Here is a 72089-nt window from a genome sequence, read left to right as displayed (position 1 = left end):
TTGACTTTTTCAAATTTGAAAAACTTATAAGCATCAAATATAATAGAAAACAATCCTAGGCTCTGATACCACTGGTTGGGTTTTGAACACTATAACACTTCTACGGTGCACATGCAACCCTAAATGCTTTGGATCAATGTTTTCTCTAATCATACATGCATTTTGTTTTTCCAAAGCATTCACCCTAGCTAGCATACAATTGAAGCTATATAATATAAAACTTGGTTTGGATGCTTACCTATTGATTAGGGTAGAGTTCTTGACCTTTGAAAGCTTGAGCACCTCAAGTGTGATGCCTTTAATGGTTCACAAACACCCATATGCAAGAGGAGGCTTTAAGAGAATAAGTTACCTGACTCAAAAGAGTGTGTAGCCGATTTTTGCTCATGAGGGGTCTATTTATAATGTGGCAAATGCTAGGGTTACACTTTGTAAACCCTAATGCTCCATGACTTTTCACATTCTTATGCTCCATGGGTTTAACCTCCATGGACTATCCATGGATTATCTTATTGGTTTAGCCCGTAATCATGGATCATTAGCCGACATTATAAGAATCATTGATTTACATAATCAATCCCCATATATTTAGTTAGTCTCTTTTGACCACAAAATTAATTCCAAATTAATTCTTGATCAATACTAATTAAATAACTTCATATTAATATATTATACTTGTTATATATTAATAAACCAAAAATAACCTTATTCTCAAAAGTCCATCCTATCAAATTGCACTGGTGAGGGCAACCCAAAAGTACTATGCTACTATTGGATCAAGTACATCCCAGTTATAGTTGTGGGCTTAGACACCAAATCCAACAGTACATCTCTCATTGGAATAGGAATAAGGTCGATCGGGAACCCTACACCAAAAATATACAACACAGTTATGGTAAACATTTGATACTAAAATCGTGCAGTGATCGGCGATGGAGATCTCTAGATGTTGATCCAATGATCCAAGGGTAATACAAAAATCCCTAATAAATGAAGATGACACAAAATATCGACTCATATCTAAGTCAAACAGCTTCCATGCAGGTAGTTAATTGATTAGGAATGTACCTACAGAAGCATGAATATAAGCATATAGGAGATATAAATTAACAAAGATATAAATGAACACATACCAGTAAAGACATCATGTGCCGCCCTGTCCTCCTTCGTTGTCAACTAAAAAGCTAGCCCTAAGGCCTTCGTGGCCTCGATTGTGACATCCCATTTTCACGGCTAGAGAAGTCCGTTTTATTTATGCTTATTTTAAAACATAGTTTATTTATAAATGCGGAATTTTTCACATAAAAAGTATTTCCGAAGAAATGTTTTTGTTGATTATTAAAAAATTGGGATGCCATAATTGACACAATAAGCATAAACATAAATATAGTCATTACAGGCCTTAGAATATCTTTTATACCATGGCCTATATTTCCTCGAATATCTCATTAGGTCCGAACATCATTATCCATTTACCTTTGTACTGATACCTGTCATATAAAGCAACTAAGTGGGTCAGGTTGGGAAATTTGGTGAGTATATAGTGTTTTTAACCCACAATATTATAGTTAATATGTTTAATTATCAAATAGATGAGCCGATTGTTTTGGTCAAAATTTACACAAATACTAATCAACCAAATTGAATGAGAGGATGTGATGTTCAAATTGTGTAATAGTAAATGGTAAAGAGAAATACACAGTTATTTGCAAGAAAAACCCTTGATCCTTGCTAGGATCTCCGGCACAAAACCTTGGGAGGTGATAATGATCACCTGCCTTGATGATTTTATTAATGAAAAATGGTGATTATAGAGAATATTTCAGTAAGAACAAGTGAATAAATTCAAATAGTAAGATCAGAGTAAAAATAGTGTGTTGTGTGCGAGATACAAGTGTCAATTTATAGTCTAAACTAACTAACAAGATGTCTGATATTTCCAGGATCCTCCATGACCAGCTTCATGAACATTATTTGACTTGGTATTCCGGGTCTTTAGCACAGCTAAGACGAAACTCCATTGAGAATAAGTCTTCTCTTGACTATTTCTACACATGTGTTAATTAAGAACAAGATATAATCGTTATAAATATTAATAAATAATAGTAACAGTAATAGTCAGATACTGAGATAGTTGAGCATCCTGACTATTTAATGAGGGTTGAGGATCCTAAATGCTTTGAGGATCCTTGCCCTAACAATTGCCCCCAAGTTATTTCCGAAAATGTAAGAGTTAATCTCGAAAATATTAAAGGAATAACTTAAATTAAAGAGATAAAATGAGAGAGAAGAGTAATTTTCAGAATTAACCCTCAATGGCTAGGTAATTTTGAATTCCAATAGGTTGATAACTAGTCATTAACAGTCAAATTAGCCATAATTCCTTAGTATAAATAGACGTGATCAGTTCCTTCCTTCTTTACTCGTCTTTCTTTACCTGTGCTACTTTTTGAGTACCGAAGATTCATTAGAAGGTAACTATTTCTACGTTTCATTTATTCTATAATGGTTAGAAAAATAGTTGCTTCTCACAAAATCATCTTAGCCCCTCCTGACGATGACTTCATTGATCAAGGGATCCTCTCCTACGAGGAGACGTGTTCCTTTGGCTATGATGATATTGAGTCTTTAGGACTTAATGGAGCTTTTCCTTCTGAGGCTATTTTCAAGTCCTGAGTACCCCTTCCCCTTGGGTTTGAGATACCTTTTCCCTTCAGGGTGACTGGGATCTCGTATATACATGCCATGTTGATTGTCTAGAGGATCCTATATTGGATCGACCAGGCGAATCACTCAAAAGGCCTTGATATTGGCCTTTATGAATTGGCATGCTTATACGATCTCACAACCTTTGTAAATTCTCGCTTCTTCCTCAAGATCAAAACCCACAGATCTAGTCCTAAAAAACAAGCACAATGATGGAGCTTGGAAAGAAAGATACCTCTTTGTGAGACGCGACTCTGTTCCTAATGGGGATCTCCTGCCGGGTGCATGGGTTAAAAAGGTAGAATTCTTTAATATTAATATAAGGATCCTGGAATTCACATCTTCTTATTTTGTTTGCTTCTTTGCAGCTTTCAAGTTCGAAGAGATCATTCCCATTGCCGAGGATTCTAAAGAGAAGATTAAGAAGTTCATGGCCTTGTCTAAAGCCGAGATCCTTCCGATTTGATCAAACCATCCTGCATGAAAGCTCTTTTGCCACTGACCTCATGTCAACAAGTAAGGATCCTTGGTTCTTTTTGTTTGTGGTGAAGGTTTTAATGATCTTCTATCATATATTTATATACTATTGTTCATCATGCTTCGCTAAAAGTACAGTAAAATGGTTATGCTTACAAGATTAAGTGTAATTTTGAGTCATTGAAAAGGTTTCAATGTAAAGCAGAACGAATAACAAGAATCAATTAGGCAAAAAGATAAAAGTTTCTCCAATCTGAAAAGAAGGGATAGTACTTAAGTATCGTGTATTATGATTAACTTAGTGATTATGAAACCGTGTCACAATTGATCCTCCAAAGACACCTTAGTGCACTAGTATGGCTAAGAAGAGGAATCGGGAATTGTTGAAATAGTTAAATCAAAAGGCGAATCATATTTCGTTCCAAAATCGAGTCTTAGAGTCATACTCCAAGATTGTGACTTGAGTGATATAATCTTTAGTAAGGAATTCTCTTACTCTTGCACATTTTAAATTGGTAAATTGTGATGCATTGGATAAGACAAAGACCAACTAAGAACAATTGTATGAAGTGTTTTTCTTGATAAGAACCCACACTAACTCTTGAATATTTGTTTGTTAGAGAATGTTTCTTGACAAGAGAATCTTATATGTCAAGAGGTCAGTGGAAGTCTTAATGATCTTGAAAGGTTTCAAGAACTAATCAAGAATAAACCTATTGTTAATCACTAGCACATGACTTGAAGTTTATTGTGTTGGCATATTCTTGTTTGTATGCCTATTCCAGACCATGCCTGTGAGTTCTATGAGTTCTCATTTGACTGCATAAGGCAAAGCACCTTGGTCAATGAAAGTACATTGATCTATATGTGTGAGCTGCTAAACAACCTGGAAGAACTGGTAGGCCCTTATACTACTAGATGGCAAGAAATTAAGATTGAACATGTTCAGTCCATATGAGGTTGGATTTGTCACAAACATTGTCTTGTGATTATGGTTATGAAAAATTCATATGGATAGGAACACACACACCATAAAATCTAAGTGGTAAGGTTTCTCTCCATTTCATAAGAATGATTATGAGGAAACGCTTTCACTAAGAAGATTTTAAGGAGATAGAGATTGTGGTATTTGCATTCTCCAATTTGATTATGATTACGGCATCCCTCTTCGTAGTTCAAAATTTGAGAAATGACAAAAGGGTATGAACATTTGGGACTTATTACGATAAGTTCTAGAATTGTTTAGACACATATATGAGCTATCTAATGAAAGGTGTATGAGTTTGAGAAGCTTAGATAAAGACTTATCGAAGCATCTCGTATCAGAAATATGAACTTTGGTTAAGAAAGTCAATACGTATTGATTTCTAGAAGTCCAGTTGATTTCTGAATACATTTCAAAGCTAGTGGGAGCATAAGTGTTATGCTGGTAAAGATATAATTATCATGTTAGTGGGAGCATGATTATTATGTTAAGTGCTGCAAGTTAGCAATATTAATTATAGAAAACAAAAGTTTCAATTTGCAAAGTTTCAGAGGTTGAGAAGTTATTTTTCTATAATTAAGGGAGAGGAACTTATACTTCATTTCAAATCTAAAAGATTATATCGAGAAATTTTAATCAAATTTAGTCAAATGACATGTATGAATGTTATGTTGAAAAGGTTCAACATAAGGAAATTTTGTATGGTAATATTATAACGGGAGAGTGGTAAAGTATCATGTCTTTATGTAAGACATTATGTACCGTATCCCATAAGCTTCGTGTATAGGATCGATTACATATGTTGTAATATTCGACCGTTCTGTGTATTCCAAATGCCAAGGGCGTTAAGAGGGAAAAGGACAAGAATCAGATATGACTAAAGTAAGTTAAACAACTGTCAAGTACAATCTACGGTTCGCCAAGGATTGGTCACTTTTGGGCAGTTGGAAGTATAATAATGGATGGACCATATTAACATTATTATGAATAGATATGATTCTATTAAGAATGAGTTGTCATATGGAAAATATGGAAATGTTTCCATAATGGGAGTTGCATATTAAGAATCTATGTAGATTAGAAACTTTTATGCAAGATGGATGTTTAAATGAATGAACTTTGAATATGAGAATTCATATCTATGGAGTTGTCTTGTAACAATCTCCAATAGAATAAATTGTAATTTCATTGGCAAAGTCTTGGTGACTTTGGTGCTATGACATTACGAAAGGATCATTGCATAAAATGTTAGAATCTAACACATTCTGATAGTGGCAAGAATTTGGTATTCTTAAACTTGTGATAAGGATTAGGAATTGTGAAATGAACATCATTGGAAATGTGTACAATTGATCTATTTCACAAAGTAAGGACCATATGTAAACATAGTATCCATGCTTGGAGCATGGGACAACTATTGTTATAATTCAATTATTAAGTTGATTATCCGAAACATTATACAATGAATAATGTGTAATCAATATGGTGATTAAATAATAAGTGTTTTATTTATACTCAAAAGTTCTGAGACCATATTGGATTCGATTATTCTTGTGTTTCACTTCGCATGTTTTGAATTCCCGAATAACTAGGTTATTCAAACATCCACAGTAAATCATACTTTGGACGTAAGTAATGAGGTAAGACTGTCATGAATCCGACTGTAGATTGTCTAAAGCGTTTAGACATAGCAAAAGTCTGTTGCAGTGTTCATGAGTGCTCTTGAAATAAGATTTGATTATTGGATTAAATGCACGCTCACATGAATCACTTCATGGATTTTATCACGAGTGATTGTGAGACGATAATAACTTATATTCTTGAAAAAGTGAGATATGAGTTGTTGTTTGCAAGTCGGTTGCACATTGATAATGTGTAAATGCATCAGTAACTTGATGTTATAAACGTATTGTTTTGTGTGATTTGATGAGTAAATAGTGCAAGAATATGAGTCGACGTTTATCCATTCTTTTTACCCAATGTGGGATAAAAGCGATATTTGTAGGCCCCTCGATGATTTAATGATGACACCCTAAGCGCTTGGCCAAGCCTGGACTAAGTTGATGTGTTCAACTGAAGTCTATTGTCAGTCGTCTTAAATCGGAAATCGGGAAAAAACTATTGGACGAAGATTGATTATAATCCATGTCTCATGTCCATATGATATCTTGTAGAATGGAGGAATATTTAATCCCTTATCTAAGGACATGTCATTGACTAGGTCAGAGTTCGACAGCGGCTTTTGGTAGCAAAAATTTGCTAGTCAATTTTTGAAGTTATACTTGCAACTATAGTTATTAGACTTATATAAGTGGGAGACTATTGGATTAGGTGTCTAAGCCCATAACTATAATTGGTATGTACCTGAATTGATAGTAGCAATGTCCTTTTGGGTTGCCTTCAAACCTGGCAATTGAATAGTATACATGTTGGAGAGAGAAAAATGATTTATTAATTTATTACTTGGTTAATAAATTAATTTGAAATCAAGATAAATGATTTGTTAATGTATTATGGATATAATATATTAATTAGAAATCGTATTGTTTAATTAATATTTAATCAAAAATTAATTTGGAACTAGTTTTAGGATTAAAGAAATTATTTGAAACTGCAATGACTAAAGGTGACAATGTTCAAAAGTTGAGCATTGAGCATTCTAGAACCTCCTTTAGAGGTGGGGAACGAAATTTGTAGTGTCCTAAGGTTTCCTTGGGCTATAAGGGTGCCTTGGAAGTCTTAGGGAGGAAGTTAAAAGATTAGGGTTATCTAAGATACATGTGCCTTATCCTAAAACTTCCTTATCACCTATATAAACCCCTATAGGGTTAGATTTCGTATCATGCACTCTAAGAAAGGCTTAGAGCCAAATTTTCACTTCCCTTCTCTCTCTCCATAGTAATCTTTGGTTGCTAGGTTTGTTTGTGATCCATTAGAGGCCTGGCACTTGTGGCCCTTGCTACCAAAGTTCAAGATCTTCAAGGATTTGATTGTTATTGCAATATAACAATAAAGTTATGTATTCTTAACCCTAATTATATGTTAATTTTGAAACCTACATGTTCCTCCTAGGTTTTCTAGTTTTTGTGTTCAATTCTTGTATGTCTATAGTGAAAACATAGATCCTCAAATTAGGGTTGCATACATACATAGGATTGTTTGCTATGTATAAAACCCAAAAATACCTTGGAGCATCAATCAATGTGATGCCATATTTGGTTTTTCAATCTATCAATGTTGGAAATTTGGAAGAAACTGGAGTAATAATCCAATTAGTGGACAAGTCAAGTGTATTTCCAAGAGAAGTGTTGGAGGATGTGCTAGTATAAGTTAATCAACTTGTCTTTCCCGCATATTTTTATGTCAATGATCTCGAAGAGAAGACTCCCTCCAAATCATCTGTGATCCTCCTTGGAAGACCTTTCATGAATATCACTCACATAATTGTTGATGTCCACAAAGGAATGATCACTATGTAATTTGATGGAGAAACCATTAATGTAACGCCCGTAGATCCGGGCTAGTCAATTAGAGACGTTAAGCGTCAAAAATGACTTTTTGATGGAAGATTATTTTGAAGGAATAATCTTAATTAAGTTATAGTATATGTTACAAGGTTTCCGTGCATATAAAGAACACCGAAATCCGAGTTATAACGAAGAAGTTATGACCTATCGAAGTTTCGCGACAGAACCGGCACGACGCAGCGCGACGTAAAAAGTGAATTTACGTTAGAGCGATATTTAGCCTTAGCAATCTAAATGAAAGTCGTAGAATACGTTAAACCATGAGCGTGCATAAAAAGAACGCCCAAATCTGACTTCGTATGAGGAAGTTATGATTTTTCGAAGTTTCGACTTAGCGGTATGCAGCCCGAATGTTCGATTTGAGACCGAGCGGTTTTTAGCCAAAACAATCTAAATGAGAATCGAAGGTCTCGTTAATAGGAGTAAAACGATAAAAAGATAGGCGAAAACGGACGTCGGATAAAGAAGTTATGATTTTATAACGGAGTTTTCCTGTCCCGGCCTACTAAAAATAAATAGTAAAAATAAATCAAAATTAGCCAACGGAGTCTAAATGAAAGTTGTAGATCGTAGTCTCACCTACGCGGGGATATAAAGAACGTCGAAAACGGAGTTCGTATGAGGAAGATATGAATTTTTGAAGTTTATTAAACGTTTTCGATATTTAATTTAATTATAAATTAACCGATATTATCCATGGGGGGAGTCAGCGATCTGATCCACGTTACGCCCAGCGTAATGTGAAGTTACGCCCAGCGTAAATGGGCTTCCAGCCCCCTATAAAAGGGTGTCGAGGGCAACCGAATTCTTTGCTCATTTCTTCCCGTTTTCTCGCGTTTTTGCATCGTTTTTCGTGCAAAAATTATCCCGAAGCCCCGGTATCATTCCCAAGCCCCAAAGCAAGTCCCGAGCCGAAGCTCTGTCCGCGAGAAGTCCGGTTTTTGTGAAGATCTTCCAGATCTACCGAAGAATACTAGTTCTACAAGCCGTAGTGTTGTCCGATCATCTTCTGATCAAGTGAGTGTGTAGTTACTTTCTTCTAACACATAAATATTAAGTATTTGCTATAAAATACGTGCTATGTGTATAATATAAAGTTGTTTATATATGTGGGTGTATAGTCCCTTTCATAAACACGGGTATAATACAAGTATTGTTTGACTGTATTAAGTATATGTTTGGGTGAGTGTATAGTCACTTTCATCTTACACATAGATATGAAATATTTTTGTTTATACGTGTGAGTATGTGATCACTTTCTTCTAACATATATATATATATATATATATATATATATATATATATATATAAAGTATTTTCTATGAAATACATGCTATGTGTTTATATATTATTGTTTATTTGAGATGAGTGTGGAATGGATGTTTTATATAGGTATTAAATGAGTTAATATGTATATGTATTTTATATCTACAAATATGTTGGGTAGAACATGGGTAGATGAATTAGATGATGTGTGATGATAATTAGGTGATGAGAAATTGGTGATGATAATTAGGTGATGAGAAATAGGTGATGATAGAAAGGTGATGATAGATAGGTGATGATAAATAGGTGATGTGAGATGAGAGGAGATACCATAACCTTGGCCAGCGATGTGGCAATTTGGTGATGTAGTCATCTACCAGAGTATAGATGGCAACCACGGACTATTCTAGATGACCCCGTGGAAACACCAGCAAGCTCATAACCTGTAGGTGATGAATTACGAGTCGAGATGATGTTGTGGCTACGTATTAATGCGATGATACTCTAACCCTTACTATGAATTACGAGTCCAGGCGATGTTGTGGCTACGTATTCATGCGATGATAGACTAACCCTTACTATGAATTACGAGTCCATGCGATGTTCTGGCTATGTATTCATGCGATGATAGTCTAACCCTTATTATGACTTACTAGTCCAGGCGATGTTGTGACTACGTATTCATGCGATGATCCTTAGGAAAAAGTCCTTAGGAACAAACATACAAGGAAATGTGATGTAAGGAGATGAGAGGTAAATACGATGTAGGAGATGACCCTTAGGATAATTCCTTAGGGAAGGTACTTAAGAAATAAATGGAGATAACGGGGATGGGTAATTGGGTTGATTGTTTGATGATTTAATATATATATATATATATATATATATATATATATATATATATATATATATATATATATGATATAATATTGTGGGTTGAAAACCCTATATGCTCACCAGGCTCCCAAGCCTGACCCACTCAGTTTAATTGTATCACGGGTATCGATACGAAGCTGCTTTGCACTGAGAGATTAAAGGAGATGTAAATCATTAGTGTAATTGAATGTAAGTTCTGTTTATGCTTATATGTCTGTATCGGAACATGACATCCCGAGGTTTTATTATTAAATGAAAATACATTCTCTTTGAGAAATGTTTTGATAAGTTATTATCATATCTTGTTTTGGGAACAAATTCCGCAACCGTTTTCTTTAAAAGATTACTCTGATTTTATAAAACAAAGCATAAACAAATCGGTCTTTTCTGGCCGTGAAAATGGGGATGTCACAGTTGGTATCAGAGCATTAGTTTAAGCGAACTAGGAATTTGTAGGAAATTTCTAGACTTAAACTTAGAATGCTAAGTAATGATTGTGAGGAGTGTGTCTAAAATATGTTAGGTAGTACACCTAAATTGACACAAGCACTAGTTTATTTTAGGAATGATGCCTAAAAAGCTTTTATGTGCTAAATGTTTTGTGTGATAGCTATATTGATGCTATGATTTGTTCGGATCTATGGTCTGTTGCCGACCGGATCTGGAAACTTTATGTGTTTAGGATTCTAAGCGTATGGCTACGATATTAGAACTAGCATGTAAACGTTTCAGGGTGATAAGAAGATTTATACGTTTATCATAATTAAAGCTTTCTTATCTTAAAATTCTCGCTTGGTACACTAAATGTCTGCTTGGATGTACAAGGGGTCATGGTGAAGACTCGTAGAGAAATTGAGTAAATGGAGGAAATGAAGAAGGCTTATGATAGTGGATGACACCTATCAGAAGATATCGTAAGAGTGGTATCTTGCCTTTAGAGTATGTCTTATGAAATAAAATACGTTTAGAGGAATACGGTACGTCTAAAGTACACCTTCGATTGGCAGGATGATGGAACGATTGGTGAAATTCTTGAAGTGGTCTCATCATCTGATATTTTCATCACTAATCGAGTTGAAATAGAGTTGATGATTGAAGATTGAGCAATGAAGAAGTCCTAGTAGAGTCTAGGAAAATTGTTTATGATTACTTGGACACATTCGTATGTGTTAAACTATTTTGTGATTTTCTTGTATGGTGACTTGGTCGACTGCGGGACACTACTTGGGACGAGTATGAGTAGGTGTGAAAGATAGTAGATGCATATACTACCGGAAGCACATGATTCGCACTTGGATCAGGGAAAGTCACAAGGTTACCAAGAAGCTAGTAATTGATTCCACTTTATTCTGGTATGTCATTACCATTGTTTCGGTAATGACTAGTAATATGGTTCTTTTTCCGACCCTAGTGGTCATGTTTAAATTTGAGTTCGACTACGAGGAGTATGTTACGTGGTCTAGAGGACCAAGTTAGATGTAACATCTAACTTAAGTCAGAAGGTTGAAGTTAATGCGATTGATAGTATCACGCTCGTTGTTAAAAGAAGTTTGCAGGTAGAAATGCTACATGCTGAAATGTGATTATATCACATTATAATATGAATGAAGGTATATTCCATTTTGGAATTTGATTCTAAGAGACTTGAGTCAAAGCGTTGCATCATGCGATGAGAGGTCATTAGAACATAACCTATCGATCTGTTACAATAGATAAAGGAAAGTATTTATCCTAAGAAGAAGAAGAAGTCCACAATAAAGACTTATTTGGTAACTTCAAGGTTACGATTGAAAGTACAACATAGTACGATAAGCAGATGCAAGATTGGGCATCTTCTGCGGTCAAGAAAGCCATAGAGTTAAATACTGTTTTGAGGAAACATAGAAGTTACGGTCATTACCTAGGATGAAGGGATAGCGTATGGAATCATTATACAAGTTCTATTTCGTTGATGATTCCGGGACGTAATCATCCTAAGGGGGGAGATAATTGTAACCCCCGTATATCCGGGCTAGTCAATTAGAGACGTTAAGCGTCAAAAATGACTTTTTGATGGAAGATTATTTTGAAGTAATAATCTTAATTAAGTTATAGTATATGTTACAAGGTTTCCGTGCATATAAAGAACAACGAAATCCGAGTTATAACGAAGAAGTTATGACCTGTCGAAGTTTCGCGACAGAACCGGCACGACGCAGCGCGACGTAAAAAGTGAATTTACGTTAGAGCGATATTTAGCCTTAGCAATCTAAATGAAAGTCATAGAATACATTAAACCATGAGCGTACATAAAAAGAACGCCCAAATCTGACTTCGTATGAGGAAATTATGATTTTTCGAAGTTTCGACTTAGCGGTATGCAGCCTGAATGTTCGATTTGAGACCGAGCGGTTTTTAGCCAAAACAATCTAAATGAGAATCGAAGGTCTCGTTAATAGGAGTAAAACGATAAAAAGATAGGCGAAAACGGACGTCGGATAAAGAAGTTATGATTTTATAACGGAGTTTTCCTGTCCCGGCCTACTAAAAATAAATAATAAAAATAAAGTCAAAATTAGCCGACGGAGTCTAAATGAAAGTTGTAGATCGTAGTCTAACCTACGCGGGGATATAAAGAACGTCGAAAGCGGAGTTCGTATGAAGAAGACATGAATTTTTGAAGTTTATTAAATATTTTCGATATTTAATTTAATTATAAATTAACCGATATTATCCATGGGGGGAAGTCAGCGATCTGATCCACGTTACGCCCAGCGTAATCTGAAGTTACGCTCAGCGTAAATGGGCTTCCAGCCCCCTATAAAAGGGTGTCGAGGGCAACCGACTTCTTTGCTCATTTCTTCCCGTTTTCTCGCGTTTTTGCATCGTTTTTCATGCAAGAATTATCCCGAAGCCCCGGTATCATTCCCGAGCACCAAAGCAAGTCCCGAGGCCTCGAAGATCCCGAGAAGTGCAATTCCCGAGTCGAAGCGCTGTCCGCAAGAAGTCCGGTTTTTGTGAAGATCTTCCAGATCTACCGAAGAATACTAGTTTTACAAGCCGTAGTGTTGTCCGATCATCTTCTGATCAAGTGAGTGTGTAGTTACTTTCTTCTAACACATAAATATTAAGTATTTGCTATAAAATACGTGCTATGTGTATAATATAAATTTGTTTATATATGTGGGTGTATAGTCCCTTTCATAAACACGGGTATAATACAAGTATTGTTTGACTGTATTAAGTATATGTTTGGGTGAGTGTATAGTCACTTTCATCTTACACATAGATATGAAATATTTTATAAAATACGTGCTGTGTGTATATATATTGTTGTTTATACGTGTGAGTATGTGATCATTTTCTTCTAACATATATATATATATATATATATATATATATATATATATATATATTAAGTATTTGCTATGAAATACGTGCTATGTGTTTATATATTGTTGTTTATTTGGGATGAGTGTGGAATGGATGTTTTATATAGGTATTAAATGAGTTAATAGGTGATGATAGAAAGGTGATGATAGATAGGTGATGATGAATAGGTGATGTGACATGAGAGGAGATACCATAACCTTGGCCAGCGATGTGGCAATTTGGCGATGTAGTCATCTACCAGAGTATAGATGGCGACCACGGACTATTCTAGATGACCCCGTGGAAACACCAGCAGGCTCATAACCTGTAGGTGATGAATTACGAGTCGAGGCGATGTTGTGGCTACGTATTCATGCGATGATACTCTAACCCTTACTATGAATTACGAGTCCAGGCGATGTTGTGGCTACGTATTCATGCGATGATAGACTAACCCTTACTATGAATTACGAGTCCAGGCGATGTTCTGGCTATGTATTCATGCGATGATAGTCTAACCCTTATTATAACTTACTAGTCCAGGCGATGTTGTGACTACGTATTCATGCGATGATCCTTAGGAAAAAGTCCTTAGGAACAAACATACAAGGAAATGTGATGTAAGGAGATGAGAGGTAAATACGATGTAGGAGATGACCCTTAGGATAATTCCTTAGGGAAGGTACTTAAGAAATAAATGGAGATAACGGGGATGGGTAATTGGGTTGATTGTTTGATGATTTAATATATATATATATATATATATATATATATATATATATATATATATATATGATATAATATTGTGGGTTGAAAACCCTATATGTTCACCAGGCTCCCAAGCCTGACCCACTCAGTTTAATTGTATCACGGGTATCGATACGAAGCTGCTTTGCACTGAGAGATTAAAGGAGATGTAAATCATTAGTGTAATTGAATGTAAGTTCTGTTTATGCTTATATGTCTGTATCGGAACATGACATCCCGAGGTTTTATTATTAAATGAAAATACATTCTCTTTGAGAAATGTTTTGATAAGTTATTATCATATCTTGTTTTGGGAACAAATTCCGCAACCGTTTTCTTTAAAAGATTACTCTGATTTTATAAAACAAAGCATAAACAAATCGGTCTTTTCTGGCCGTGAAAATGGGGATGTCACAATTAACTTCAATATCTTTGAAGCAATATGGTACCCTAGCAACATTTCTTCATCGTACCAAGTTAATGTGATTGAACCAATAACCTAAGAGGTGTTTGATTTTATCTCATGGAGATATTTTGAAGATGGTACTCAGCATGAGTCTTGATTATGAGAGTTTGAAGGAAAATTGGAGATAGATACATTGGGACCCGAAGTTCAAGAGATTATGAAGACGTTGGAAGTCAACAAGTCAACAAATAAATATGTCTCTCAAGTTTCCTTGTCTCATTCACCCAACAGGAGGCTCACTTACATTTTCCACCCACTCATACTTGAATTGAAAGTCTTACTTAGACACTTGAAGTATATGTATCTAGGTGAAGACGAGACTCCTCTGGTGACCATCTCCTCTTAATTGAAAGATTTTAAAGAAGACCAATTAGTTAAAGTTTTGGAAGATCACAAAGAATCCATGGGGTGGGAAATAACGTATATTAAAGGGATAAGTTCTAATGTATGTATACATAAGATTCTTATGGAAGATGATTGCAAGCCTAGGAGAGAGGATAAAAGAATATTGAATCCTCCAATGATGGAAGTGGTCAAGAATGAGATAATCAAAAGGTTCAAAAGGTACAAAGAGAAGACAAAGGCATTTCATGACAAGCACATAACCTAAAAGGACTTTATTCCTGGTCAAAAGGTCCTTTATAATCATTCACTCTTTAAAGTTATTCCCGGGAAAATTACGATCTCGATGCCATGGACCTTTTATTGTTATAAAAGTGTTTGATCATGAAATCAAAAGTTTGGAAAAAAATCAAATCTTCAAAGTGAATGGACACCATTTGAAACCATTTAATGAATGATTTGACACGGGATAATTTGACAACATAACACTAGAAAGCCTAGTTTTTGAAGGTTGGAGAAAGCAGGTCCATATTTGGCAAAGATGTTAAATAAATGAATTGTGAATAAATAAGCTCCGCTTGAAATTTGTATGTTTCTAGGCTTGAAGTTGGTCACAAATAATCATCTTTAGGTTTAACAATGCTTTTGTTGAAGATTGGGAGAGAACCGAGGCTTATGGAGCGAAAAAGAGTGAAAAAATGCTAAGTTTCTACAATTTGCACGGCCAGGGTGTCCACCCACACAAAGTTGCATGACCCAAGGCTCACCCGCACAAGTCACAACTTCAAATTGTTCCAATACGAGGTGTCTTCTAATGTTTGTGCGCAGCTTAACTCCCACCAATGCAAAGATTTTGAGACTGCCTTCCAACTCGCAAAATGATTTATGAGACTGCCCTCCCACCTGCGCAACACTGCTAGGGTACCATGCATCTTTGTAAGGGTACCCGCATAAATCTACCACTTCATAAGAAACTTTCGAGCCATTGTATATGCTTCCTTTGCATGACTAAGCTTTCACCCGTGTGCATTTAGGCGGCTAAGAACTCCACCCACACATCATTTTGCGACCCCAAGGGTGTGTGTTGCTTCCATACCGTCCTCGAGGGCCTCCATCACCTTGATCCCGATATAATCCTTCCTTAATCTCATCCTAAGCATTTTGGAAAATGCTTAATTTTAAGCTTAGGGTGAGGTTATCTTTTCTTTTATTTTGATTGCATTTAGGTTGTATATAGTTGCATTTAGAATAAGTCATTTAAGTCATTCATAAAAATTGCATAAAAATTCAGAAATATTGCATATTTTGTTTCTTTCTTTTCCGATTTTCATACCTATTTAGTTACATTCTAACTTAGGTCTTCATGCATTTTTGTTCTCACTTGTCTTCTCATCCCTATAGGCATCATAGCTCCGAGTCATAAGTATTGAATCATAGATTGATCTCGGTCTAGTTATGGAATTCCTTGTATTAGATGAATGGGACACACTATGAGCCTCAAATACCACTTTGAAACTGCTTGTGTGGGGGTCAGATGTAGGTAGCTTGATTGGGTCTAGATATGAATGGAAGTGGTTAGTCAGGACAACGTATGCAAATAAATATTATCCATGTAAGGTATTTGAAGACATTGAAGATTTGCATCTTAGTTTTAGGGGGAATACCCCTTAGTACTCTCGATTTTCTCCTAAGCCTTGCTTAGTTAGATTCTCAACACCTTTTTAATATATGTAAATTTTTTTAGGGGTCTAGAGTAGATAGTTATATAGGTTTTGTTCATCACATCACACTAATGAACATTGAGGCGGGTTCGCCAATTCATATTTTTGGGAACAAGTTTTTTCGATAACGCTAATTTTTTAAGTCATATTCCACCCTTTTTAGTAGATAGGTACATTGTCAAAGATCATTAGGTGCTCATGTTAGCCTTTATCTATTAATCCTTTCACATTATTGGAGTCCTATGTTATATGGTGAAACTCCTTAGACCTTCCAAGAAGAAAGACAAGAAAAAGACAAAAAAAAATGAAGAAAATTGGAAAAGCAAAGACAAAACAAGAAGATTAAAGAAATACAACAAAGAAAAATTCAAAGATAAAAGCAACAAAAACAAAGAAGAAAAATGAAGAAAAGGAGCAACACAAAAAGAAAAATCCAAGTTCAAGCATTATCTCCTAAAAAAATTAATAATAATAATAATAATAATAATAATAATAATAATAATAATAATAATAAAAGAAAGAGAAATAAGAAGACATAAGATCGAGCAGCAAAGAGACTAAAGACCAAATAATTGAAGTTCAAGATTAAAGATTTAGGTTGAGTAGATTTTTATTTTTTCATTTTTTTTATTATTGATTTTGGTGAGAAAAGGCAATGAAGGTGAGATAGTAGATTGTAAAAGATAGTACAAAGGAGAAACCCCCGAAGTTGGATGATTGCTTGAAGGTCGTGCTACAAACCTTATTTTGTTACGATACACTTAGCTTGACCAATGTAGGATTCATCATGTTTGAAGAGGCATTTTTCCTTCATGCATTATGATATGTATTCTTGTATAGTTCCCCCACTGGGCACATCCCCCTATTTCCTTTGTCTTGTATACTCTACCGGCTGACACTTTCAGACAATGTCTATTCGCCCATCAAGTAGTTTGAGAATGTGGTTTTTGGCTATAAAGTGGGGAACATTTGGAAGATGCGTAGGATCCATGCAAGACTGATTATGACCATGTTGACTAATGTTGACCAAGTTCTATGGTTCTTTCTTTTTGCCTTTATAACTTATCGCATCCCGAGTTCATTTTAGTTTTGTTCTTACTTGAGGACAAGTAAGGTTTAAGCTTGGGGTGATTTGATAGTTTATTCTATTTTCTTCTTTTTTATAGTTTATTTTAGATTTTTTTTAGCCCTCTTTATTAGTATTGCATTGTATATTCTTTATTTTCTTTATCATGGATTGTGTCTGGTACTTTCTATTTTGCAGGCTTTGGTGTCTCGATGTAGTTGCAGTTTGGCTTGGAGATGGGCTTGATGGACTATCGAGGCATTATTAGGCTTTCTGGATCCATCAAATAATAATTGGGCTTATAATGTTGAACACTTTGATGAAGTGGGCTTATGAATATGGGTCATGGACTCTTACTATTGGGCATGGACTATCCATTTGAAGCTTGAAGATGATTGACCAAATTTGAATCATGCGAGATGTGGAGGGACAAAGGGAATCTTGAGTAGTGGGGTGGAGTGGTGGAGAAAATAATTCAATAGTGTTTCAGCACCATTTGTGAGGGTGGGGTCTCAGTCGTGCAACATTGATGAGGGTACCTGTAACAACTGTCAATTCAGGTCATTCTCGGACTCATGCATCTTTATAAAAACCATTCATGCGCAACATACCATGGCCTAGTAGTATAAATTAGTTCAAAATCTTGCATAAACTAGGATCCAACTAAGATCTAGGACTAATATACTTGACACTTACGATTCTAGTAAGTTGTTTAACTACAATAGGAAATGCCAATGCTATAATTAGAATGAAACTTCAAACTTTGTTACAATTGAAAAAGGGTATAAAACCCTAAAAATAAATTAAAGTATTCTAATTATGCTTCAATGTGATGGTGAACATCAAACAATATTCCAAAAACCCTAAAGAGCTAAAAATCCAAATTTATAAACCTTAAAGCTTAAAAACTTTATAAAATTTGGCTATAAACTTCCTAATATCAAATTTTTATTAATCAAATTATGGATTATACCAATGAAATAGAAAGATAAATTATCATGCATTAATCATAATTTATTAGTTAAAAACAAGATTTTTAAATAAATCAAAAAATTGCTTAAAGAATCACTTTTATAAAAATTAGATTTTTATAAAAATTAAATAGGGATTTTTTATAAAATTTGAATTGAGGAGAGAGAGGGCTTTAATGCCTCAAAAATCCGGCCACTCTCCCCTCTCCATGTCCTCTCTCTTCCCAAAACTCAATCATTAAACCAAAACTTTCACTCGTCCACTTCTCTCTTCACTCTCTCTCACACTCCACCCTCCTAACACACAAACTCTCTTCCTCTCTCTCTCTAACTCATGAAAATCCTCCATTCTCTGCCAAAATTTCGAGATTAAGGAGGCCTTGAAGTGTTCTTGCTTCTCTCAAGATCAAAACCAAGGTAAACAACACAATCCTCCCTCATGGTTTCATGATTTTACTTCCTCTTCTTCATGGTTTTCTCTACTCTTTGGATTCTATGCCCTTCCATGGGTAGAAATCCTTACTTTTTCCCTTGTGGTTTGTATATTCTCACCATAACACAATGCATGTGTTTGAGATGGTGAAAATCCGGGATCAAACCCATGCAAGGAGTGAAAATGATGCACATGTGTTCATGTGACTTCAAAACCGAGTATTACATCTTCTTCTCCATTTCTTTTGTGTTCTTGCATGACCAAAAGCATTTAAACCATTTCTAGTACATCTTGGATGCTCATTCACTCCATTCATGTGCTAGAAATCAGACCTTAACAGAAGCATGCATGTTGTTCTTGTCAAAATGCCCTAAGAATGCACTCAAAGCAAACATGCAATCTGCCAGATTACATTGTTCAACTTTGAACGGACATAACTCGGTCATTACTTAACCAAATACTGATATTCTTTTTGTATTGGATAGTTCCACGAGTTAACTTTCAAACCCAACTGGTCTCACTGTAAAATATTAAATATCAGATTTTTGGCAATTTTTACAAAATGGATGCGGAAATAGCTCTTTTTCTGTGATCACCATTTTTGCCTTGCGTGATCAATGGCATTAAACCCAACCATAAATCTGGGGGAAAATATGGCTGAAATTTCATGGCTTAAAACCTCACTGAATGAACTACTCAAATTCATGAACTTCATCCACATTTACATCTCATGCACCATTATATGCAACATTTCTTAACTTGTTTGGGTTCAATACCCTATTTTCCTTCTGAATAAATTCTGAACATTTTTCCTTTTGAAAGCCCTCACATGCATGTGATAATCTGTAAAATACCAAGAGCTTTAATTATTTCTTTGATTTATTAAAATTATTGCTCGAAACCAAGGGCATAAATCACATAAAATACTTCCAGAGGTCTATAAATTCGGAATAAATTCTTGGATGACCCTTATGGTGAATAATGACCCGTCACTAAATTTCATCAATTTTTGTTGCTGTTTGGTATGATTTCTGATTTTCTTTTCGTTTGGGTATAATAAATCACAAAACCACTTTAGAAAGTGTGAAAATTATATCTAACAATTTTCTAATCCCTTACCTGTGGTGGGTAGCTCAGAAAAGTAATTTCAGAATTTTTCATCATGCCTTACTATTTTTCCCCATTTTTGGTAATTATAATGGCCTAAAAATAGGAAAAATAGTTCTGATTATCCAAAATTCATGAAAATTTACCAGAATATCATGTTTCACAGTGGGAGGTTACATAAAAATTTTGGTGATTTTTATCTACTGTAAACAATTTTTCTCCTATTTTCTAAAGTTAAATACACCTAAATACACATAAATACCCAAAACCGGATTATACAGTATGAAAACCACTTTTGGTATTTTTTTCCAGACTAAATACACTGTAAATGATGTTAAAAAAAAAATTTGTTAATTTATTTTAACTGTTTAATATTTATTCTTCAATTAATGATTATTTAAAGGAATAAAAAAAAGGAAAAATAGAAATAACCACTGAAAAATATCTTTTATATTTTTCACAGCCTATTTATGTATAATAACAGTTAAATAAAAGTTTGAGTAATTTTGGAAACTATTTTCTATTTATTTCAATTTTTATTGGAATAAATGCTCAAAAATCATAAAATATAATTAAACAGCTTGGAAATCGATTTTTATATTTTTTTTCCAGCTTATTATTGTGTAATAACAGTAAAATAAAAAGTTTGAGAATTTTTATCCTTTGAATGCTATTTTTCGTGAATTTATGTTGTTAAGAAAACTTAAAATTTTGAAAAATAGTTAATCATATAAAAAATTCAAAGAAAATTTTCTGGAAAACCTCTATTGTATTTACAATGAAAATACAAGGTTTGACAATTTTTGGAAACTGTTTGATAATATTTTGCATTTTTAGGAATATAAAACACTTTTAAATGTGTAGAAATACCTTTAATTTATATATTACTAAATCTGGAAAATTAATATTCCAAAGTTGTAATTAATCGCACGACTTGTAGAATTTCATTATTTCAGAAAAAGTGTAACCAATTAATATAAAATTCAATACTAAAACATAAATTGGCATTTCACTATATGTAGAGTTTAGTATATTAGTATTAGATTTCGACATGGAAACTCACTAGTGTGTGTTTGATGTCGTAGGATCCCGGTAGTAAGACGTTGGTGCATTCCGAGACACTACTTGTATCTACTCGAAACATTGTGAGTATTCACGCACTCCCCTATTTTCAGTTTTTATGTTTTGGGGGTGGAAAAGCATGTCCTAAACTACTTATGTTCGTTATATTTAATTGACTTGTATAAACTTGATTACTATATTTTGCACATTGTGAGTATTCACGCACTCCCCTATTTTTAGTTTTTATGTTTTGGGGTGGAAAAGCATGTCCAGAAAAACTACTGTTTGCATGTTGTATTTAAATTGATTATTATCAAACATGATTGCTATTGTATTGCTATGTCTCTCTATGTATGTCTATGCAACACGGAACATGAGAACTTATCGTACTAAGGCCCTTCCCTTATCTCTAACCATTAACTCTTTGAGTCAATGGTCATTATGGATAGCGCTATTAGGAATTGACAACTCCTCACTCGCCCTATTGCTGGAGTGCATGATACCATATTCATTTATGGAACGATAAGCATAGATCTCGATAGGGCTTCAGTCATAGGTTTGGTTGAGACTCATTGTTTGCTCATACACATACAAACTCGTTTCTCGTTATAGCAATAAACTTGTATTCATTAATAGCAATCAACTTTGTTTCTCATTAAAGCAATGTACTTGTATTTACGAAAAGCCTTATTCAAGCTCGATTTTATAAACTTGTGAACTCACCAACTATTTTCATAGTTGACGCTCGTTTTACATGCTTTTTCAGGAAATAATTAGTAAGTGGATATAAAGATTCATCATCATAGAGCATGTTGCATCGTGTTGAAGTTAATTATGAAGTTATCTTTGAACAATGTTATTTTGGAAAAACTTGTACTTTGTTTCTTTTTAAGCTATGGGTTGTAAACTTTTAAATACTACTATGGTGATGTATCTTTATCTTTTGCAATGAAACCGTTATCGCTGTCATACCTTGCGTTTCCGCTTTAGCGGGGTGTGACAGTACCCGCGCACCTGCACACTTTGGGGGATTCTGGTTTTTTTTTTCACCATTTTACATTGGGGGTTAGGTTTGGCGGCCATTCTTTGATTTCCCACCATTAGAGCACCTTGGAGGCGATTTTTGAGAGCTTGATCTACATTCTTCTCATCCTTCTAGTAATTGTTAGTTTCTTGATACAACAACACTTTTATGATTGTTATCTTGTTGCCATAAGTGGTTAATCTCTTTATTTTTGTTGACTTGGGCTAAAACCCTTGGATATTTGTGGGTTTTGAAAGACTCATTCTTGATTGTCATTTACTTATTTTTATGATTCTAGTTCATAATTCTTATGTTAGTTTAATACTTTGATGATGAGCTTGGTACTTGAATGAGAAATTGTTGGTTTATACCTTTGATTTAGCATTGAATCATTGAATTTGCTTAGAAGAAGGGCTTTGTGATGGTAGAATCATCTCTAGCTTATGGATCATGACTTCTTTATGGATGTGTAAGCATTGACATCCTCTATGAATTAGGGATTCCTTCATTCTTAAGGCTATTCAACTTTCTTGGATTCAGTTAATTCAATTGAATCCTTGATTTTGATTAAGAAGGTGTGTTGTAGGCTTCCTCTACCTCCATACTATCTTGAGGAATCTTGGCATATCATGCTTCATGATTGCTATAACCAATTTGGGATGAATGATGAGCTTGTATATTGAATCCTAATGATAAACACACAAATATCCAGTGCATTGAATTGCCTTTGTTGACCAATTTTCTCTAATATTTGAGCATCTCACAATATTAGTTAATTGCAAGTATTTTAGTTTTCAAACAATCACAAAACCTCATTTTAGTTTAGTTGTAGTTAGTTTTATTACACTAGTTCTATTGGATTGCATTGGTGATTGAATACAACCATTTTCCCTAGGATCGATACTCTTTTTTACCATTATATTACTTTTTATTTGCAAGCAAATGGTGTAATTTGTTTGGTGGACTTGACATCCCACCAATTGACTAGAATGACTTTTAGGGTTATCTAGGATTTTCCTATCAACTATAAATAAGGGCCTTAGCCTTACAATTTTTGGCAATTTGATATCTTAAAAGGATTGTTGAAAATCATCTCCCTTCACCTCTCTCCTCAAGTGTTCTAATTGCTAGGGTTTTGGTACAAACCATCAGAGGCATAAGATTTCTAGTGCTTGTTTTCTAGAGCTTGTTAAAGAAGGATTTGATTGATTATTTACAACAATAATCAAAAGGTATGTAAACCCCAATCCCTTTGTCAATTTCGATTATAATAGGTTTTTTATAGGGTTCTTTGATGCTCATATATTATAGCTATTAATAGAGAAAACTTAGATCCAAATAGGTTGCATGTGAACTTAAGGGTTAAGTTTTTTCCGCCACATGATTTTTAAATATAACCTATAAAACCCATCAATTTGTTCCCGATCAAAATCTGTTTCCACGTCGTGGCAGACATGCCACCACAGCGTGACAAGGTCTAAAAAAATGGCTGCGATCAGACCACTCTCCACATTGTGGCCAACCAATCGCCACGGCATGGATACTGTATAGAGACAACTTAATGGGTTAATCCCTCAATCTGTTAAGCCTTCAGTTCCAACTTTCCATAATGCTTCTTGGGACCTTAGTGGTTTAGACCTCATTAAAAAAAAGACCTTGGTGGTTTAGAAAAATGAAAACTTTATGGACTTGCATGACCTATGTATGTCCTTTATCTCACTAGGTCAAAATAATTATAAAATGACCTAAAAATCATGCGGATTCTCCAACACTCAAACGACTACTAGATCCAAAAGACATAGTGACCAAAAGACCAAGATAAGCTATAAAGTTACAACCTTTATCTCATTTAGCCAACCCAAACCAAAAATTGAGCCAAAAAATGAAGTAAAACCTAGATTTAAGAAGAGAGGGTCAAAAGGTGGAAACTTGAGGGCTTACATTGAGTCTAGAAGATGCACACAAATAGGAGAAACAAGTTGCTTGGAGATCTATGCACAAAACTCATTTTTCTTCCTTTCAAGATCACAAAAACACCAAAAGTGAGGGAAGTTGGGGTTTGCCAAGGGTGCTTTGGAAAGCGATGGAGGATGAGGGTGGAGGAAACCCTAACTATCACATCCCTTAAATAGCACATAAAACCCAAAGATTAAGGTTGCCCAAAAATAAGTCGCCACGTTGTGGCAATTGGATGACCACGCCATAGCAACCACTTAATTAAGAAACATGATCTGACAAAATGTCACGTCGTGGTGATCCCTTCACCAAGCCATGGCCATAAGAATTTTACAATTTGAAATATAAATCATACCTTGAATCCGGTTGTTACAAAAATGCTTTCAGAAAATAGAGTTGAGTTTTCATTTTCAGTTTTTAATGATAATTTTAGAAAGCATGTTTGCTTGGAACCGGTTTAGTTTTCATTTTCCATCTTAGAAATTTAGAAAACTTTAAGAAACTATAAAATTCACTTTTTTAATTTATACACAATTTGGAAACCATAAAAAAATTTATTTTCTTGAAATTTTTTTGAAAGCTAAACCAACCAAATGCATTTTCAAAAATTTCATTTTCACTTGATTTAAAAAAAAAAGGAAAAAAAAAAAGAACTAGAGAATTTTTCTTAACCAAAGGCACCCTTAGAAGTTTTTAACAAAAAACTGTATTTAAACAATAAGTTTTGTTTGAAAGTACGGCGATTTATCTTTTGTTGTATACAAAAAACTTTAAATCTAAAAGTTGTTTCATGCAGCTTTTAAGAAAAAAAAATATTGAGTTTTTTAATCAATTTCATAAATTATATTTCATAATATTTTTATATATTTATATTTATAGTTGTCATTTTATGTTACTTTAAACAATTTAAAAATTAACTATTTTTACAAAACATTCATATAATAAATAAAATATAAAACTTCCACCTACAAAACGCTTCCACTACGATCTAGTTTTGCAAACACATTCATAACTCTAGTTCATTCCACTCTCATGCTCAAAAACTTTAGGAGGCCGATTCTTCCGTGAAATTGCCGATACTATCTCCTTTTCATTTTTCGTCGAGTGCATTTCATCAATCTCATACATATTATCACATAAATGTTGAAAACTATGTTCATGAGAAAATTTTGTAAAATTGTTGTCTATTCGATGTTCTCAAAAGATCTTACTCTTGATTCAGGAAGGAAAAAAAAAAAAAAAAGAACCGACCTAATGGGATTACTACTCCATAAGGACATTGATTTCGTTACGTCCTCATTTTATTACTTGATAATCTTTTTGTGGGGGGTAGTTACAAAATAAAATTTGGGAAGGAGGACCACCTTACTTTATGATGATTAAAGATATCTTGCACTTCAAGAGAGGGATGCGAGCATTCCATTTATCTTGCTTTCTTATACTCGTATATAATATAATATTTTAACTACTAATTCTTGAAGATCAAATGATACTAGTTAAGTTTGAACTGAATTTGAACATACGTGATAATCACTACAGTCTTGATAAAAACAGGGGTGTTTATATAAAAAGATTGCCTTTTCAAATTTATTATAATTATAACTATTAATTTTGTAAACGAAATTTTTATGAAATCTTTTCTTTTTCAAACTTGTTTTGATAGTGGTTGGAATAGAATTTTAAAAAAAATCTAATTATTAAAATTAGAGAAATTAAATATTCTCCTTCATTGTATTCCTATTTATCTTTGTATTCATGTAAAATGGTAATAAATGTTATATTTTTATAAAATTAATTAATAATATTTTAAAACAGTTATCATCATTTTATATACATGGATACCAAGAAAAATAAGAAAAAAAAAAGTAAAAACATATTTAATTTCTCTTAAAGTTAGACCACTCTTTTAAACAATCAAACAAACATGAACATTTAACCACTTGAGTACGATGTGTTATGTAAAAATTAAGACAAAGTTCAATGGCAAAACATTAAACTTATGATTAAAATTATGATGTTTACACATTAAAATGGTGTTTTCAATTCAATGGCAAAACATTAAAATTGTAATGTTTACACATTAAAATAGTGTTATCAATTCAATCACACATTAAAATGATGGTTTTTAAAAGCCATGTATTTTTAGCCTTTATATTTGGTGTCTAAAATTATCACACACTAAAAATAATGTTTGTTAGAGATTGGTTGGAATCAAATAACTACTTTTTTGGCCTCTAAAATTGCAGCTATAACCACTTTGGTAATTAATATATACAAGTTAACAAACGTTTTCTGTTGTGCAATTTATTGATTTTATACGTGCATTTTCCATAACGTTCCAAATAATATTTTATATAGAGACGGTCGCTAGATTTCATTGCCGTTCCAAATAAATTATAATAACATAATATAATAATTTCTCGTACTCATAGTTTAGACGTATTATCTTCAAACTTAAACATTAATTAATATAGATTGTTAATCAATAACAATAGGTAGAAAATACGATTTAGCTGAAACGTTGGTCTATTTAAATCAAAACTAATAATTTATATTAGATAACTTAATTAAAATAATGGTAAAGTAGTGAATTATAAAAATAAAATTCAGTGTGCACATTTTCCATTGTTAATCATTTAAGACGTTGGTGTTCCTTTTTATCCATTAAAGAAGTGTGTTGTACGTTGCAACTTGAAACCAATCTCGGAAAAAGGATAGAAAAAGATGTTGCAACCAATTTCGTTACCAAACATCCAACTTCATTCACCTGGTCAACGTCAACTTTCTGGTTTGAAACGTTCTTTCCGGCCTCAACAACTAAGACTTGGTCCTATCACTTTTCTATTTTATAATTGTTGATTTAATATTCTTTTTCACTTTTAAAATTTGAACATAAAATGTAAATGAGATAGGGTTTTGGATCATTCGTGCCTCTCAAGTGAAAGGGGCTATGTATGTTTTGGAAAATAACCTATTAATATCGTAATCAAACTATTTTGTAATATTTTTATGTATTTATACAAGATAAAATTTCACAATTAGTCCCTGTGGTTTACAGAATACGCACATTGAGGATTTCCTAGCAAAAAGTCACGCGATTAGTTTCTGTGGTTTGTAAAATTACATGAAAGATCATCCTGCCGTTAAACCTAACTTTTCAGCCGTTAGATTTTAAGGAAAAAAAACTATTTTGCCCTTGTAACAATATTGTAATACACTACACACCTCAAGGATCATTCGTGTAATTTTCTAATTTTGAAATTATATATATATATATATATATATATATATATATATATATATATATATATATATATATATATATATATATATATATATATATATATATATATATATATATAAACATGCCTATCCCGGATCTTGATTCTGTTTCTTCTTCAAACAATCGACTTATCACCGAGGAGCTAGAATATGACATTACCGCTATGAAGACCGAGTTTGATCGTATGTTTCTTGCATTGACAAATGAGCAGCGTCACATTTTCCTTGATATCATGAGTGCAGTTAAAGAAATAAAGGATATGTCTTCTTTGTTTATGGTTATGGTGGAACTGGTAAAACTTTTTTATGGAAGACAATATTTGCCGCTATTAGAAAAGATGGTCATATTGTTTTAAATGTTGCTTCAAGTGGAATTGCTTCATTATTATTGCCCGGAGGTAGAACAACACACTCCCGATTTATAATTCCATTTGAACTTACAGAGGATTCTGTTTGTAGAATAAATCCAGATAGTGATCTCGCAAGCTTATTGAGAAAAACCTCATTGATAATTTGGGATGAAGCCCCTATGGTCCACAAGCATGCATTTGAAGCTTTAGATCGAAGTTTGAAAGATGTATTCAAGTCTGAAAATTCTAGCAACTCAGATATTCCGTTTGGAGGGAAAGTTATTGTTTTTGGAGGAGATTTTAGACAGATTCTACCTGTTATTCCAGGTGGAAGTAGACAAAACATTGTTAATGCTTCGTTAAGTTCTTCATATTTATGGCAACATTGCAAGATCCATAAATTAACAAAAAAACATGAGACTAACTGTTGGAAGGGATCAATCTGATATAGAAAAAATCGAAGATTTTGCAAATTGGTTGTTGGATATAGGAGAAGGCAAACTTGGTGGTATCAACGATGGAGAAACGGTTATTGATATTCCAGATGATATTTTCATTAATGATGCACATGATCCTATAGGTTCATTAATCGAGTGCGTATATCCTTCGATTTTGGAAAAGTACAGCAATACAAGCTATTTTCAAGAAAGAGCGATACTTGCTCCAAAGAATGAAGTGGTTCAAGAAATAAACTATCGTTTGCTATCGAAATTTTCAAGAAATGAGGTTGAATACTTAAGTTCAGATAGTATATGCCAATCTGAATTTGTCCATGATCAATTTGATGCAAATTTATATTCACCTGATGTTTTAAATGGTCTGAAAGTATCGGGTTTACAAAACCATAAGTTAGTTTTAAAAATCGGTGTTCCAGTTATGTTGCTGAGAAATATTGATCAGAAAAACGGCTTGTGTAATGGAACAAGACTCCAGGTGATTTCATTGGGCAAACGTGTTATTGAGGCACGTATCATATCTAGAACTAATATTGGAAACCACACTTTTATTCCAAGAATGTCTCTAATTCCATCAGAAAAGAAAATTCCATTCAAATTTCGAAGAAGACAGTTTCCATTGGCTGTATGTTTTGCAATGACCATTAATAAGAGTCAAGGACAGTCATTATCTAAGGTTGGTTTGTTTCTCAAACATCCTGTATTTTCACATGGCCAATTGTATGTTGCTTTATCTAGAGTTCAAAGTAGGAACGGATTAAAATTGTTAATTTTAGATAAGGATAGTAGTCTCACAAATAAAACTTCCAATGTCGTTTATAAGGAAGTTTTTGGGAATTTATAAACAATGCTTTTCTACCATCTTTTATTTACTTTTCTTGTATCGTACTTCATCTATCATATTAATTAATTAATTTTTAGAACTTTATTGTATTTGACTTATTCATATTAATGCTAATATCTTTATTCTTCATTTTTTCTAAACTTTCATATCTTTTTTTGTTACAAATTAAAAATTATAATTCTATTTCAATTTATCACCCGTGGATTTCCACGGTGTTAAACCTAGTATATATATATATATATATATATATATATATATATATATATATATATATATATATATATATATATATATATATATATATATATATATATATATATATATATATATAATTTCAACAATTTGATAAATTTTTTTTATCTTTTTAACATTTTGTTTTCTATTTTTATTTTATAGTTTTAGTTATTTGTGGCTTTTTGTTATATTTTTATTTATTTTGAATCAAGTAAATAAACTTAAAATTCGATAAACCATGTCGAAATTATTTTTTCTTTGATTTTTTTTATTTGTGAATTGAAGCGTTAATGTTTTTTTATTTTTTTTATTTTTTATTTTAAATATTATATCGTTACTGTTCATGTTTTTTTTATACTCAATAGTTAATATATTTAGAAACTTTATGTTAGCATTTATCTATACCATTATTTGACATTTTGTTTTCTATTTTTGTTATAATTTTAATTATTCATTATTCTTCTATTGTTTTTTATTTATTTTTATTCAAGTAATGAAAAATAGAAAACAAAAAATAAAAACTCAAACACCAAATTCTAATATACTCTTAAATATTAATACATTTTACATTTTCATGTTTTTTTGGTTTTTTCGTATTTTTTTAAAATTTTTTGTATTATTTTTAAAAATATTTCATATTATTTTTTAATTATTTCCTTTTTTTTCGTTTTATTTTTCATCAACTTGATAACTCTTTTTTTGACATTTTCCACTAAGTGTAAAATGTATGAATATAGTATATTACAATTTTGGTGTTTGCGTTTTTATAGTTTTTCTTTTATATAATTTTGGTTATTTATGGTTTTTGTAACTTTTTTTTATTTTGATTCGCGTAAATAAAATAGTTATATTTACAAATATAAATAAAGAAAACAAACATAACTTTTTATTTACACAAATCAAAAAAAAATTACGAAAACTATAAATAACCAAAATTAATAAGAGAAATGCAAAAAAAAAAAAAAAAAAAAAAAAAAAAAAAAAAAAAAAACAAAAGAAACAAAAAAATATGAAAAGTATAAATGTATTAATATGTTAGAGTATTTTACAATTTTGGTGTTTGAGTTTTTGTTTTTTTTTCTGTTTTTCATTACTTGAATCAAAATAAATAAAAACAATAGAAGAATAATAAATAACTAAATATATATAAAAAAAACTACAAAATGTGAAATAATGATAAAGATAAATGCAAACATAAAGGTACTAAAGATATTAACTATGGAGCATCAAAGTATAAAATAAAAAAATTAAAAAAAAAATGTAAAGACATAAACTTAAACAAAAAAAAAAACATTAACTTTTCATTTCATAATTAAGAAAAAAAGGTTTTGATATGGTTTATCGAATTTAAGTTTATTTACTTGAATCAAAATAAATAAAACCATTAAAAGACCATACATACCTAAATTTATAAAATAAAAATAGTAGACAAAATGTTAAAAAAATAAAAAAATAAAAAAATTATCATGTTGTTGAATATATATATATATATATATATATATATATATATATATATATATATATATATATATATATATATATATATATATATATATATATATATATATATATGGAATTTATATTTATAATTTATATAAATATACAAAATTTCAAATTTATAAAATTACAGAAATGGTCCTTGGTGTTTGTAGTGTATTGCAATATTGGTACATGGGCAAAAATAGTCTTTTTCTATAAAATCTAACGGCTAAAAAGTTAGATTTAATGGCAGAGAGACCTTTCATGTAATTTTACAAACCACAAGGACCCATCGCGTGACTTTTTGCTAGAAAATCCTCAAAATGCGATATTTTGTAAACCACAGGGACCAATTGTTAAATTTTGTTAAATTTTGTCTTGATACAATCATGTAATATAATGTACCGATACATTTTATATAATGGCATTACAAGTGCTAAACTTAACTATGGACATGACATTGTCGATATCTTAAAAGATTAAATCTATGTGGTTCTATAATTTATTCGTAATATGTAATTGATAAATTAAACACACGATTATAAGATATACATATGAGTGAAATCACAATTGCTTCATCTCCTCTAACTTAAATTATCTCTTGGTATTAAAACCATTATACTATGTGTGTTATCCATCAATCAAATTGATCAATAAGACACAATATTGATCAATAAGACACAATTACGAGAAGTGAAAGAAAAAAAATCAACAAATCACCATCTTCCAAGTCAATAAGATATCATCTTTTCTAAGTAAGTGTTCTTCTTCTTCATTTTGTTTAAGATTTATCTTTTATAAATTCAACATGTGGCATTAGAATATATTTTGCTTCCCTAAATTGTTCTTTTGTTTTATAAAAATCATAGTGCTTCAAATCTGTAAAGTGGATAATGATCTCTGTTTTGTGCTTGATGATATTGATATTCTATGTTTAATGTGTTTTTTTTTAAACATAAACGAACAAGAAAAAAACCAACATGAATACATGATGCAACTGCAGCAACTCTGTCTCTTTTTGTGTAAGTTGTTATAAGAATACATGAAATGCATTTTTGATAACCAAACACTTTTGTTTGTTGAGATTAGTACTGTGTCCATAGGTATGAGAATGAAAAATGCAAAAAATAAATAATAAATAAATTATATTTAATAAATGAAAGTTTTTTTTTTTTTTGCCACATGTCATTACCTAATTCAATATATTACATGACATTTTTATTTTAATTTTTTCAATTTCATTTAAATTCACTTGGCAAATTGTGATTTTTTTGGCTTTGTTATTAAATTATAAAAGAATCTAATCTAAAAATATAATAAAGAAAATAGGGAAACATAAATGTCTCCAAAAATTCTGATAATTTGTTAATTAATGTATTAAATTCAAATCAATTTTTTTAATTAAAAAACATAATTTTTGATTAATTTATTTTGAATTCACAATAATTTAGAGAATACTTATATTTTTTCCAAATTCAGTCGTTCACCGCTTCACTGGCCATAACGTGATCTATGGTTCCTTTAAATTAGTTTTTGGGCTTCTGGCAACTTTAGTTGGTTTTCACTTTTAACATATCCCTTAGGCCTTAAACATTTCTTTTTTTAAATGGGCCACATTTGGATCTCGCTTTTACTTGTTTAAAAAAGACAAATTTATCTATTTCTTTGAGTAAGATCAAAAAAATATATATATTAGCAAAGTTGTGGTTTTGTTTATTTGGTGGTTTTGTTGTGATTTTAATCCATACGTCGTTAAGTTTAACAGCATGATTGTTAATATTTGGTAAATGACAGATTTACCTCTAGGATTATTTCTGTAGTTTTATATTTTTACTAAACTACAATAATTAATTATGCTATTTTTTTTTTCATTTTATTGAATTATGGTATGTTAATTCTTTTAATTACCTTTTTTTATTGTATTATTTTTTGTTGGATTATTATATAATAATAAATATTATTTTTAATATATTATATTTATATATTAATAAATATTACTTTTTTTATTATTAATCTTTTTTGAATTTCTTCTTTATTGCATTAATTCTTTTTTATTGGATTATTATATATTAATCAATATTGTTTTTAACATATAATATTTATCTATTAGTAAGTGTTATTTTATTGGATTATTAATATCATTTAATTAATTTTTTAAATTTTTTTATTACGTTAATTCTTTTTATTGGATTATTATTTTAAATTTATTATTTATATTTATAATATATAATATTTTTTAATTGTTATTATTTTCTTTTTATTTCTTTCTTTATTGTTTTAAATAAAAACACCAAAAAATCTCACCCATCCCACATTTCCTAATTTATTTTAAATATTTGTAATATAACATATTTTGAACAACACCACCACCATCACGCAGTCACAACAAACCATTATCAGGCCGTTCCCAACCCTGTGACTATATATATAATTTCAGTAATTATTCATGAAGTAAGATCATTGTGTGTATTTTAGTTTTTGTGTATTCACAAGTATCTAAATTGGTTATGTATTTCAATAAAATTATGATTTTGACATAAATAATTTCGCTAAAAATAGTTTATATAAATTACCAAATCCAAATATTCGTTACTCGGCTGTCGGCCGAACGAATACCAAATAACGAGTTCTACAAATTTGCTACCACCGGTAGTGGCTATGGTGGTTTGGAAACCTCAATCTAACATTGTCATCATCGATGGCGATATTTGTAATAAATAGTCGGCTAGAGGTTGTATGCTTTCTGGGTTTTATTGCACATTGTGTGGGTAGTCGACTTGTGTAGTTTTCGTCGAGAATGGTCGACTGAAGTCGATGATCGATGATTTACAGTGAGATGATACGACGATGCAATATGGTAAAAAGCAACGAATTGAGGAGCTAACCAGGAGTGTTTGGATCGGACCTCCTGGTGGTTGTAGCAAAATATGGTCAACTTAGTGGCAAATATAGAGGATTCTGATGGATTGTGATGAGGTTGTCTTGATGGGTTTTACAAAAAATAACATCATATGTGTTCATGAAAACCCTAAAGCTTGGATCTAGGTTTCTCTATTATACATGCAATTCATCCAAGACTTACAAACCCTAGATCTAGCATGCAAGATTTGAAATTTACATAATAAACAGATCTAGATGATTACCTTGATTGTTGATTGTAGATCTTGAAGCCTTGAGAACTTTAGCACCTCAAATGTTGTGTCTCTAATGAATCACAAACACCAAAAGCAATTGGATGAAGCAAGAGAGAGAGGGGAGAGGGGAAATTTGGCTCTAAAACTTCTAGGGTATCAAGTGGCCGAATTCTCATGCCCAATGGGTCCTTATATTGTAACGCCCCATTTCTGGTATGTGATTTAAATAAAATAATTTTCAGTTCTTAAAGGGTACTCAACGAGTCTGTAGCCCAACTCGTCAAGTAGAGACGGGTTTTACACGTGTTTTAACTTGGCTACTCGATGAGTCCATATTATTGGACTCGGTGAGTCTGCCAGTCTGGATGAAACCCTAATTTCAAGGGTTTGCACCCTATTTAAACAACATTATACGCCCCAAACCAGCCTCCATCACCCTCAGAACGTCCATTACTAAACCCTAGCCTCCATTTAAGCATTCTTGGAGTATTTCTCATTTTGTGGAGGATTTTGGTGCATTTTGAAGTTAGAAGAAGAAGAGAGAAGAGGGGTTTTCAAGAGGAACAAAGAAGATCTGAGTTTATTGTGTCATTCCAGTTTCCATTAAGGTATAAAGCTGGAATATTTGCTTGTCATCATGTAGATCTCCTTAAAAGCTTGCTAGTGTTGTTTTGAGCCATTTTCTAGTATTTGACGTTAATTTAAGGGTAGTTAAGATGAATGGGTTTCAGATCTAAGCATTTCAGGACTCCTTAAGCTCAAGGTTGCCACCTTTATTGAGCTAAACACCCATTCCAAACCTAGATCTCCTCTTTTAGCTATTTATTGGGCATTTTAGCTTCTTATGAGCATGCATGAACGTAAAGTTAGAAACTTTACGTGTGAAATCAATCCTAGGAACCCAAATCTATGAATTGGATGCATTGGAATCGAGCAAAATCGACTGTATAGTAATGGCATGCTTGGGACTCGGCGAGTTGTTCTTCAGACTCGACGAGTCGAGTCGTGAGTCCCTGGTTTTTCCCCGATTTGAGAGTTTAGGGTGAATCAGTGAGTGGGAATGGACTCTATGAGTTAGAGTTCAGATCTAGTGATGGAGGGACTCGGCGAGTCCGGTCAACTAAAAGTTGACTTTGACCTAAAAGTTGACTTTGACCAGGATGTTGACTTTGACCTGAGGTAAAATAGTTATTTTACCCTGAGGACAGTTATCAGTACCTGATCTAGTGTTTTTGGGATTTGTAGCCGGAGAGTTCCGAAGCAGTATTCAGCCATTTTTAGAGTCAGTATCTCAGCAGCCAACGTTACGAGGTGAGTTTTTCCTTCCAGTAGGAACGGGTCTACGACCACAATACCGACCCATCTAGTTAGCAGTATTTTCAGACTTCGATCTGATGCAGTAGTTCAGTGTGCTTGATGTCTTTATGATTCAAGCATGTCTTTGTGTTATATGTTTCAGACTTCGGTTCGATGCAGTGTGCAATATATATGTTCATGCTAGTTGATATGTTTATGTTATGCTATGTTCAGTCAGTTTCTGGACTGCGGTCCGATGCAGGAGACAAGGTCCCAGTCAGTTCTGGACTTCGGTCCAATGTAGTTAGTTTCGGACTTTAGTCCGATGGAGTTAATTCCGAACTTCGGTCCGATGCAGGGACGAGGTCCCATTCAGTTCCGGACTTCGGTCTGATGCAGTTCCTGGACTTTGGTCCGATGCAAAGGGCAAGGCCCTGGTTAGTTCCAGACTTCGGTCCGATGTAGTTTCCGAACTTCGGTCTGATGCAGTGGGCAAGGCCTAATAGTTGTTTATATGTTATTCTATGGTATGTGGTAGTTTGGGGGAGCTCACTAAGCTTCGTGCTTACCGTTTCAGTTTTGGTTTTAGGTACTTCCGCTAGCAAAGGGAAGAGCTCGAGTTGATGGCATCGCACACACCACAGCTTCAGTTTTATCCTGGGAGTTTTATTCAGATATTTTGATATGATTGATACAATTTTTGTTTTGACACAGTTACTATGACTTTTAAGTTACTCATTCCATGGTTCTTACTATATATGACATTCGATGATGTGATTTTTAGTAATATTAAAACAAAAATTTTTGGGTCGTATTTTGGGTCGTTTCATATATAGGTGTAGGAATTAGGGTTTCAGTCATTATCCTTATTTGGTTACTTAGCCACCAAGCAGCCCATAAGATAATTCTAGAATCCCATTATGGATGAATTCTTAAGGCCTTATTCTTTTGAATTCGTCGACCCTATCATTTAGGGTTTCCTTTCCCAACTTTGTAACTATCACATAATTACAATTCAGTCCCCCTAGTTCAATTAACTTCTTTTGATCACAAAATTAATTCTTAATCAATTCTTGACCATTTTTAATTAAACAACTATGATTTCTCTTTTAATATATTAGTCTTGTAATATTTTAATAAACCATAATAACCTCTTTCTCTATTATTCCTCTAGTCAAACTGCTTTAGTGAAGGTAACCCAAAAGGACCATGCACAACCGGGTCAAGTACATACCAAATATAGTTATGGACTTAGACACTAATCCAACAGTCTCCCACTTGGATAAGTCTAATAACTACAAATGAAAATGTAACTTTTGGATCTGATTAGCAATTGCAGTTCTCAAAACTCTTGATCTTATCAATAACATGTCCTTTAGATAAGGGATCGTATAATCCTCTATTCTAGATATCATGCGGACAATTACATGGAACACAGTTATACTTATTGTCCATCAGTTTTGTTTCTCGATCTCAGATTCGTCTGACATAAAACTTAATTGAACACATCAATTCAGTCCTGACTGGGCCAGGCACATAAGTCAAACCAAATCATCGATGGGTCCTGATATCACTTTTACCATCTTAGGATAAAAGGAACAGATAAACTTCGACTTATATGCATTTACCATTTAGTAATCAAATCATACACAACAATGCATTTTATAACATCAAGTTAGTGATAAAGTTTACGCATTATCAATGTACAACCAATTAGCAAGCAATAAACCATATATCTAGGTTTTAAGACTATATATATTATCGTTTTGCGATCACTCGTGATAAATTCCATGAAGTGATTCCAGCAACCGTGGGTTTATTCCAATGCTTAAATCTTATTCACAAGCACTCATGAACATTGCAACAAACTTTTTCTATGTCTAATACACTTTAGACAATCTACACACCAATGCATGATAGTCTTCATTCATACCTACTTCCAACATATGAACTACTGTGGACCGTTCGAATAATTTTAATTATTCAGGAAGTCAAAACATGCAAAATGAAACAATAGGTAAATGATTAACATAATACAGTAACTTTACTCATAAATAATACCCATTTATTTAATCATCGAATGTTAACTACAATTTATCTATTACACATTTCTAACCATCTAATCTAAACTAATATCGTCCTTCATCCCAATGCTCCTAGAGTGCTGCAAGTGCTTAACCCTACCCAGCCCCTTCGTAAGCGGATCTGCTGGGTTATCCTCCAACGATACCCTCTTCACTATGAGGATTCATTCTTCTACCCGATATCGAATAAAGTGATATTTTATGTTGATATGCCGAGATCTGCCATGATCCCTCGGTTCCTTGGTCAAGGAAACCGCTCCTTCATTATCACAGAAAATTTCCATAAGCTCCTGTACGGATGACACAACTCCAAGGTCTCCAATGAAATTCTTCAGCCATATTGCCTCCTTTGACGCTTCGCTCGCTGCAATGTACTATGATTCACACGTTGAATCAACTACGGTCCTTTGCTTGGAACTTTTCCATGTCACTGCTCCTCCATTAAGGGTAAAGACCCAGCTCGACTGCGAACGATAGATGTCCCTGTCAGTCTGAAAACGGGTGTCACTGTACCCTCGCACCTTTAAGTCATCACTCCCACCAAGGACTAGAAACCATTCCTTAGTCCTCCAAAGGTACTTAAGAATATTCTTAATTGCGGTCCAATGTGCTTTGCCAGGGTTCCCCTGATATCTGCTGAAGCGTAAGGTACTTGGCTCGTCTCTGCTATCTTGACTCCGGTACTCGGACATTGAGTCTTACTCAACTTGGTATTACTTTGGATTGGTAACTCCCCCTTTTTGGAATTCTCCATACTAAAACGTTTTAGTACCTTGTCCAAGTAAGTATTCTGACTAAGTCCTATTAGTCTTTTACTCCTGTTTCTCACTATCTTTATTCCCAAAATATATGCAACCTCTCCGAGCTCCTTCATAGCGAAACACTTCCCAAGCCAGGACTTAACTTCCTGCAGCGTCGGGATGTCGTTTCCTATGAGTAGTATGTCATTGACATACAATACAAGGAAGCTTACTATACTCCCACTGGCTTTGACATATACACATGATTCATCTTCGCTTCGCAGAAAACCAAACTCTTTAACTTCCCCATCGAAACAAATATTCCATCTGCAAGATGCTTGTTTCAGTCCATAAATGGACTTCTCAAGCTTACACACTCTATTGGGATGCTTTGCATTGACAAAATCCTCTGGTTGAGCCATGTAAACATCCTCATCCAACTTTTCATTAAGGAAAGCGGTTTTGACATCCTCTGCCATACTTCATAGTCATGAAATGTAGCAATGGCCAACATTACCCTAATAGACTTTATCTTCGGGAGTTTGAGTAAAGCCCTTCGCAACCAATCGCGCCTTATAAGTGTGCACATTCCCATCCATGTCGATCTTCTTCTTAAAGATCCTTTTGCACCTGACCGTGTTAAGACCTGGTACATGATCAACCAAGCTCCAAACTTAGTTATCGTACATGGACTGAATCTCGTTGTCCATCGACTCTTTCCATTTTGCAGACTTTGGGCCTGCCATGGCTTCCTTATAGTTGTTAGGTTCATCCAAGTTTATTAGTGTACTGTCACTAATATACGTATCACCCTCATTAGTTATATGAAAACCATACGATACGGGTGGAACACTAACTCAACTGGAACGTCTAAGAGGTAATGATTCGTCAATTGGTTCAAGCAAAGTTTCATCCTTGAGTTGAGTGCCAGTGTTAGAGGTTCCTTCATCTGCTTGTACTTTTTCTTCCTCTACCTGCAAATCCGACCACCATCTTATTCTCAGAAATTTCATGTGTGTGTTTTCTTCACAAATCATGATCTAGAGTGTTAGAGAATATTACATGCATATGCCATTCAATAGAGTCTTTCCCTTCTTCATGTTCTGTTAAAATACATTGATCAGAACGATCCTCTTTGGGGATAACTCGTAGAAAATTCTTCCAAATAAGAGGGAAGACCAATTACAAAATGATCAAACACCTCTGAGGAAAATCCATCTCCAAGCATTTTTATCTTTATTGATGTAACCTTATGGAATGACACATACATCATCAATAATCTCTAACTCAAAGAAATCATATACCTTGACGATTGGTAAGAGAAGCAATGCTCAACCCGTTTCAGTTGAAAAGTGCAAGTGAGTCTTGAAACCACCATGAAACTGAAATCCATAAATTAGACAACAATTGCAACATTGATGTTTATCGTCAAGGAAGAGAACAACACAGAGAAAGCTCGACGGCGTAACGGTGCAGATGAAGCTCGATGACGGCAGAGAGAAAGATATTGGCACAGAGGGAAGGGAAGAGACGAAAATTCCGGGCCGCTTGGTTAACGGAGGAAGAGTGTTCTCCACTGGTCGTCGATGGTGGTCGGATGGAGGAACAAGGCATCGAGAGACTCTGAAGCATCTGGGTTTAGATGAAAATATATTTTAGGTTAGGTTAGAAAGAGAGAAAAAGGGGACGGTAGGGTGGGCCAACTCTTTTGTTATTTTATGTTTATTTAACTAAGTATTAAAATAAATATGGAAAAATATTAAAAAAAAAAGAAATTAAAATGGTAAAATCGTCATTTAAAGTCCATCAAGAACCAACTTTATAAAAAAATTAAAAAAAAAATCTGATTTTAGGACCAAATTCACGAGATACTTTTAATTTTTGATTTTTCAACTTTTGAACTCCATCCAAAGATTTTAGCGAATCCTAAAGGACCAAATTTGCGGTTTATATAATTTTACGAAAAAAAAAATGTTGATAGTCTTTTTATCCTTTTGATGTTCATAGAAATACAAATCAAGTCATATTTACTGTCATCAACTATAATAATGGGACCTATTTGTGATATAAGTTGTACTAGTATTTATTTATTTACTATTATATATATATATATATATATATATATATATATATATATATATATATATATATATATATATATATATATATATATCCAAGGTTCCCAATTCAACAGTTCTTACTGTTGATTGGTGAGTTTTTTCCTTTTTTTTCTTTTTTATTTTTGGTTTACTTTTCGTTATTTTTTTTTCTTTTGTTCTTCAAGAATGTGGGTTACACATGCATTCACGTCCAGGTTTACCATCTACGTGGTGCTTTTCCGTCTGCTTATCTATTGCCAACGCAACATATCACACCGACAATTTGTGGTTGTGGGATATGTGTTTCATTTATGCTGCTCAACCTTTTTCTTATCCATCTTCTCCAAGCTTTCAAACGTCCCTTCTTCCATCCAAGATACACTCTGCCTTCCAAATAGATACTTGCCACCGCTTCCTTCCCACCGTCTCCTCTAATCGAGGTTTATTACCCCTTTGTTGTTGTGTGGTCATGATCCTTTTTTACCACCGCTTGCCTTCTTTCCTATATTTGTTCATCTCCCTGCTCGGCACTCATCCAAAACCCACCAGATCTCCAAACCTGGCTTACCTGTTAAGATCGACACCACCACCGGAGCACCATCAGGTATGGGATTTCTCCCCACCACCTTCATTGTTTCGATGCCGTTTTTCCATTAGACTCCTTGGAAATACATTCATCTCTCCAAGAGGTCTAAAGTCTATATCGATTTGGGGTCACCACCTCCAAAGGATTCCGATTTGTCCCAAACCCCGCCATTCAGGTTTATATTCCTTTTTTCGCCATGGATTCTTCCACTTTTATCTATTGTTACTGTTTTCACCTAATTTTGAAGTTTGAACATCCGAGTTTCGTGAACTAACAACTTATTTCAACTATTTTGAATTTAAAAACCGATCATTGATTATCGAATTGGGTATTTTGTTGAATAATCTACAGGTTCGAAGGTTATCATATCCTCCGTCGTTTCTCACTCTTCCAGGTTCGTGTTTTCTTATATTTACCCAATTCGATTAGAATTCTTGGTGACAAACCTCATTGTTTCATAAAACACCTCATCCCCTTTGTCTCAAAATCAGTCGAGATTGCAGACTACTTCAATCGCAGTCTTCGTTGTGATCAGTCTTTCTTAGGATAGTAGCAGACCTAAATATTTGATTCCTTCTTTGTTGGTCTCCTGAAGAAGCCACCACCCCTGACTTTTAAATCCATTCTACTTTTCTATGTCTTCTTCTTTTGTTGTTTATATAATGATTTTGACAAATTTATATGGGTTTATTGTAACCACTTCATAATTTCTTTTCTGTTATAGGTATGGAGGTACACGGAGTTGTAATAGAGCTGGGTCCTGGAGTAACCACCTGCCAAGTTGGAGGTGTCAGTGGAAAAATATAACAGCCCCCAAATCTCTATTTAGTGGTGCACTCTATTTATGCTTAGAAGTTTAGATGTTATTATGCCTACCAACTGTTTGGCGAAATGCTTAACTGAAAAAATCTACCTGGTACATATACAATCTGGAATCTATACTTTCTTGAAGATGTATTCCCCATCGTATTGACTATATTGGATTAAGCATTATAATATTACAAAACACATGGACTATTGAATTGATATTGAATCAACCATGATTTGTAGGCTGAAGAACTACAAAATCAGATGAAAGAAGACTATGGTACTAAGTAAGTATCATTCTTGGATTAACGTGTGCCTGTCAAAGTATAACAAAGTTTTTATTAGGATTATAGTTTCAAGAAATCGTTTTGGGTGCCTGACAAATGTCTAATGTACCCTTTTTGCTTGCAGATCCAAGGGTAAGAGGAATTAACACACATATAAGTATTTTCTTTATCTTTTTTAGGATATATGCTTTTGTATAAACTATTTATGAGATGATCTTTTTATTTGATTCTTTACCTATAATATAACTATAGATACTTAGGTTTCAATAACTTAAAGGAGAAATACCCATGGAGGTTGATAATCTTCCAGAAATTCAACATCTTGAACTGCACCAACTAAAACCTCATCTTCCAACTTCAACAGGATACTATTATATACTACTAAATAATTCACTATAAAAACATCTTATGTTAGTAGCACAGAATGGGATGGAAAGCATCTCAAAAACTCATACACCATTAAAAGTTTTTAGAGGGGATGATGCGTAAGAAATGAAAAAAAAAATTGTTTTTCCACTTTTATGGTTGCGTTTTTTTTTTTTTTTTCCATATGTAAGTGTAAATGAATTTTCTTTATTGAATTGCATGTAATGATTATTAGGTGAAAAAAATACATTCTGACCCATGTGAAACATGGGTCTCTTCACTAGTATATATTAAAGCTAATGGAGCTTAGGAACATTAAAGTTCTAGCTCTTCCTACTATTTGCCATAAAATTTTCTTTATATATCAACTATTGCCCTTAAAAAAATTTGTTGTGAATTTGATATTTTTGGTTTTTAAAATCAAAACTTTTACATTTTTACTTCTGATTAAGTTTTTGTGCCTTTTGAATTTTACTACAAATCTTTTGTGATTTTGACACTTTTAGTCCTTACAATCAAAACTTTTATATTTTGGTATTTTTACCACAAATCTTTAATGAGTTTGACACTTTTTGTCCTTAGAGTCAAAACTTTTACATTTCCACATAAAAAACACAAAAAACATTCTTTAAAATTTTCCCACCATATTTTCCAAACTTTCGCAACTTTCATATTATAGCCACAACATTTTTGGTTTTTCTCTATCAGTGTTCTTTTTTTTGTACACTTTCGACATCTAATTTTAGGGATTGTCGGCTTTCTTCCCTATTTGTGGCGATTTATACTTTCAACACATCTTTTAGAGTTTGCCGATTTTTATCTTATATGACATAGTACAAAAGCGACGGAGCCATGCATATCCCATTTTTGCACAGAAGGGCTATGAAAATCCACGAGAAGCGACTGGACGTATTGTATGCGCCAATTGCCATGTAGCTAATAAACCAGTGGATATTGAGGTTCCGCAAACGGTACTTCCCGATACTGTATTTGAAGCAGTTGTTCGAATTCCTTATGATATGCAACTGAAACAAGTTCTTGCTAATGGTAAAAAAGGGGCTTTAAATGTGGGGGCTGTTCTTATTTTACCAAAGGGTTTTGAATTAGCCCCTCCCGATCGTATTTCCCCCGAGATAAAAGAAAAGATGGACAATCTGCCACGTGCCCTTTTCTAGTTAATATTAATTCAACTAATGAAAAAGCTATTGGTCCAACTGAAGATTGCCGCTGATCGACTAAACTGCGAAACAACCTCTAAATTGGTACTTAACCATGCTCCGGACGTGGTTGCATCACATGTTTTAACTCATTTCAATTGTTTATTTAGTTATTTTTTTAGATTGTCCTAATTTGGCTCGTTTCAATATAAATATGTCATGACAATCGTCATCATTAAGATGATTAATATTTTTCATATTAAATAGTTACTTTTGTCATTATTTTGTACGATTCATGTCAGATTATTCAATTAGATGAAATAATATCTTATTTGATTATTGACAATTCAAATTAATAACTCTTTATTTTATCTACAACACGTACTCTTATGAAAAATCATATTATTGACCAACGGGCTTTTTACACGACCCTGTATTAGAAATATATTAAACAAATAAGTAAATCTATCATTAGCGTCGTACAAAAATTATAAAAGTACTATATTTTAATAATAATAATAATAATAATAATGATGTGATGCAAGACGTTATTTTTTCCCATATATTGATGAAAAAATAATAATAAACTCAAATTAGTTAAAATAATATCAACTAGTGAAGAGATTCGTGCGTTGCATGGGTTGGATTTTTTTATCGATGTTTTGTGGGTCAATGAAGTAGGATTCTATGTTGGTTGACTCCGAAAGATTGATGCTTAAAAACAAATAAAATATATTTTATGTATTTCATATAGAAATAGACATATTATCAATCAAATGTATAATCCCATTTTCAAACATTTTAGCATAGTTTTGACTCCAATTTTGATCAAACCAAATCACATGACTTAGAAAATATTCAAGTCGTTGCTCATTACACCCAAAAGCAATGCAACACATTCAATAACCTAGATATTGAAGATTTAATTGAAATGAACAATTTGAAGCATTAATCAAGCACTAAACCTGCTCCCAATGTCAAACCTGTCCAAACACCCGCAGCAAACCTGCAACCAAAAAAAAGATCAAATTCATATTTTGATAAAAAAAAAAAAGTCTCTATCTATACATACATTGTTTTAACTTTCTATTTTTTATTCGATTTCATTGATTAACGTGTATGTGTCACATTCACATTGCATCTTCTGTTGTTGTTGAGGTTGACTTTATGGATACCACTATGTTCTCTCATAATGTCTTCCAATGCCTTTTGATCTTTAGCATCATCTATCTCATATTTGACTTCTGTTGACAAAAAACTTAACCAATTGCTTTCAAATTCATGAAGACAAGCAATAAAAAAAATCACTTGGTCCAATTTGGTATTACATTCTTTTTTTCCTAAATATAATGGCATCATACTTTTCATGTCGGAAAGAAAGAAGGTCAAACCTTAAAGCAATCAAAAGGAAGCAAGCATATACATATTAGAAAGCTCATGAAGTTGAAGTAAATGCAAGGTCACATAAGAAACATTCATCTTACATTTACCAGCTTTACACATACCCAAAACGCTGAATACATACACCCGAAAAAACAAAAGTACCAAATTCATATTAAAAATTGAACAAAAGAATTACCAAAGAGAAGGTACGATCAAGAAAAATTATAAAAAAACAAACAAACCTGGTTGGGTTGGGTGCTCTAAAATGATAAACAACAGTTACATTTTGGGTGTGCTTCCTTCTACATCAGATTCCATTTCATAAATTGCAAAACAAAACAATAGCATCACTACTTTAGTTAACCAAAAACATCTTCCCTACCAAGTATAAGTAGGTTTTTAAAATCGAATTGTTCTAACGATGAAAATGACAAACCTGAACCTATAATTTTGAAAATGAGAAACCCAAACCTAGAATTTTTTGATGATTTCTACGTAGAGGAAAGCGTGTTCGTGCTATAGGCGGTGGATAGTCAGCCTGAGGAACAGATGATCTTTAAAATAATAACCCCTGGTGAGGGACTGAAATCGGTGGAAACATCTAAAAGAAAATTAGATGAGGCGGTCAGACCTAAATCAATTATTTACACAAACCAACTTCTAATGAATCATTTACAATGAAAAGAAAAAGAAACCCCATGTTAATTATTGTTTCCTAAGAATCGATTCAAGAAAAACACAATATAAAGACGACGAACCTTATAAGAGATTAAAGTGTCATCATCACTGGTGCGACTATAGTTGCACTGATTTCTTCTACACTATTGAAAATCAAAACAATGGACACAATATCAGTGATAAGGCATGCGTCAATGTGTAGAAGGGATCACTCCGAATAACCGGAATTGGAGCCGAAGATCGTTAGGCTTGGACTACATCGCATTCGATGTTTCCGTCTGAAGGCCTGAATGATGATGTTTAGGGCTAGAAGTCGTTGCAGACACAGTTCCGAATGGTTGTATCTTGTGGTTTTGGGGTTTAGGACGAACTGCATTTACAATCGATATCTAGGGGAGGAAAGCAGAGGTGAGAGTGTTGGAGAAGGATTGGAGATAGGTTAGAGCAAAATCGATATCTAGTGGAGGAAAGCAGAGGCGAGAGTGTTAGAAGGATTGGATATGGGTTAGAGCAAAATCAATGCGGTAGAAAAAACAATGAAACAACATGTGTCAGTGACATGTGGCAGGAAACGGTGAAAGGAAGCGATGACGATGCCAAGACGGTATCTATGGAGCTCACACCACGTGTAATATATAACTGGATAAACAAATGGAATAAACAACAAAAAAAAATAGACACAAAAAAAAAAAAAAAATAGACACAAAGTAAATAAATTAAAAGAAAAAACAAAAATCCAACCAATCAAAAATAAATATTATTCAATAAGAAGTTTAGAATTAATAACATCATATAATGAAATAAATGGGCAACATTTTACATATTTTCTTTAAATACTTATCTTTCTAAATAGAAAGTCGCTATTACTATTATTATTATTATTATTATTATTATTATTATTATTATTATTATTATTAAATAGCTACAACAACTCTAAAAATATAATAGATTTATCATAGGGTAAATTACATGAATGATCTTTGTTGTTTTGAGTAGTCTATGCGGTTGGTTCTTATAATTTTTTTTAATTTAGACCGTCCCTAATATTTTTGTTGCGATTTTGGCCCCCGGCCAACATAAAAAGACCAATATACCCTTATACATTATTTTAACTTATTGTGTATTATTAACTAAATTATTATAAAAAAAAATTATATGTGTGGGCCCACTTATTCTTTTCTTACTTCCTTATCACCTCAGGAACTCCATCATCAACACCCCCTCATTCTCTGACCACCGCCCCTCCTTCCCATTATGGCGTACACCTTTGCCCCTTTATGTTTTCAGTGATTACATACACAACACAAGACTTTGAAACAAAACTGGATTTCAAGCTCTATTCTCAAACTTGCAAATCGGATCTCGCTTTGGGAGATCGGATCTTCAAACCTGCAAATCCCACATCTTCTTTGTCCAACATATTCCAACACCACATCTATTTCCAACATCACTTCCACCCATCATTGTCACCACAACCTATCATCACTGCAACCTCCACCATTGCACCTTATGTTACCTGAACATCGTCGTCCATCGTCACCGAAACCTGCAAAAACAACATAAAATATTATCAAAAACCTCTACCACATGCAGATCTGATAGTTTAGGCAAATAAATCACAATCCAAATAATTTAGGGTAAATTACATGAATGGTCCATGTGGTTTAGGGTAATCCGCATGTTTGGTCCCTAACAATTTTTTTTAACTCGAACGGCCCTTAAAATATTTTTTGTTACATGTTTGGTCCTTGTCCGAGATAAAATGACTATACTTCCCTTAATAATTTTTTTCTAATTTATTTGTTTTATTATATGAATAACATATATAGATTAAAACAAATTATAAAAAGAACAAAAAGACTTAAACCTAAAGCAACCCATCTTCAATTCTTCATCCCTGCATCTTTTCTCTCTAACACCGACTCCACCGACAACCGACCTCACACCTTGTCGGAGATACCATCGTTGATTAAGCATCTGTCTTCTCTTGCCGGAAAACTTTAACGACAACCATCCACCACCGCCTATATACTCTACATCCTTCTAACATACCTACAACCCTCCAACCTCGCGAAGTACTGATGATGTTACTTGATCCAACCATCGCCGGGAACAATGGAGTCCACAAAGCTACATTTATAATTGAAAATGAGGGTGTCATTTGTGAAACTTCCTTCCAAGTAACATCATATGAATAAAAAAACAAATTCCAATCCTTTCTTCTACCCATCTCCGATTCTCTTTCTGTTGTTATTGGTTCTCTCTATTTCTCAGGTCTCTTGTGCGAGTTGTGTTTGTATTAACTATACATGACGTGTGATGTTGTATTGATTATATAGGATACTATAATCTGGATATAACTTTGTGATTGGTGCTGAAAAAATGGAGTCCACTTGAGTTGCACAAGATGTGTTTGATGAAATGCTTAAAAGAGATGTGTCCTGATGCCCAAAACTACCGACATAGTTATCACCTGTAATTCATCTCTATGCATAAACTGAGTCTTTCAGATTAGCAAATTGAGTCCTTTAAATCTTTTGTTTTTTAAATTTGCAGGTCTGTAAATTAAATCTTTTAATGATCTAATCGATGGTTATGGTTAAAAATTTTACTCACTTGAAACTAGTATTTTGATTCCTTTAACGATTTGATTTAGGAGAGACAACAAGTCATCTCTGTTTTATTTGGCTCTACATACCATGAATCGTCAGAGGCGTAGGGTTTTCGAGGAAAGAAGGATGTGATATGAGGGTGTCGATGTTAGAGCAGGAAAGAGATTGGGTGGGGATCAATTTAATGATGACGGGAGTATTACGATGGTGAAGAGTTGCCGGTGGAGAAGAAAAGAAGATGAGGAAGATCTCGCGGAACGTAGGATTGGGGTTTTCACAGGGGTATAGGAACGAGGTGAATGTGTAAATAGGGTGGACCATAAATTTAGTTATTATTATTTTTAATAAATGAAAAAACTAAAAAATCCTTTTAAGGGCAAAATAGTCTTTTTAGGACATATAGGGACCACGTGTGCAGCAAACATATTAAGTAAGGATGACTTGAGTTTAAAATAATTATTAGGGACCAAAACGTAGCTTACCCTAAACCACAGGGACCATCTGTGTAATTTACCCAACAATTTAGGAAAACTTGGAGATAGAAGAATTAGTACACAGGTGAACATATCACAGTTTCCATACATCAATATTGTTTCCGATTTCAGAAAACCTCTCTCTCTCTCTCTCTGTATATATATATATATATATATATATATATATATATATATATATATATATATATATATATATATGTGTGTGTGAGAGAATCAATTTTTAGAAAATCCATCAACCATCGTTATTTTTCCCTTCTCCCTGGTGTCTGCTTTCATTATGTTTCACGTTGGTTTAGTTCTCAATTGTGTTGAGTTTCAAATTAGGTTATTGTATTAAAAAAGTGTGTATGAACGATTGGAGAGGGAAATAGAAGGTCAAAAGGAAGTGGCGACTAAAAGACGATCAATAGAGGAGAAAGATTAAGGTCACCGGAATCTGTAACGGAAAAGAGACAAAGAGGGTGAGAGTCGGTAAGGAAGGGAGGTGAAGCATGAAGAGCTGAGAGAAAGAAGGATTAACTTTAGGATTTTTTATTCATTATTATTTTATTTTATATTATATTTAGTTTATTTATTAATAATAGAATAAATGATTAAAATGGTTGAAATTTTATAAGGATATAATAGTCTTTTTAAGAACAAACAATGACCAAACATTCAACAAAAATATAAAGCAGAGATTGTTCGAGTTAAAAAAAAGTTTTTAGGCACCAAACATGCAGATTACTATAAACCACATGAACCATACATCTTTTTTATTTAATTCAAAAAATAAATCGTTTTATTTTTATATTTTAAAAATATACTTTGATTTGATATTTTCTGATGTATAATTAAAATTGCAAATCTAGCATCCATAAGACCGGATGGAGTAGCTTCGACGGGAACATCAGCGACCTCGTCGGACACTAGGCCTACCACTCGACGTGCTGAGCTCGGCTCATCAACTTTGTGGAAAATTGACGATGAGAGAAAGTATGGGGTTTATGTATTATTTAGAGTTGAGATCACTTGGCTTTGTGTTGGAATTTCCAAGGTAAAATTGTAAAAAAACCAATATGTGTATCTTCTGAAGGAAGAAGGCAACTAGATTTGCAACTTTGATAGATTCGGTCCCTGTAATTTCATGTAATGAAAGATCCTACCCTAAAATTGAGATATCTCTTCAAAACTTATTTCAGAAAATTACATAATATCCCCCCATGACTTATAATACATATTTATATTAAATAAATCGATTTTATTATTATTATTATTATTATTATTATTATTATTATTAGTAGTAGTAGTAATTTCACCTCTTTAAATTTATATAATGTATTTTATTTAGTTATTTCATTAGGAAAACTATAATAAAATCCTTACATATTGGCCTTATAATCGATTTAGTCTTTATATCTTTTTTTATTCAATTAAATTTCAAAAACCGGTAATCGTATTCAATTTAACCATTTTACCTAGTTAAAAAGTCATCCAACTTTCGGAAATTATATTTTTGGCCTAAATTTCCAAATTTATTATAAATTTGGTCCAAATTTACATTTTTGGTTCAGATTTTAAATTTTATTACAATTTTGGTCCAAAATTTACCCTTGTGGTACAAATTTTAGAATTTTATTATGAGTTCATCCTAACTTTAGTTTTTTCTTTTTACAACTTTCATTTTTCTCAAAATTTTATTTCAAATGTGTTTTTCTTTATGAAATCATATTTATACAAAATATATATATATATATATATATATATATATATATATATATTCACATAGAAAATCTTATATTTTATATATAAAAACTTTTTCTAAAAAAACATTTTTGTATGCAAAATATCTATTTATAAAATATTTATTAAGTATTTAATTAATGTAAAATCTTTATGCTTATATATATATATATATATATATATATATATATATATATATATATATATATATATATATATATATATATATATATATATATATATATATATATATATATATATATATATATATGAAACCCAAAGGGTAAAAAAGTGAAAATACTTTACATTTTTATGCTCTAGACTTGCTTTCTAGAGCGATTATTACTATTGTACTTGACATTTTACAGAGTTACGGGCCCTGCCAAAATGACTTTTCTTCTCCGGACAATCACTCACACTTGACACTCTTACCAAAGAAATCCCATCAAATTTTCGTTTTTTTTTCACTACTTGATTCCCAAATTCCGCCATGGATGATGACAGTGATCGGAGCTCCGAAGCAACACAACTGGAAGAAAATACAACAGCGGAGGATACGATGCATAACGACCACGACGACGATGATGATCAGAGTGACGTTACTCCATTAAAGTATTCTCCTATGTCACCCGAGGAAGATTCAGCTACTTCTCAATCTCTAACCCTAGCAGTATCTGGTACGTTACGTTCGATTTTCTGTATACTTAACCGATTCTGTTGTTGCTGTTGAAGTATGCGTATGTGTTTTAGATTTGTCAGAGGTGCCTATAAAATACGAGATGCAACGCGATGAGTTGGAGCGTTTGAAGGTATACCACTACCTGATTCAATTTTGTGCATTTTACATTATCCATTAAGTAATCGGAAGCTTCAATTTGATCATGATACTGAAATTAAGAAGAATCGCAGTTACATTACATACATAATATTTTCTATTTGATTTCGTCACTCAGAATCAACTTCAAGGAAGTCACCAAGAAGCCCTAGCAACTGTTATAGCTCAAGCTGCTCGTGCTCGTTCCAAGATTCAGACTTCAAATTCACAAGGGCAAATTCAGTTGAATAATGCTGATGTGGCAGAAGTGAAGCAGAACAACACCATTGACGTTCCTAGATCTTTATCTGCTTCACACAACGTTAAGACACAGATTGATGGATATAACTGGAGAAAATATGGTCAGAAACAGGTGAAAAGTCCTCAAGGCTCAAGAAGCTACTACAAATGTACATACAGTGATTGTGATGCTAAGAAGATGGAATCATGTGATGAATACAATTCTGTCACAAAGTTAGTTTACAAAGGCCAACACAAACATGATCCACCTACGAAAATAGTCTCTAATGGAAGCAAGATTTTATCATCTCCAAAAAGAAAATCAATCTCAACACCTGGATTGAAATCAAGCAATTCACAACAAAACCAGAGGCAAGTTCACTACTAAAGTCATGCTATTATCTTTTTCCTCATTATACATGGTATTAATAATAATATTGATTACACATAAACAGAGTGAAGAAAAGCAAAGGCAATGGAGAGAGCCATGGTTGTGTTCTGAAAAATCCAAAAAAACCAAAGTTTACTGTTCATGCAGCCGATGATGTTGAAATATCAGCAGATGGTTACAGATGGAGGAAGTATGGACAGAAGATGGTGAAAGGAAATCCTCATCCCAGGTCCATTTAGTGCTGAATGATTCCAACCTATTAAAGTTAATAGCTGTATCAAACATCAAACATGCTGAATGCTTACTGATTGATTTGTTTTGTTTGTGGTTAGGAACTACTACAAGTGTACATGTGCGGGATGTGGGGTGACAAAACACATTGAAAAGGCGATTGATGGAACATCGAATATAGTAATAACATATAAAGGAGTTCATGATCATGATAAGCCTGTGCCAAAGAAAAGACGTGGTCATCCTCATGCTCATGCTCATGGTGTTGTTACTTTCTCATCTTCTTCTAACATGTTATCAACGCAAGTTTCTGGGGCTGAATCGGTTAAGAGGATTGAATCTACTCCAACACTTGTGAGTGTTGGTTTTGAAATTAAATAACCCTTTTGGTTCATTATGGTTTAGGTTATATATAAATATGTTGTTGTGTAGTAGTCTTAGGTATTGGATGGAGGGAATGAATTTAGCAATTCTATTAACAATTATAAAAATGATGATGATCTATAATCTACCGATTCAATATTGGATGCTTGGATTGGATTTTAGAGGCGTTTAAACAACAAAAAGAAGGGAGATTATTCTTAATCTATGTATTAGATGTGTAATGGATGGATAATATAAGAGTTTTTGTTGGATGTTGTGCAATTTCTTTTGAACCAAAGTCGTACATAGATAGACATGGAAAATGATATAATTAGCTAATATATTAATATGGATGTAATTATTTATAATTTTGTTAAATAGAAACTTGTCTATAATTTACAAGTTCATAAGAGATTGATAGCAACAAACCGAAAACACATCCACACCACCATATCAAGCATTTGCATTCGTCATTGGATGAACAAAAAGCAGTCAAGCCTAGAAAACTTTTTTTTTTTAACATTATTACATGACTAAAAGATATCCAAGTTTCAACTAACATTGTTTCTTGCTACACTTATGCATATGAAGCTCTTGTACAAATCCCAAGAGCCTAATGAACATCCATTACATTACAATTCACAAGATCCGGAAATTGCATCTGCAAGAAGTCAGGAACAAGTATATCAGAGTTAGCTACTGTGTTCCTTTTTACACTTGAGCTATATAAGTATATATAGATATCACATATAGATATTTTTTCTTCAACTTAACACAGAAGGAAGAAACCATATTTAGAGAAGAAAGTTACATACCCAAGCAAGCCACGACCTCGCCATGTTCTAGGAGTAACAGTCAAGTTAATTGACGTCCCTTGCCTCATAACTAGCATAGAAACAGGATGGTTTTGATTCATCTGTGCTTCAGAAGCAAGCTTTGGTAGCAAATTATCACCATATTCAACATTCCCAAATTTAACAATTTGATCTCCAAGTTGTAACCCATCTTCTGCTGCTGGGGATTCCTCACTGATCTCATCCACCATTGCGAAAGGTCTGCTCACATCCACATCCACATCCATGACACTGATCGAGCCTCCAGACATATCATGCACAACTTGGCTATTGGAACCAGTGTCCATAGCAGATGAGGATTTAGGAGTCACGCGTGCTGAATGCAGAAGCTCTATTTTGTGGCCTATTTTGTCAGTTGTATCCTTGTGATCATTTCGAAGCTCTGTAACATATTAATAGGATTGAGATTAATGTCTCAATATGATGAGAATGATACTGAACAAAGTCACAAACCTGCAAGTTTATGTCGATCTGCTCGCACTACTGGAATATCGAGGTCAGATCTTGGAAACCCCTGCAGAAAGCAAGAAATTCAAGTGAGCTCCAATGGTAAATGCTCGTGATATCGATTTTATATTCAGAGAGCAATTTCTTCCTCTTCAAGTAAAGTTTGAACATAAACGAATTCGATAGGATTACAGTGATTATAATTAATCAAAGAAATATGAGAAGTAATTGCCTCAGAGTCGACGAGATTGCCGGAAAGTCCAGGACCGCCGGGCTGACAAAGACGCTCGATGATAACGTTCATCTCCGCTTCCAAACCGCTCCTTTTCTCCATCAGTTTCTTGATCTCCGACTTTAAATCCGTTGCTACCATTTTTACTGTGAGCTCCTCCGATTGAAAATTTTCTGTGTGACGTTAGGGTTAGGGCTTTTGGGAGTTCGTAAATCGTAATAAGCAATAACTTGACGAACGGTAGTTAAGTTACACCTCGAGTCCTGTACTATTGATATTATGACCTTTCGACCTTAAAGTTATTTTTATTTTATTTTTTTATTGTTTTTTTCTAATAATAATAATAATAATAATAATAATAATAATAATAATAATAATAACTAGATGGGGAACCCCCGTGTTGCGGGGTCGGATGCGATAATTTTTTCCATTATTTGTTCTTTGAAAATGTTTATAGTTTGAGTTGTTCATTCCTTCCTTCTTTAACCGATCTATAAACAAACAAATAAATAAGAAATAAAAAAACATCAATGAATCTATAAGCAAAACTAATAAAGTGGCAATTAAACGAAAACATAGAAACCTATAATGCCACAAATAACCAACGGAAGTAGAGGGACCAAAAAAGACAAAAGGTAAGCAACTTTAAAATGACCCAAATATTGTTGAGGGACCCTTCCTACCAAAAAAAATATTAATATGACTAAATACTAATAATATGTAATAAAAAACTAAGGTTATGAAAAATTCGAACGAAAGTGAAAGGGTTGTTTGTGAATAAAAACATAAAGTTGAAGGGTGAATGTTGTAACATTAATTGAAAAAAGAAATTTTCACAAAGTAGTGTTTTCATAACTTATATATATATATATATATATATATATATATATATATATATATATATATATATATATATATATATATACTAGCCGTTACCCGCGCACAGCAGCGGGGACAAATAGCTTCTTTCAACGATATTTTTTTAAAGAAAAATATTATGTTCCAAAAGAAAGTTCATGCCGTGGGTGAGAGGAATGACGGTAGTCGTGATAGTGGTTGGTTGAAGGCGGAAGGAGGCAGAGCGGCTGTGGTGGTGGTGGTTATACTGTCTTGGTTACTGGTTAAGGTTCTTCGAGAGAGTGTGCGTATATTTCTTACTTTGAAGAGATTACGAAGATAAATATTATGAGATGGTTTGTTACCAATGTGAGAAAAAAGATCCTCTATAAATTGTTGACATTGACCGCTTCAAATGGCTGAAGTGTTGAGATTGACGGGTTCAATTTGCAAATTAATTTTTCTATTAATTTGATACGAGATTTTTAGGGGATAAAGGATAAGGTTAAAGTTTTAATATTATTATATTATAAATGGGTTGTACTTCAAGCTTAATAGTTTGGACGTCTTAAAAAATAATATTATTATATTCAATCTATTTATAGAAATAGTTAGATTTCTTTTATAAGTAGTAAAGATATATATAATAATAATAATAATAATAATAATAATAATAATCGACAAACGTTAACCTATTTTAATAAGTCAAAGTGATTACCATTTAATCAAAAGGATCTCTTAATTAAGTAATTGGGTTATGATTGAACAGGAAGTCTTCTTTGATACTATAAGTTTCTAATGTTTAATTTAAACAAAACGCTCCAAAATCAAATATTATTTCATATAGTGTTTAACAAAACGTTACAAGCTACAAACTACCTGCTAATAGTTAATTTTGTTTATTTAAAACAACTTATGATTACTTATAACAATGTTTATTAGTTTCTTCGGTGTTAAAATATAGATTTAGAAAAAAATGTTTGGATTAACTTATTTGGTATCAAAACTAAATAAGTTCATAAATTGTTTTTAATGTTTAGCAAAGTTGTATTTTATGTGCAATAATGAAATAATTTATTAAAAAATCCTTAAAAAATCAGTAAGTGAGTAGGAAACGACTTATCAAAAACTTATTATTTAAGTCGATAAGTGCTTATGCAATTTTTTTCTCCAAGCACTAAAAACTCATTACTATGAGTGTCAAACTGGAATAAATCCATAAGCATTTCAAATAAGCAATTCCAAACATGTAGTTAGACAAATATTGTGTTTGATGTAATAGCTTATAAACTAATTTATAAATAATTCAAGAGTATCTTAAACGAACCACCATATATGTGTGGGTGTAATGGGTGTTGACCTTCCCACACACATATCCTACCATATGGATTTTTTTAGTAACAACCATAATTTAACTCAAACGGTTAATAAAAAAGTTAACATCCAAAACAATCAAATTAAGACTAGATAAGTGTTTTTCAATATTCTAAAGAATTTTTGGTCTTTATTTTAACTCATTTACCCTACGTAATAAAAAAGTAGTTTTCATTTGTCACGTGTATACGAATTCAAATTTATTATATGCCACATGTCAATCATTTGGAGCTCCTCACTTTATTTTTTCTTGTCTAAACTTATTTTTCTACATTCCCTAAAAATCAGCAATTACCCTTATTCTAAATTCAAACAAAATATTTGGTCGGAAAATAAACGAATGAAATCCCTATGATCCCGCTCAATGTTTTTGCTCTTCAATCCTTGCTGATTTTCTTGATTGATAGTTTGATACAAATTAAAAATTCAGCGTTAAAATTATCTTAAGAAACTTTTGTCCTAATGTCATTTAATCAGGAATGAAATCTCATTCTAAACAATCTCCAAATCCCTCATCGTTCTATCTCTCACCCTCAAACCCTAATTCTCTGTATATATAGCTTTATATTCAACTTTCTTTTGATTAATCGACTTAAACTCAAAGTTACTTAAGCACATGTGACATTAGGTGCGTAGAGTTTTGGTTTCCATTTGTTTTTTCTTCAATTGGAGAAAGTTCTGCCATCTAAAATACTTTGATTTCTTTTGTACTTCAATTATTATCTTAGTTTGGTTTAGAAATCAGTGTTTCCTTGCACCAAGAAATTATGGATTTACCTCATCTTAATCAAACATGGGGTGTAGTTTGGTTACATACGAAAGAGGTGCAAATAGGAATAGCAGACCATCTACGGTACTCTCTCTATTGTATTTTACATTGTCGAATTAAAAATGAATTTTGTGCACTCATTTCAATTTTTCATTCGCATAATTGTATTTTACGTTGTCGGGTTAAAATAAAAAGAGAGTATAAAGCAAAACTTACAATCATCTTTATTAAAACTTACAATTGTATTAAAGTATAAAGCAAAAGCCCTTGAGTTTTCAAAAAAGAATGTCGGTTTTCAATACGTTTGTAAATATATAAATTTTTTTATAGATTTAAAATATATTTAATTGTATATGATATGTATTTGTTCATATTTATATGGTAAAATACATATAAACCATGGTTGTAGATGTCGCTAATCGGCTGCTAATCGGTGGACTAGCGATTAGGGATTAATCGGCTAGGCGGGGATTCATCGGAAGATTAATCGGGGACCATTAATTATTAAGAAAATTATTCAAAAATTTATAAATCTAATTTTAATCCTATAAAAAAAAGTGATTAATCGGCGATTAGGTCCGATCAGGTCCGATTATGGCCGATTAGGTCCGACTTTAACTTGCGTTGACCAAACCCGATTAGGTCCGATTAAGTCCGATTAGGCCCGATTAGGTCCGATTAATTCCGACTTTGACCTGTATTGACCAAACGGGTTAGTTACCTGGAAACCGTCTAAAATAGTATAAATAAACAAATTAAACAAAACATTTGACTTTACTGAACCTAAAACATGTCCAGATGTAAAATCAACATTTTTTTGTAAACTTAGGGGTTTTTATGTCATTTACCATTAAAAAACAACTACTAAACCTTGTACCCATTTACTATTTCTACTCTAATAAATGAATGTTTTTTTGTTACATATCACATTTATTCAATTTGTCAACTATCATTGTATGGTTATTTTGAATTAAGTTATTTTCTACATATCATTTTATAGGTTTTTCTATTTTAATAAATTCTATATAATATTTTAATGTAATAATTACAATAAATGTAGTAATAAATGAATATAAATTTCATTAATGAACTTATTTTCTTATTTCAAAATAACCAAATTAAAGCTCATTAGTTTATGTTGATTATTTATTTAAATTCAAAAGATAAAAAAATCAATTTTAATAATTTATTATTTTTTTTATTTTCTTATAAATCCAAAGTTTCTAAATATTTAGACTTTTATATTTAATTTTTTAATTAATCCATTTAATATATAAGTCTTACGCTTAGTTTTTTAATACGTCTTTATAATAACATGGAAAAAGAAATTATGTAGATCCTATGTTCACAAACAAACCACATGTTAATTTGTTACATTAATATTTTTGAATAAAATTAAATGATAAATCAAACATTAAAACTTTTATTCAAATAATATATTAAACGAAAATACGTTGTAATTTTCTTGCATTTAGCACTTATATAAATACTATACAAGTGCAATGCACGGATAAGCATATAGGTGCTCTTCTTTTGTAATATTTATAAATATTTACCTATTACATTAAAACTTCTAATGCAAAAAAGTACGTATAGGATTTGAAACTGTTGACAAACATTTATCCTTTATTTTTATTTATTTATTTATTTTTATTTATTTATTTATTATTTTTTTTTTGTTACATTTATTCAGCAAAATATAAAATATAACATGTACTTTTGTTTTTATGTCTAATATAGCCCCAAGTTTGAGGTCTACTCCGTTTTTTACTTTTAATTTCTTTTTAAGCATTACACTTTTAAAGTACTATGTTATAATACTAAGGATTGGTGGGTGTGTTTCCAATACAAAACAAGTCCATAACAACCGCATTAGTAGTCAAAATAGTTAAAATGAACAAATGGTCCTTGTTAAGTAAGCTTTTATTGCTTTTAGACCGATCATGGGCTAAATGCAATCATTTTTGTTCTTTTAAGCATTATAATTCATTACGTGCGTTTCGAATACAAAACAGTACAAACCAACCAAATTAGTAGCCAAAACAGTTCAAATGAACAAACGATTGTTAAAAAAAAAAAAAAAAAAAAAAAAAAAAAAATAAAACCCTTAGAAAAAACTCTTTGTTTAAAAAATTACACTGTCCTAAAAAAAGTTAGTTGCAAATATGGTCCATGCTTTAATAAAGATGACTGTAAGTTTTTGTTTACTTGTAATAGAGAACCATCATTTTGCTAGTGAATATATTAACAGTTACAGAAAAACTAATTCATAATCAAGGGGCGAGAATTCTATGGACTTACGTGACGTATTCAAGTTCTGTGCATATGAATGTTGGTATTCTACTACTGCACTTAGTTGATCAGATTGAAATCTAAGGAAAAACCCAGAAGGTAAGATGGTTATAAGATGAGATGTATGTAATAATGAAATTGTATTTGTAATCTCATAAAGGAGATCGTGGAATAGATTTGTTGAGCATATTATATCAAGCCATAAAAACCTAAATTGTCTAAATCTGAAAAATAAGCATACAAATTACGAATCACAAAGTTCAACAATTATATAATACACCCATAAAACTAAAGACTCATCAAAATCCATAATTCTGATTAAAAATTGAAATGAATGCACAAAATTCATTTTAATTCGACAATGTAAAATACAGTTCAGAAAGAGTACACTAATTGGTCTGCTATTCCTATTTGCACCTCTTTCGTGTGTAACCAAACTATACCCTATGTTTGATTAAGATTAGGTGAATCCATAATTTCTAGCTGCAAGGAAACACCGATTTCAAAATACGCATGTGTGGACCTTACATGGAGAGAATACACAAATTAGGGTTTCACTGGACAGAGGGACAGACAAAGAGGCCATCCAAAGGCCATAAGGTCTTTGTATATGGTGCAACACCCTAAAAATTAGGGTTTTATAAATAAATGCTAACTCGTCGAGTTTTCCTCAACAACTCGTCGAGTTGGTCCAAAAACATGCACGACCCAACAACTTCCAACACGTTGAGTTGAAGTTATCAACTCGACGAGTTCAAAAGGGAAATTTGTCTTTTAAATGATAAATCTCGTACCTGGGAGTCGGAATGTTACAACTCTCCCCCACTTGATCTAGGCTTCGTCCTCGAAGCCTGCTGCAGTGAACAAATCCGAATAATGCTCCCGCATCTTAGCCTCGGGCTCCCAGGTCCACTCGGATCCCCTTCGATGTTGTCATTGTACCTTCACCAAAGGTACCTCCTTGTTACACAGAACCTTTACCCTTCGTTCTAGAATAGCCACAAGCCTCTCAACATAGTTCAGATGCTCATCGACCTGAATATCATCCAATGACACCACCGTATCCTCGTCCAAAACACACTTCTGCAACTGCGAAACGTGAAAAGTGCTATGAATCTGATCGAGCTCCTCCGGAAGATCCAATCTGTAAGCAACCTTGCCAACCCTGATAATAATCCGGAATAACCCAATAAATCAAGGGCCCAACTTTCCCCTCTTCCTGAAGCGGATCACACCTTTCCAATGTGACACCTTCACCGACCTGAAACTCCAACTCAGATTGGTGGTCGACATAACTCTTCCGCCGACTCTTTGTAATCTACAATCGCTGCCTGATCTGTTGAATCATCTATGTAGTCTGCAAAACAACCTCTGTCCGACCCATGACCCTGTGACCAACCTCATCCCAGCAGACTAGGGTATGACACCTTTGCTCATACAATAGCTCAAAAGGCGAAGCACCAATACCAGAGTGGAAATTGTTGTTGTATGAGAACTTAGCAAGAGGTAGGTAGGAATCCCATCTCCTACCAAAATCGATGATGCAAGCTCGCAACATATCCTCGAGAGTTTAAATGGTCCGCTTGCTCTGGCCTTTGGTCTGCGGATGATAAGTTATGCTGAAATGCAGCCTCGTGCCCAGTTCCTCATGGAACTTCTGCCAGAAATGGGAGGTGAACTGAACATCACAGTCTGAGACAATATAGACTGGAACCTCATGGCGAGCAACGATCTCACGAATATACACATCGACCAAATTCTCGGCCAAAGTGCTCTCCCAAATTGCCAGAAAATGGACACTCTTGGTCAATCGATCCATGATGACCCAAATAACATCCAAACCCCTTACCGTCCTTGCCAACTTGGTGATAAAATCCATTAAATTTGCTCCCATTTCAACACGGGAACCTCCAGTGGCTGCACCTTGCCATGCTGCCTCTGGTGCTCGACCTTGACCATCCTGCAGGTCAAGCACCTCTGAACATACCAAGTCATCTCTCTTTTCATGCACGACCACCAATAACTCAATCTCTTATCCCGATACATCTTGGTGGCCCCCAGATGAATAGAAAAAAGAGACTTATAAGCCTCCTCCAACACACTCTGTATGACCCCAACAGACACAGGAACCCATACCCAACCACAATGGGTTAACAAGCCACAAATGTCCGACACAAATTTGGTAATCTCGTCCCTGATCCTCTTAATATTCAAATTCTCCACTCGAACACCCTCAGACTAAGCATCCCTAATCAAACCCACAAGTAGAGAATCCATAAATGTCCTCATACATGCCACCTCAATAGAAGGTCCATCCGACTTGCGGCTCAGGGCATCTGCCACCACGTTCGCTTTACCCGGATGCTAAAGGATCTCACAGTCATAATCCTTGACCACGTCCAGCCACCCGTGCTGCCTCATGTTCAGGTTCGAGTGATCCATAATATGTTGCAAACTCTTGTGATCTGTGTAGATAGTACAGTGGACCCCATAAAGATAATGCCTCCAAATCTTGAGAGCGGAAACCACTGCTCCCAACTCAAGATCACATGTGGGGTATCTCGTCTCATGCGACTTCAGATTCCATGAAGCATAAGCTATCACTCGTCCTCTCTGCATGAGGATTTCTCCAAGTTTTGAAACTATTCAAAACTTTTCATTTCATAACTTATGAGTTAATAGTTCATAAAAATGAAGACTCTTCCTTTTTATGTAACTTAGTGTTTTAAATGGACATTAAAAGAAAGTGACATTTGGTTATCTATAACTTGAGGACAAATTATGGATCCCATTAAACACATAGTTGATCAAGAATTAATCATTAAACAATTTAGCAAGTAATTCCTATGATCTAACAATAACTCATAAGAACATGAATATTCATATCAAAACTTTAAGAATCATATGAACACATATAAACATGGAATTTTGATATTAGCCATTGTAAATGGATTAGCATAACCATTACACAATCTAAAACAAGTTTTAAAACACCAAAATAATTTAGGGTAATGTTTCTAGTCCATTTCTAGCAGCAACAGTCGAAAAACTGCAGGCAGAGCCTCCTACTCGTCGAGTGCAATAACCTACTCGTCGAGTAGGATGAATTTTGCCTTGGATTCGTCGAGTCCCCCCATCGACTCAACGAGTCCACTGTCCAGACAACAAGTTTTTCAGCTTTTTCAACAAGTTTGCATCAAATATCAAGAAAACAAGCCTAGGCTCTGATAGCACTGATGGGTTTGTAGCATTCTAACACTCATATGGTGTACATGCAACCCTAGAAACCTTGGATATATGTTTTACTATGATAAATGCAAATTTTATTTTCCAAGGTTCATAACCTATCTAGCATACATCGGGAACTTTTAAACATAAAAGCTAGTAAGAGATACATACCTTTTGTTGCTGGAATTCCTTTGAGAACCTTGTGAACCTAGCACCCCAAATGGGATGCCTTAAATGCTTCAGACAACACCAAATACACTTGGAATAACTGAAATAGAAATGCAACACACTTAGAAATTGGCTATGCCCTCTTGTTTCTTCATAGTGGCCAATTTTGGTAGCTAACATATCATTTTTATAGTGTGTTACAAGTAGGGTTACACCATGTAAACCACTTCAAACTCCAAGCTCCATCAAAAGATCACGAAAAACTCACTTTTCAAGCTCACACACACACAAAAAGGGAGAGAATGCATGAATTAGGGTTTCTCTGGACAAAGGGGCAGACAAATAGGCCATCCAAAGGCCATAAGGTCTTTAAATAGGGTGCAACACCCTAAAAATTAAGGTTTCATAAACATCCGCCAACTTGTTGAGTTTTCCTCAACAACTCGTTGAGTTGGTCCAAAAACATGTGCGACCCAAGAGCTTTCAACACGTCGAGTTGAGGCTATCAACTTGACACGTTCAAAAGGGAAATTTGTCTTTTAAATCATAAATCTCATACATAGGAGTCGGGATGTTACATGATTCTTCCTTTTGTATTTTCGGTTTTCTTAGGGTAGATGTAATAATAAGAAACCATAGATCCATAGGTTGCATGTACACTTAGGTATATCGTTGTTGTTTCGATTTTTCCTCTACCTAGTTCAAAGTGTATTTAATATTGTTTATAATAGAGATTTATAAATTTGTATATTAATCCCTCATGTTTTATTAATTGTTATATTGCATCCTTGCAATTAATTGAAATTAATAATAGAGAACTAAATTTAAAGTGTTCTAAATTTACCCCTTATATATATGTAAGCTCTATATCTATTGCATGTATAAGAGCATTACAATATGCGTCATCGCATATTTTAAATATTGATATTGTCAGTCTTACAATGACTAGCCTCAACCATTCTGATATAGGGGTTTAAGGAGGTCTCTATGATTCTTAACTAGGTCGGTTTTTAATATGCTTCGTGCTTACCACCCTCACCGTCCTATTGCATTTGAGAATGGACTTACCGAAAGGGTTTGATAGTGATAATGGTCAATCTGAAAGTATTCTAAGTACAAGTATAAAACAAAATCCCGTTTTATTAATTAAAAGTGAATCTGATGTTATCCATAAAAATTACACATATTCTTTATAACTTGTTGATGGAGCTCGTGTTGTTAACCGACATGTTAATTTGAGAGTATAAGCAGAGAATGATGTGTGACTCGCGAATCTCTAGCGTAACTTAAGTCGGGAACCACACAATTTTGTATGGGTGATTCACCAGCTGTTCAATGATTCGCCACATCCCCATCATTGAATTTGAGATAAACATAATCCGAGATTAACATGTCATTTATAGTTAATGAATCTCAAAGATCTATGAATTTTGTAGTGATCAAAATTGCCAAATAGTTTTGTCTACCTAAATAACTTTGTGATATGTTTATGGCATCCCTTTACATGTCATGAAGCCAAATATGGATCCTATCCTTAATCTAATAATTTGATTTAGGGTAATTATTTATTAAGGAATTTATACATCAAACTAATTGGAATCTTATTTGCAGAAGTTGATCCCCATCAACAACAACAATAATCCTCCTCTTCATCCTCATCCTCGAACTCAAAACGCAAGCTTCTCTCTAATGTCAGTTCTAAATTGGGAATGAATCAATGTGGATGGATCCAACTCTCTTGATTGGATCGGGACCTTGAGATTAATGTTGAGATATGAGAACAAAGAGTATGTTCTCAATGATGATTTTACCAAACTTGGAGAGAATGCTACCCCAGATGAAGTTACTGCCTAAAACAAGAATTACGATGAATCGACCAAAGTGACTTGCCTTATGTTAGAGACCATGGCTTCTAGTCTCTAGAAGAACTTTGAAAATTAGGGCGCTTATGACATAAACCATCAGCTCGAGGATATGTTCCAAGAGCAAGCTAAGCAAGAGCGATTCGAGATCGTTAAGTCCCTCATGGCATGTAAAAAACAAGTGGGAGCTTCTATGTGTGCTCACATTCAAAAGATGAAGTCGTACATAGACAGACTTGGGAATGTAGGTGTCGAGTTGCCAAAGGAGTTGACCATTGACATGGTCTTGAACTCGCTTAGTAGTTCATATTCGCAGTTTATCATGAACTTTGATATGAGCAACCTTGATAAGACCTTGATGGAGTTGCATGTCATGCTCAAGATAGTTGAGGCGAGCATGAAGAAACCTAACAATAACTTCAACCCTAATGCTCCAGTCTTGGCCATTGATCGTGGTTCTGCTAAAAGGAAAAGGGTTTCTCATCCCAAAGGAAAGGGAAGGGGCAAGGTCGACAGTTTGACCAAGGCCCTAAGAGAAAAGATTCAAGCTTAAATAACTCCTTCTGCTGATACAAGTGAGGCCATTTGTTATTATTTCCAGTCAAAGGGACATTAGAAGCGTAGTTTCCCTTAATACCTGGAGGACCTTAAGAAGGGAAAAGTCAAGGTGACTGGAACCTCAGGTATGTTTATGATAGAACTCCATAGCACATTTACTTCTAACTCTTGGATTTTTGATACATAATGTGGTACTCACATTTTCTCTAATATGCAGGACTAAGACAAAGTAGGAAGTTGAGGCATGGTGAGCTCAACCTGATCATGGGAAACAGATACAGGTCAGTTGTTATAAGGATTGGGAACTATGAGCTCATGCTTGGTGGTGGTGTTTATCTTAGTTTATTAAATTGTTGCTTTTCGCCTGATATGGCATGAAACATTTATTTCTTTTCATGCAATTTATAAGGATGGTTGTCAATTTTTATTTGATAATGATAATGGTGACATTTTGGTTTATAAGAATGGTTGTTTTATTTTGAAAGCTAGTTCTTGTAAAGGTGTGTATAAAAGTGTTGTTTATGTTGGTGAAATTGATAAAATATTATTGAAAGTTGGTTCATCTAATGGTGATTTATATAAATCTTGTTTGTGGCATTTTCGACTTGGCCATATAAACAAGAAGCACATCACCAAGCTCCAATCGGATGGGATCTTGGAATCATTTTACCTCAAATCAGATGATATATGTGAATTTTGCTTACTTGGCAAGATGACAAAGGCGCCATTCACAGGTCAATATGAAAGAGGCAAGGATTTTTTGGATCTCATCCACACAGATGCTTGTGGACCATTCAAATCCGCCACAAGACATGGAGAAAGATACATCGTGACTTTTAATGACGATTTTAGCAGAAATGGATATATTTATCTAATCAAGTAAAAGTCAGAAACCTTTGCGGTGTTCAAAAAGTTTCAAAACGAAGTAGAGAACCAATTGAGCAGAAAGATCAAGATGTTCCGATCCAATAGGGGTGGAGAATATTTAAATCTTGAATTCTACAATCATCTTAAGAATTGTAGAATAGTTTCACAATTGTCTCCTCCCAGAACACCATAGTTGAATGGTGTGGATGAAAGAAGAAATCGAATGCTATTAGATATGGTTCGATCTATGATGAATCGAGCTACACTTTCAATATATTCTTGGGGGTATGCCTTAGAGACATCCACTCACATCCTAAACCGTATACCCACTAAGAAGGTTGCTAAAACACCCTTTAAGATGTGGAGTGGGACACGTCCTTCTCTAGCACATATAAAAGTTTGGGGTTGCGAGACTGTCATTCATCGCTACGCGAATGATAAGCTTGAGCCTAGATCAGAGAAGTGTTACTCAATTGGTTATCCACAAAAGTGTTTTGGATACTTTTTCTATAAGCCTTCTGAGAACAAGGTGTTTGTTGCTCAAAATGGATTCTTCCTCTAGAGGAAACTCATATCCAAAGAGGGCAGTTGGAGCTATATTGACTTAAAAGAGCTTCAAGAGTCAAGCAAATAAGAACCTTTAGTGGACACTAGCACTCAACCTAAGGTGCAACAACCTATTAAGGAACCTCAACATGAGGCAAAGCATCCTGTTAAACAGAATGATATATCTCCACCTCCCCTTCGCATATCTAATAAAGTTCATCTTCCTCGTAAGTTCTATGGTTTCCATGTGAACACAGAAGGATACGTATTGATATGTGATCGTACACTGGTTGATATGGATGAGTTATCCAACTATAAGGAAGCGATGGCAGGCCTTAAGGTTTCCAAGTGGAAGGAAAACATAGAGAGCGAGATTTAATCCATGTATGATAACCAAGTTTGGAATCTGGCTGATCCCACACCTGGCACCAAAATTGTTGGTGCAAGTTGATCTTCAAGAAGAAGACCGGAATGGATGGGAATGTGCACACGTTCAAGGCTAGGTTGGTTGCAAAGGGTTATACTCAAACTCAAGGGATTGATTATGAAGAAACCTTTTCACCAGTAGTCAAGATCAATTCTATTAGGATATTACTTTCCATAGCATCCTTTCATGATTATGAAGTATGGAAAATGGATGTGAAAACCGCTTTCCTTAACGGAAAACTTATAAATGAAGTCTATATGGCACAACTTGAGAGTTTCATAGATCCAAAATATCTAAATAGAGTGTGTAAGCTTGAAAGGTCCATATATGGACTAAAACAAGCGTCTAGCAGTTGGAACCTTTGCTTTCACGAAAAGGTCATAGAGTTTGAATTTTCAAGAAGTAAAGGTGAGTCCTATGTGTATATCAAATCTAGTGGGAGTATTGTAGTCTTCCTAGTGTTGTATGTGGATGACATACTCCTTATAGGAAATGATATCCCGACGTTGCAAGGTGTTAAGACATGGCTTGGGAGTTGTTTCGCTATGAAGGATCTAGGAGAAGCTGCATACATACTTGGTATAAAGATCTATAGAGATAGATCAAAATGTCTAATAGAACTGAGTTGGTGTACATACTTGGATAAGATCTTGAAGAGGTTCAAGATGCAAGACTCCAAGAAAGGTTTTCTACCTATGCATCATGGCATTAAATTGAGTAAAACTCAATGTCCTAGTTCTAGTGATGAACATGAAAAAATGAGTCGAGTTCCATATGCTTATGCTATAGGATCGATCATGTATGCCATGACATGCACTCGAACTGACGTCTCATTTGCTATGAGCATGGTGAGTCATTTTCAGGACAACCTAGGCAACAATCATTAGACAACAATAGAGAACATTCTGAGATACCTAAGAAGAACAAAGGATATGTTCTTGATATATGTGGGTAAAGATAAGTTGAGAGTTAAAGGTTATATAGATGCAAGTTTCCAAACTGATAGGGACAACTCATGTTCGTAGTCACTGGGTATTCTTGCTTAATAGAGGAACGGTCACTTGGAAGAGTTCCAAGCAGTCGACAGTGGTAGAATCTACGTGCGAGTCAGAGTATATATCGGCCAGTGAAGCTGCAAAAGAAACTACACGGTCAAAGAATTTCATTGATGAAACTAGTGTCCAAGATTACATTTTTATGACTTAAGAGGCTCCAAAACCTCTGAAAGGACAACTCAAATGGATTAGAGTAACCCCCGCTTTTAATACCAGGCTTATGGGACCAAAAGAACATAAAATCAACCCAAAACAAGATCTAAATATAACTTCACCAAGTTTAGAACTTTATACCTCCAAGTGGTGTCAAATGATGATTTGATCCTGGATCTAAGGTGCATTACTCCTCCAGGATGGTCTCTACTTCCTTCTTTCTTCTTCAAAGGCACAAAACACACACACACAGGCTCAAAAATGCCCACAAGGTAGATTAAGGTTTGCAAAAACATTTTGAGAGGATGGAGGCTGATGAAAGGAACAAGGTTTGAGAGTTAATGAAGAATAAATAGGGTTCAAACCCTAAATATTAGGGTTTGAGACTTCACCCTGTACGCCCTGCGTATGCAAACGTACGCCGAGCGTTACAGCGTACGTGGCTTCGCCCCACAACTCCAAAAGTGGTAATATTAGCCCCTCCCAGCCACAAATCTTACATTTTAAGGATTAAAATGTTATAAATCTCGATATACGGGTCAAAATTGAAAATACCTCAAAACAAGATGTTACACACATGTAATATAATAAATTTGAATTCGTTCCATATAATAAATTTGAATTCGTATTATACCGACACATGGCAAATGAAAACTGTTTTTTATTATGTAGGGTTAGATGAGTTAAAATAAAGACCAAAAATTCTTTAGAATACTGAAAAACACCTATCCAGTCTGTATATACTCGTTACATTAAGGGTAATTTGGTTGTTTTGGTGTTAGCTTTTTATAAACTATTTGAGTTAAATTATAATTGTTAATAAATAACATCACATGATGGGATACATATGTGTGAACTTCAACACCCATTACACCCACATATATATGGGTTTCATTTAAGAGGAACTCCAAATGAATGACACATAACATATAATAAATTTGGATTCATATTATACTGATACCTGGCAAATTTGGATTCATATTATATTGAAAATTTTCAATATTAGAGGGGGGTAAAGTGAAAAATCAAAATATAGTTGAAGTGAGAAATAAGCAAACTTAAGTGTATGCATTGAAAATTTTCAATATTAGAGGGGGGGTAAAGTGAAAAATCAAGATATATTTGAAGTGAGAAATAAGCAATAAGGCTCTCCAAAGAGTTACCACCCTTTTAAGTGACATCCTACCAACGAAATTGACCGTTTAGCTCCATTAACAAACATGACTCTTTCTATTAACTTGATCGGCTAACCTATTACAAAGTAAAAGGTTCGTGTTTTATTACATTAAGCCAGACTTGTTGGCTTAACCTATTAAGTAACTACGACCAGATTAAGTTAAAAACAAAAAACTATGTATACTTACCATTATCAGGATCAATCACTTAACCTATTAAACCCATTAAGTCAAAAAGAAATAACCCCTTAATTTATTCTTGTAGATGATCCATCCAACTACTCCCTGGTACCTTAATCGAACCCTTTTCATGTACACGTTTTCTCAATCTCTTAGCATCCTCCCACCTCCCAACACCCGCATAAATATTAGCAAGAAGCGAACCATACCCACTACTATCACTTTCCAACTCAAAGCAATGTTTGGCTGCAATTTCCCCCAACTCAACATTATTATGCATACTACATGCAAGAAGCAATGCACCCCAAACCCCAGAATGTGGCTCCATTGGCATGCCCTTAATCAACTCATATGCTTCCTCTAGCCTTCCTGCTCGACCTAAAATTTCAACCATGAGGCTGTAATGGTCAGGTGTAGGCACAAGCCCATACCTTTTCATGGAATTGAAGCATTTGTAACTCTCTTCAACATTACCAACATGACTTAATGCAGTTAGTATTCCTGAAAATGTAACTAAATTTGGACGGATTTTGGACTCAGTCATTTCATCGAACAGTTGGATGGCAATATGTTCCTTCCCGTTGTTCCCACAACCTAAAATCATGGCTGTGTATGAAATAATGTCTTTCTTGTGTAGCTCGCGGAATAGTTTTAAAGCTTTATCGATGGAACCATGTTTGGAGTATAAGTCGATTAATGCAGTACGTATGTGATCATCCATGGTGATGTCGATTTGTTTCATGTAAATGTCATGTATCCATGACCCAAAAGTGAAGTCTCCTAGTTGGGAACAAGCGGATATGACAGTGGATAATGTCATTTTGTCAGGTTGGATGTTTGGTTTTAGTTGAAGCATTTTGTCAAACAGTTGGAGTGCTTCTTTTGGTCGACTGTTTTTAGAGTAACAAGTGATCATGGCGTTATACAACAATTGATCTTTTTGAAACATATCATTGAATACTTCACGTGCGGATTCAATATCTCCACACTTTGAGTATCCTCCGATTATTGTGATACAAGAAATGGTGTTTCTTTGGGGCATTAAATTGTAGAAGTTTCTTGCCAAATCGATTTTATCAGACTCCACATAACCACTGAGCATGACATTCCATGAAGTTTGATTTCTCTCAGGCATTTCTTGGAATAAACGTAACGCCTTCTCCATATCTCTTGTTCTTGAATACCCAGAAATCATGGAATTCCAAGAGACAACATCCTTGTTTGGCATACCAGAAAAGAACTCTTCAGCTATTGATAAATTTCCCGATCTTATATACCCATCTATCATGGAATTCCAAGACACTACATTTCTTTCAAACATTTCATCGAACACCTTCTTTGCAGTCTCCATGTCATTAACACTTTTATAAAATCCAAGTAGAGAAGTCTCCACGTAAACATCCCCACAAAACCCATAACTATGGATTTGACCATGAATCATAATCCCGCCATTTCCATTACCAAGCCTTGCACATGCCTTCAAAGCAGATGCTACAGTAAATGTGGAAGGTAAGAGTCCTGATCTCTGTAGCGCCACGTATTGAGTAAAGGCTTCTTGAAACCCACCATGGTCGCAGAAATACCGAATAACAGAATTTGAAGAAGCCGCATCTGGTTGTTTTGAATGGTGAAGAATTAATCGAAGATAATGAGCAATACCTTGATTGTAATCGGATGGAGAGGTTATAAGATGGCGGATTACAAGTCCCTCAAGATGATTAAGGCCATGAACAAGTATTAATCCATGAAGTTGCTTCAATTGTTTGGATGTCAGAAAGCGCTTCAACAAAGTGGTTAGTTTTGGAACCACCTCACTGGCCATTCCATAAAGGGGTTGTTAATTTTGAGATCTCTTTAATGAGCATCCAAATTTATTGATATCTTCTACACTGCCAAATCACCGAATATATGACAGACAATATCAATGAAATAAAATCTTGATGCTCGAAATCTGCAAAACAAGATGATTTGAACGTTAAAAAATAAGTATATGTTAAATTAGTATTATAAGCACGCATGATACATGTTTTAAAGTTAAATCAGTACATATGTATGTATTTGTTACAGATGAACACAATGGCTCGATCTTCCAAGTATGCGCCTAAAAACATAAAGAACTGGATGATCATTTAGACGAGAAAGTTTACATACAGGAAACGATGCTCTTACCTTATTAGTAGGGAAGTTCTTTAATGTAGTTGGGACATTAAAGCTCAATCAAACAGATTCATCACATATTCAACTGATTCAACTCAAATTTAAGCTCAAATTCATTCAGCACTGATTTAATCTAAAATTCATCACATTGCAAACTCAAAACAGAAGGCAAAGTTTTCAGCACATTCCGGAAGTTTGCTTACTGAGAAAACAGATAGCAAAATAGATGGAGAAGGAGAACTGATTCATCAGTTTAACATCAATTAACTCACACATTCAACAGATTAACGCACACATTCAACAGATGGAATCGGAAGCTAAGAAGCCAAAAGAAATCGAAAAACATTAACCTGAAATGCACAAACTACAAACTCAGAAGTTTGTGTACTAAGATGGAAAATCGAAAACTGCACCTGATGCGACGTTTGTGTGGAATTGGAGTTGGAGAGTGGAGCGGAACTACGAAAGCCTGTCGAGCTGAAGACCAACTCACTTCAGTTCAGCAGTTCACCGGAGCCAAACGAAGGCGAGTGTCGACTGTCGTCACTGAAAGCTGCCTGAGACGAGTGAGACTTGAGAGCATGCGACGGAGAAGCGGAGAAGAAAAAAAATGCAAGTTTAATTTACTAATTTAGGATTTGGCCAGGTTTTGGTCTTTGGGACGACGTTTTAAAAACGCTTTTATCTCATTTGCCCT

The 72089-nt window shown here is 33.6% G+C and overlaps 4 protein-coding genes and 2 long non-coding RNA genes across 7 annotated transcripts; 3 read left to right on the top strand and 3 right to left on the bottom strand.

The window, feature by feature from the left end:
* Positions 1 to 27448: 27448 nt before the first annotated feature.
* LOC145009991 (uncharacterized) lies at positions 27449 to 28920 on the top strand. The gene is made up of 4 exons (XM_078968595.1): positions 27449 to 27548; positions 27623 to 28094; positions 28150 to 28795; positions 28909 to 28920. The coding sequence occupies exons 1-4, from the start codon at positions 27449 to 27451 to the stop codon at positions 28918 to 28920; spliced, it is 1230 nt and encodes a 409-aa protein (XP_078824721.1).
* An 11426-nt stretch (positions 28921 to 40346) lies between these two features.
* Positions 40347 to 43565, top strand: LOC145012381 (uncharacterized). Its single transcript, XR_013664469.1, has 5 exons — positions 40347 to 40841; positions 41018 to 41060; positions 41391 to 41582; positions 41717 to 41760; positions 41885 to 43565. It is a non-coding gene; the product is annotated as an uncharacterized LOC145012381 (long non-coding RNA).
* A 509-nt stretch (positions 43566 to 44074) lies between these two features.
* Positions 44075 to 45798, bottom strand: LOC145012443 (uncharacterized). The gene is made up of 3 exons (XR_013664512.1): positions 45425 to 45798; positions 44356 to 45267; positions 44075 to 44289 (listed from the first exon to the last, which is right to left on the bottom strand). It is a non-coding gene; the product is annotated as an uncharacterized LOC145012443 (long non-coding RNA).
* Positions 45799 to 50526: 4728 nt separating this feature from the next.
* On the top strand, positions 50527 to 52493 carry LOC145011077 (putative WRKY transcription factor 32). Of its 2 annotated transcripts, none has more exons than XM_078969706.1 (5): positions 50527 to 50849; positions 50932 to 50981; positions 51126 to 51598; positions 51682 to 51846; positions 51950 to 52493. In XM_078969706.1, exons 1-5 carry the CDS (start codon positions 50663 to 50665, stop codon positions 52227 to 52229), a joined length of 1155 nt encoding a protein of 384 aa, XP_078825832.1. In that variant the 5' UTR covers positions 50527 to 50662; the 3' UTR covers positions 52230 to 52493. The 2 variants fall into 2 exon arrangements, with proteins under 2 accessions (XP_078825832.1, XP_078825831.1); XM_078969705.1 differs by having other exon boundaries at positions 50528 to 50849; positions 50923 to 50981.
* Positions 52494 to 52664: 171 nt separating this feature from the next.
* On the bottom strand, positions 52665 to 53990 carry LOC145011078 (26S proteasome regulatory subunit). Its single transcript, XM_078969707.1, has 4 exons — positions 53745 to 53990; positions 53519 to 53579; positions 53027 to 53447; positions 52665 to 52872 (listed from the first exon to the last, which is right to left on the bottom strand). The coding sequence occupies exons 1-4, from the start codon at positions 53883 to 53885 to the stop codon at positions 52851 to 52853; spliced, it is 645 nt and encodes a 214-aa protein (XP_078825833.1). The 5' UTR covers positions 53886 to 53990; the 3' UTR covers positions 52665 to 52850.
* A 15025-nt stretch (positions 53991 to 69015) lies between these two features.
* On the bottom strand, positions 69016 to 72014 carry LOC145008247 (Tetratricopeptide repeat (TPR)-like superfamily protein). The gene is made up of 2 exons (XM_078966875.1): positions 71806 to 72014; positions 69016 to 71186 (listed from the first exon to the last, which is right to left on the bottom strand). The coding sequence occupies exon 2, from the start codon at positions 71055 to 71057 to the stop codon at positions 69309 to 69311; it is 1749 nt and encodes a 582-aa protein (XP_078823001.1). The 5' UTR covers positions 71058 to 71186; positions 71806 to 72014; the 3' UTR covers positions 69016 to 69308.
* Between the last annotated feature and the right edge of the window lie 75 nt (positions 72015 to 72089).

This window comes from Lactuca saligna, chromosome 8, assembly GCF_052625555.1.
Source record: "Lactuca saligna cultivar CGN05327 chromosome 8, ASM5262555v1, whole genome shotgun sequence".
Classification (NCBI taxonomy): Eukaryota; Viridiplantae; Streptophyta; class Magnoliopsida; order Asterales; family Asteraceae; genus Lactuca; species Lactuca saligna.
The sequence above is the reverse complement of the archived record's forward strand: the minus strand, read 5'-3'. Positions and strand labels throughout refer to the sequence as shown.

Bases quoted from the DNA above. Each gene is read 5' to 3' on its own strand.
- LOC145008247 (XM_078966875.1), bottom strand. From the start codon at position 71,057: ATGGCCAGTGAGGTGGTTCCAAAACTAACCACTTTGTTGAAGCGCTTT.
- LOC145009991 (XM_078968595.1), top strand. From the start codon at position 27,449: ATGCCTATCCCGGATCTTGATTCTGTTTCTTCTTCAAACAATCGACTT. The intron at 27,549-27,622 runs GTATGTTTCTTG...AAAGAAATAAAG, and splicing joins TATGAAGACCGAGTTTGATC to GATATGTCTTCTTTGTTTAT. The intron at 28,095-28,149 runs GCAACATTGCAA...AACTGTTGGAAG, and splicing joins TTAAGTTCTTCATATTTATG to GGATCAATCTGATATAGAAA.
- LOC145011077 (XM_078969705.1), top strand. From the start codon at position 50,663: ATGGATGATGACAGTGATCGGAGCTCCGAAGCAACACAACTGGAAGAA. The intron at 51,599-51,681 runs GCAAGTTCACTA...ACACATAAACAG, and splicing joins AATTCACAACAAAACCAGAG to AGTGAAGAAAAGCAAAGGCA. The intron at 51,847-51,949 runs GTCCATTTAGTG...GTTTGTGGTTAG, and splicing joins AAAGGAAATCCTCATCCCAG to GAACTACTACAAGTGTACAT.
- LOC145011078 (XM_078969707.1), bottom strand. From the start codon at position 53,885: ATGGTAGCAACGGATTTAAAGTCGGAGATCAAGAAACTGATGGAGAAA. The intron at 53,580-53,744 runs GCAATTACTTCT...TGCTTTCTGCAG, and splicing joins GCAATCTCGTCGACTCTGAG to GGGTTTCCAAGATCTGACCT. The intron at 52,873-53,026 runs GTATGTAACTTT...GACTTCTTGCAG, and splicing joins CGAGGTCGTGGCTTGCTTGG to ATGCAATTTCCGGATCTTGT.